The sequence below is a fragment of the Cryptomeria japonica genome, chromosome 4 (genome assembly GCF_030272615.1).
Source record: "Cryptomeria japonica chromosome 4, Sugi_1.0, whole genome shotgun sequence".
Taxonomy (NCBI): domain Eukaryota; kingdom Viridiplantae; phylum Streptophyta; class Pinopsida; order Cupressales; family Cupressaceae; genus Cryptomeria; species Cryptomeria japonica.
The window spans coordinates 123453341-123525429 of NC_081408.1; positions in this window are offsets into that span (position 1 = coordinate 123453341).

The window sequence follows — 72089 nt, forward strand, 5'->3', positions numbered from 1 at the left end:
GAGAACAATGATCTAAGAGAAGCTACCAAGGCTATGATGCTTTTGGTTCAGAATGTTGAGGAGTCTATAAAAGTTTTCATTTGATATGTAATGTTGTGTTTTGGATGCCAATTTACTGTTGGCTCCCTGTTGTCCTTTTGTCCTAGCTGTTGGTCTTTGTGCTGGTCTTTTGCAGCTGTTTTGTCTTGGTCTTATTTTCTTGTCTCTTTCTTGCTCATCTTTCGTATTGTAAGCAGGTTTCGAGTCCCTTAAAACCTGATTTTCCATAATAAAAAACATTCCCTACTTACCTCAACATACCTTTGACCTAGAATGTAGATCCTGAAGGCTTTGTAGGATTCACTGTATCTAACTAGCATCCCCTTCTTTCCAGAAGGCTCCAACTTAGTTCACTTTTCTTTAGGCACATGAACATATATAGGACTTCCAAAAATTCTCAAGTGGCTGATGTCAAGTTTGGATTCTATGAAGGCTTCTTCAGGAGTCATATTCTTTATAACACGATGGGGACATCTATTCTGAATATATACTATTGTTCTAGAAGCCTCAGCCCAAAGAAAAGTCTACAAGTCTTGATCATGGATCATAGCCTTTGCAACCTCAACAATAGTCCTATTCTTTCTTTCAGCAACTTCATTTTGCTGAGGATTGTAGGTAACACAAAACTCCCTCTTAATTCCTGACTCAACACAAAAGTCATAAAAATTGCCAGAGGTATACTCACCTCCATTGTCAGACCTTAAACATTTAATTCTTTTACCAGAAAATTTTTCAGCCAATACCTTAAATTCTTTAGATCTACTTAAGACTTCATAAAATTCTTTAGTCATTAAGAAATAAATCCAGGTTTTCTTAGAGAAATCATCTATGAAGATTACATAGTAGAGACATCCACTAGGAGAAGCTATAGACATAGGTCCACATAAATCAGAATGAACAAGTTCTAATTTTTCTTTAGCTCTACTTTCACTTCTATGAAAAGAAATTCTAACATTTTTACCCATAGCACAACCTTTACAAGTATCATCATTTTTACAAGTAGCTACCAAGATGAACTTGTGTCCATTAGATGAGGAAGGATTTATCTTTCCTACTAGATCTAGACCCCATTGACAAAAAGGCCAAGATGTTGCCAAAGCATGAAGTTCTTGTGCTGGTGCATGAATCAAATTTCCATGGATTTGACATTGTTTGCATGTTCTTGCTATTTGAAAAGAATCTTCTTCCATAGTCGGCCAATAATAGCCCAAATGTATGAGTTTTTTCGAAAGGGTAAGACCACTTGAATGAGCACCACAAATGTTGTTATGTACTTCATTTAAGGCCTTCTCAGATTCTTCTTGTTTGAGACATCTTAAGAGAGTATCGTCCAGACCTCATTTAAATAGGGTATTTGCGACAAGAGTAAAATGGGAGGATTGGCGAATAAAGTTTCTCTTTTGGTTCTTTGATAAATCAAGAGGTAAGGTGTTATCTTTTAGGTATGTATAAGTTTGGCCATAGCAGGAGGAATCATACCCAACAAGGTTACATATACTTTGGGAATCAGGACACTTATGAGAGGGGTAAAACAACTCTTCCACCAAGAATTCATAATGCTCTTGATTTTCCTGTGTCTAAAGTAGAGAAGCAAGTGTTGAAATGGCATCTGCTACTTTGTTGTCATTCCTTGGAATTTGCTCAAAAGTTATTTCAACAAAATACTTCTTGAAATCATCTACCATCTTTTTGTAAGGCATGAGTTTGTCATCTTTTGTTTGATAGACATCATTGATTTGGTTGATGATGAGCTCAGAGTCTCCAAAGACTTGAAGTTGTGTTATATTCCATTCTATAGGCATTTTGATACCTGTAACCAAAGCTTCATATTATGCTATGTTGTTGGTGCATGGAAAGCTTAATTTGTATGCTTTTGGAATTGTATGAAATTGTGGTGTGATGAATAGAATACCTACTCCTGATCCGTGCTGTGTATATGAACCATCAAAGTATAATTGCCATGTTTTTGTGGTGACTGGTAGGATATCAGCATCGAGAAACTCAATCTGTAAAGGGCGATCATCTTGAAGCAGTGCCTCAGCTAGTTGGCCTGCAATGACTTGTCCCTTTATAGCTTTTCTGTCTACATACTCAATATCAAACTCACTTAGAATCATAATCCATTTTTCTAGTCATCTTGTCAATGTTGCTTTGTTGAGCAAATACTTCAATGGATCGATTTTAGCTATCAACTTGATGGAGTGAGATAGTAGATAGTGTCTTAATATTTGAGAAGCAAAAACTACCACCAAGCATGCTTTTTCTATTGGGCAATAGTTGAGCTCGTATCCCACTAGTGTTCTGTTGATGTAGTAGATGGCCCGCTCTTTTCCTTCATTATCCTATTGTGCGAGTAGAACTCCTAATGATACTTCAGTGGTCGATATATAGAGTAATAATGACTTTCCTGGAATTGGTGACATTAGAATGGGTGGTTGCATGAGATATGCCTTGTCTTGTTGAATGCGTCCTCACATTGATGGTCCCATTTGAAATGAACATTTTTATGCAATAGATGAGTAAATGGTTGACATTTATCTGCTAGTTGAGCCACAAATCTTCTGATTGACTGGAGTCTTCCTTGGAGTGATCTAAGTTGACTTATATTCTTGGGAGATGCCATTTCCATGATTGCTTTGACCTTAGCTAGATCTACTTCGATACCTCTAGCTGAAACAATGGATCCTAATAGCTTGCTTGAAGTGACACCAAAGGCACATTTCTTAGGATTTAGCCATAGCTTGTATTGTTCTAACTGGTCAAAGATCTTTTCCAGTATCTCTATATGTTCTTCTCTGTTGTATGATTTGGCCAAGATGTCATCCGCATAGTATTTCATGAATGTGTGCATCATGTCATGGAATATCATTGTCATAGCTCTCTGATATGTGGTACCTGCGTTCTTTAATCCAAAAGGCATGACGTTCCAGCAAAAAATACCCCACGGACATGTGAAAGTTGTCTTTTCCTGATCTTCAGGTGCTATTTTAATCTGATTGTATTTAGAAAAACCATCCATTAGAGAAAACATTGAGTGTCCAGCTGTTAAATCTACAATGATGTCAATGTTAGGCAAAGGAAAGTCATCCTTTGGACATGCATTATTAAGACCTCTGAAATCTGTGCATACTTTGATACTTTTGTTTGGTTTTGAAACAGGAACGATGTTTGATACCCATTAAGGATATGCTATAGGTCTGATGAATCCTACATCCAGTAATTTCTTTAGTTCTGCTTTGACCAAGAGAGCGATATGTGGATGCATCTTTCTTAATTTTTGTTTGACTGGTTTGGCTCCTAGATTGACATTTGAGTGATGCATAATAAGCTCTGGATCCAAACTTGGCATGTCTGCATATGACCAGGAAAAATTGATTTGTTCTCATTTGAAGAATTCCATATATTGTTTCTTTTCTTCTTCTAACAGAGAAGTCGTTGGATGTAGGATCTTTGGTTGTTCTGTTGTCCCAATGTTAATTGCCTCTATTGGTTCAATCAAAATTGATGACCTTTCTTGATAGTACTTAGGTAAAGTGTCAAATCTCCCATCTTCCGGCGCCTCGAGGAGGTTTTCACCGTTAGATGCATCCTTTCTTTTTACTTTTTCTTGATCTAATGTTGGCAAGAAATGGTTTTCTTTATTAGACCTGATATTGTTTTCTTTATTTTCCTTTTTGCGACTAGGAGATTTGGCACCCACTTGACTGGAAGATGCATTGCTGAAATTCATGGTGAAAGTTGTTGTGAGGTTCGATTGCATTAAGATATATGGATATGACATGGTCATTCGGAAAGGTATCAATGGCAGTATGTCCTTCATTTTCCTAATCAATAAGTTTGGGGTGGATTAGAGATAGGGGGTCATTAGGTTGAGTTGTTTTGAGAGTATTTAGGGTCATGATTGATGTATCAAAGTTTTTGATATGTATGTCAATGTTTAGAACGGTACCCTCATCAGAATGACCTTGTACAAGAAGTTCTTGATCGTCCTCAATTAAGTTCAAGTCATCCAAATGTGATTTTAATTCAAATGAACTAGTCCCTAACATTTTCCCTGCATACATGTGAACTACATCGACTCCTACATCTTCTTCAAAGCAATTTTCTTCAGCTGATTCTTCAGAGTGATAGGAATCCCATTCCCATTCATTAGAATTTGTATCACTTGTAGCCTGTAATCTATAGATTTGTTCATATAGCATTTCTTTTGCTTTTTTGGCTATATCTTTTCTTCTTTCATATTCAACTTCTTCTGGACTAAGATTGAGTTATGTCAACTTTACTGTTAGCTCTCCTTGATTAGTATTAGGTTCACGCTTGTTTTGATTGAGAGTTAATGCTGCTTGGGAGGTGTTATTAGTTTGTTTCTCTTGTTGATTTGAGGATTGTTTCTTTTGCCATTTCATGTTTGTTTGTGCTTGTTGCTTAGCAGATGCTTCTTCCCTTTCAATTGCAAGTTGTTCTTGTCTATTTTCATATTCTTCTTTTTGTTGGTTAGAAAATGTGTCTTCTGGTAGACTAACTTGTCCATAACCTATGCCTGCTTTGTCTGTAGCTTGCTGAGTATGAGGTTGGATAGGTTCTGAGATACCTTCTTTTCTTTTTCCTATAGGACCTATTCCAGTGTATCCCATCTTTTGAAGAATGTTGAATCCTTTTCTATATTTTTCTGTAGGTATTCTGACATTGTTGACCTTTTGTTGAACTTCTTCATCTTTGTATAGCCATTGTAGCACATCTTTGTCTTCTGTCTCCTCTGATAAGGTTCTAGCACTAATGAATGCTCCATCAAATATCGGAAGATGTTTCACCATTGGTTATTGTTTATAATTTGATGGTTTTCCAAAGGATTTAGGAGAGAGTGGTAATTGTGATATTGATAAAATAGAGGAAAATGATTATTCTTTGGATTGTGCGTTTGAAGATGATGCCTCCCTGTTATGAGGAACAATGACTTCTTGAGCCATTTTTAGATTGCTGCAGTATTGAAAAGGATTCGAATCTGCGAAGATTGTTATTTCTTGTCCCTCATATGAAAATTTGACACATTGATGATATGTTGATGGTACAGCTTGCAGGTCATGTATCCATGGTCTGCCCAAGAGTACATTATATGATAAGTCCAAGTCTAGAACTTGGCATGTTGTGTTTTTCTGTAGAGGTCCCACTCTGATGGGTAGTATCACAATTCCCTTGGGGGAACGGTCTACTTCATCATAGGCTTTTATAGTGACTCTTTTCCGGACATCAACTGGATCTTCTGAATATCCTAAGGCATGAACAAGACTCAATGAACAAATATTTAGACCAGCTGCCCCATCTATTAGAACACGCTTGACTCACATTTTGTGGATGAGGACTTTGATGTTCAAGGGAGTGTTGTGGGGATGTTGTAAGGACATGTCATCTTTTTCAGTGAATGACAAGCAATGCGGGGTTGTGAGGTGTCCCACCATGGCCTGGAATTGGTCGATATCAAGGTCCTTGGGTACGGTTGTATCTACTAATGCTCATTCAAGAATTTCCTTATGTGCCGGTGAAAGTTTTAAGAGTTCCAAGATAGAGATTTGTGCAGGTGTTTTTTGTAGTTGCTCCACTAGATTGTATGGTTTTGCTATAGTGGATGTTGTGTTTATTGTAGGACCTAGCAAAACCACTTTAGCTTTGCTTCATGTGATGACATGTACGGGTTCTTGAGGTTGTTTCTCTTTAACCACGATCACATTTACCACATTGTCATATGTATGAGCATAGTTTACCTTTGCTTTACCCTTACCATTGTTTGTTGATGATTCACCCTTCTCATAGTTAGGAAGCAAAGTTTTGGAAGCTGTGTGAGATTCGTTTGTTGTATGTCCATCTACAGTTATTATTCCATTATCGATCAAATCTTGGATGACATGTTTTAATCATTGAAAAGCATCTGTTTGGCATCCTTTGATTCGATGGAAATCACAATAATGGTTGTCATTCCACCAAGCAGGTTTTACCTTGGGTTCAAAGTTTCTTTCTTCTAGTAAAGTAATCAATTTGTTTGCGATAAGTGTTTTTAATGTGGATCCAAGAGGTTCACCAATGTTTGTAAATTGTCTTCGAAAGAAATTTTTGATAGTTGCTTTTTGGTGATTTTTGTTTTGTTGAGATGCTACTGAATGGGTGGATAAATTAAAAACCAGTTGTTTTGGTTTCACATTGTTTTTATCCATTATCCCATCATTGATGATATTACGATTTCTATTCCAAAACTTTGGCTTATCATTGTGATTGTTGTTGTTAGTGTTGTTAGGAGGGTTAACTCCTTCTTTGAATATTTTCAATTCACCCTTCTTTATCATGGCTTCTTCTATTCTGATCCCATTATCAATCATTTTTGCAAAGCTTTGATTTCCTTGCATTTTTAAGTAATAGCTCATTTGATCATTTAAGTTGTCGATGAATATATCCATTTTTTTGTATTCTGACACTGTACGAGGATACCTCGAAGCTAACCGCCTCCATCATTGTAAGAATGTCATGAAGGGTTCTCCACTCTTTTGTTTTGCGTTACACAGGTCTAGCATGGTTACTTCATGTTGTATGTTGTAAGAGTATTGTGAAACAAACTTATCCACCAACTCTAAAAATGATCTGATTCTAGGTGGAAGTTTGGAGAACCATTCCATAGCTAGTCCAGTTAAGCTGTTCGGAAATAGTCTCATTAAGTATGCATCCTCATGTGCAAACTCCATACTCATTGTGCAAAATTCTCTTATATGATCTTGAGGGTCAATGCTTCCATCATTTTTTTTGTACCTAGGAGTTTCAAAACCTATAGGAAATGGTATCATGTTTAGGTTTCTGTCGAATGGATAAGGACAAATTTCTTGAAGCTGCGAGTATCGTCTAACATTTCCTCTTTACATATCTTGAATTTGTGTTTGCATTATTTGTAGTTGTTGTGTGAGAGTCATGATAGGATTATCAACATGATTTGTTCTAGCATAACCCTGATTTTGCATTCTAGGAGGATCTTGATCTCTTCTTGGTTCATCCCTAGTCCTTCTTGTATCCTCATTAGATTAAATGTTATTCAGAATTTCTACTTCATCTCTTTTGGGAATGTAAGTCTCTTCGTTGGTTCTGGTGTTATTAGGAATTGACGTGTTATTCATTTTGAGACCAAAGATGTTCTCATATTATTTGTTATTAGGAGGAAGATCACTTTTCTTTTGTGTCAATTTGTTTACATCAAAATCTTGGGGGAGTGTAGCACCAGATTTGGCTAACATTAGGAAATATTTTTCTTTTTCTTCCTCTAACAATCTCCACATAAATTTATCGAATTGAGGATCCTTTTTGATGTCTCTGATGTTTTGTTCTGTTATTTCTCCTTCAACTTGTATTTCATCTTCGTGTTCCATGTTTCAATAGTCTTTAGTTATTTCAAACGTTTCTATTTTTGTTTTTGCAATCTTTCATCTTTGAGCCCAGGTTAGAATGTGCATTCACGTGTTTTGAATGTTTTTCGAGGTTTAAATCTTGTTTAATGTGTCGCAAAAAGTGATCAATTGTTGAGGTAAAATTTGTGGATGGATAGACATGAAATGATCTTTTCAAGTATTTTCTTGTTTACAAGTTTTTTATCTTAGTTTTGGAGTTCAGATTTTGTGATTTTTGATATGACCAAGTTCAATAGGAACGATATATCCTATGATAGAGAATGAGGTTATTTTGATCAAGCATTGTAGTTTCATGATTAAAGGATGATAGATCCTAATGAGAAACTATGTTTGAATGATCAGTTTATCAATGAAAATGTGATGTTGCACTTTAAGGTGTTAGATCTTAAAACTTGTTTGAGGTGAATACTTGAGACCTTTAGCATGTCTAGCTTTTGAATCTGTTTTAACAGAAGATAACCTAATTGAATGACCCCAGAAGATGACCTACTCACTATGTTTGACTGTTTGAGAAATGGGTTGCTTTTGTTTTCTGATTTTGATATATTTTACTAGAAATGCTGATAAAATGACCAGGAACTCTACTATACTGACCAGAAACGTTGACAAATTTATAAGAAACGCTGCTAAACTAACCAGAAACACTGCTAAACTAACCAGAAATGCTGAGAAACAGACCAAAAATGCTGACAAACAGACCAGAAACGCTATGAGATAGACCAGAAACACTGGCAAACTTACCAGAAACACTGCTGAACTGACTAAAAATGCTTCTATGCAATATGGTGACTCTAAAGTTCAAATAATGATGTGTAGACTTAGCAACTTAAGTGTTTGAACTTAGGAGATTTCAATTTTGACCCAACTTTGTGATTTTCAGACTCAGAAAACGGATATGTAGACCTAGCAAGTACAAACTAGGAGATCTGATGCTGCAACATGAGCAATTTGACATGCAACTCACAAGAGTTGTTGATTATACCAAGGGAGCTGAACTTTAGACCAAGAGGGCTACTGTTTAGACTAGGAACTCTTCTATTTATACCAGAAACTCTGCTATTTATACCAGAAACTCTGCTATTTAGACCAGAAACTCTAATGTGCTCAATATTGAAATATGAGAAATTTGACATTCACACCAAGAGAGCTGACGCTTGGACTGGAAATGTGACTGTTTGGACCATAGGTGCGACTGTTTGAACTATAGATGTGAGTGTTTCGACTGAAAGAGCTAATGTTTGGACCAAAAGAGCTAATGTTTGGACTATGAATGCGATTGTTTGGACTGATAGAGCTAATGTTTGGACCAAAAGTGCTAGTGTTTGGATTGTGAATGCGACTGTTTGGACCGTAGGTGCGACTGTTTGGACTGTAGATGCGACTGTTTTGACTGAAAGAGCTAATCTGCTATGAAATTTGTGAATTTGATAGTTTGAAGTTTGAGTTTTCAATGTTTGTTGTATTTCAATGGATGAGATCTTGACTTGACTTATAAACACAGAAATCAGATTGTAATTTTGTCCCAAAAGACACATAAAGTGTATGTTCAAGAAGCTTTAAAGAAAGCCCAAGTTTTCATGAGTTTTGAATAATTGAAAACACATCAATTAGTCTATCCTAAGGAGATTGGCTTCATTATTAGTTCTTAGCCCACAACTTGGTACCCTGTCAGCTCACACAGCCTTGTCACCCCCTAAAGGGCGCCCGTGTTTTTGCCTTTGCGAGAGCTAGTGGAGTCTCGTTATGAGCCTAGCAATAAGGTCTCAAAAGGGGAGTTCGCACATATGCTCAAGAGGGACATATGGTGAGTATCTTAAGGAGAGATTCTTCCCCCTCCATGCACTAAGAATTTAATAATGTTCAGAGCTAAACTGGGTAGCTTCTAATTTACTTGGAACTACTAAGGGATCCGTTCGGCGCGTCAAGCTATAAACTCAATTAAGAGGTCTCCCAGTCTTGAAAACCAAGGTTTGATATATCCGAAGGTATGGAGGAGAGCTATTCCCGAGCACTGCCATTGACTTGATTTTCATCAAATCACGTTTATTTTACAGTCATAATGGCTTTAAGAGTTTTTAAGCTCCTCGGGAGGGTAGGCCTACTAAATAAATGCACTAATGAAAGCAAATGATGAGTCTGGCTTTCTGATAACCTAAGAAAGGTGAGAGCATACTCGCCTATCATCAAAACACATAAGACATGTTTGTTCATTTCCATTGTAATTAGTCTATGTGCCTAATTTAACAAATATAAGTACAAAATCCCGTGGTTGCAAACAAAGTTACTAGTTTATATTGTATTCTTTGATGACAAAATAGTTTATAACTTCGGTCTTTCACGGCAAAATAAGTACCTGCAAAACCAACAATCTGCAAATTAGGTTTGGGAAAATGACAGTCCAGAAGCATAAATGAGGAATGCAACATACAATATTTGCAAAAATCAACAAAAAACTATGTAAAGCGGAAAAAAATCGAACCCTAGTTGCTCTCCCCTCTTCCAACTCCAAGGAGAGAGAAGGGAGGTTACTAGGGTTGACGGTTTTCACTTAGGGGAGGCTTTACATTCAAAAGAGGGGTTGAAACCCACAAGATCCAATCCCACGCAATGCAAGATTGGATTCTAAATGAGTTTCAAGGGTTAAGACAGCAAGGCTACCCTCTTTTGTAAAGAATGTGGATAGAATGATTAAGCTAGGAATACATAGAAAGTGAGAAAGATTCGCTTATAAACTGAGATAGGGATATAGGATGAAGCTGTGGACCTGGAATTAGCAGTAAAATGTCGAGATGGCGCTGTCCTGCAAATTTGAGCAAAAGTTGATGGGACAATGGCGCCCGGCGTGCACACGGTCCTCCGAAAAATCCGCGAAACGAAGGGGGATCGGTTCGTCTCTGCACAAGGATTCCAGATCTTCAATTTCAGCCGCGTACCTGCAACCTACACACAAAAAAGCGAAGACGATTGGGGGGTTAGGGATTAGGGGTTTGCCCTTAGGTCAAACCCCAATTTTGGAATTAACCAAGAAATGAGAAATGCTGTAAATGTAAATGATTGTAATGTAAAACAAGTACTAGTACCTTGTTGTAAGAATGTTTGTATTCTTACATGCGAAGGTGTAGATGTTGTATGTTGTATGTTGTATGTTGTATGTTGTATGTTGTATGTTGTATGTTGTATGTGATCTCCTCTTCAATGGTTGAATCCTTGTCTTGAATGCAACACTTAGCCTTGAATGGAGACTTAGAATGATCAATTGCTTGAAGGAATGCTTGAATGCTTGAATATCGTTTCCACGCCTTTTCCACATATGTCCTTCCTCTTTTCATCTACCAAAATGGGAGAGAAAAAGTAGTTTATATAATTGCCAATTAGGGTTAATAGACTGATTTTTCCGACCTTGGGCCGACAAAGAAATGTTATTTTCCAATTTGCAAACAAAAAAGACCCGAAGTCCCATAGGAGACCAGACCCAAAATAGGGCCAGGGACCAGGGCGCTGGGCGCCCTGGTCCCACCTCCCGGGACAGCAGGGTGCAAGGAGGGATTAGGTAGGGTGCTGGAAAAATGCAGTTTTTGATGTCGTGAACAAGTTTTGGGGTCTCCATTCAGGTTCAGTGTTGCGTCGCCATCGTGAAGACCCAAATGCAGTCGAAATTGCAAGTGTTGCAATTTTAGGATGCTACAAACTGAAAACGCCATCAAATGGACCAAAAACGCCATCATATGTGCCAAGAACGTTGCTCTACACACTAGAAACGTTGTTTTGCACACCAGAAATGTTGTTATGCACACCAAAAATGTTGTCAAACAGACTAAAAACGCTGATAAATGTACCAAAAACGCAACAATACATACCAAAAATGCTAAGGTACAGACTAAAAATGCTAAAGTACAGAAAAATATAAAAATAGAGTTAAGGAATCTCCCATAGACACCATTTGAGGTGTCGGAACGCCACAATAGAGATCAAGAACGCTATTCAGGAACCCAAGAGAGCTAATATGCACTCTGGAAGAGCTAATCAACCTGTCAATGAAATTTCCTGCAAGCAAACTTGTTAAAGATCAAAGGGGCTAGGCCCCACGATGGGCACCAATTAATGTGATGCTAAAAATGTGGTATATAGAAGGCATACAAATATAATGAGACAATAAAATGTAATTGAAAAGATTAATTGAAAACTAAATCAGAAATGCAAACCATAAGCCTTCCTTGAAATATCCCATTTTCCTCTATTCTTGAGGACCTTGAAGGTGTTGGATTGATGGGCTCTCAGCGGAGCAATGACCTCCAAAGTGGCAACTCAAGAGTTGAGTAGCTATTTGATCATGATTGACTATCGAGATGATATGAAATGTATGATGCAAGAAACTAGATTAACATGCTATGATTAATCCAAAATCTAATTACTAGATAATTGAAATGCAAATCGCCTATAGTAATGATGCCTAAATTGATATGAGATGGGATCCTTATTGCTCCAAAATGGGGGATATTTATAGGAATTCCAAGGCCAAAGCTGAGGTGGCAGGAATCAACAATCCATATTTGATCTGAAGATATCAAGGGTTAAGATTGAGGAAGTTGGAGAAGAGGTTGGAGGGAGGGACACTTGTCATTTCTGTAGTGACAAGTGTCAAAGAGCCTTGCTCATGAAAGGGCAAGTGTCCAAGGGAGGAGACATGTGGCAAAAGTGCCATGTGTCTCAAGGGGAGAATATCCACACCATAGGAGGTTAGGATGTGCAAGATAGGATAGGGTTAGTTAGACCCAGGATTAGGTGGAATGGGTTAGGTTAGGGGATGGTTAGGTCAGGTGGTTAAAAGTTAGGAGTCATGTGCTCATTTGAATTTTGAAATTCAAATAATTGAAAAATGGTAATTAATCTCAACAAACTTGAGTTTGTTAATCTTAATTAGGGATTAGAGGAATTGATTAATATGGGGAGACATTAATTAATTTAGAATTAATTAATCCAAGGGGGATATGAGATGAACTATATAAATAAATCAATTAGATTTATTTACTAGTAGATGAATAGAGAAAATTAATTAAATTTCTTGTGAATTCAATTAATTGGGAAGGGGAATTAATCAAATAACTGTGTATTTAATTAAATATCTTCAGACCATTTTTGGGTGTATACATATTGAAATTGATTTCAATTTTCAAAAAATCCAATTAATTTTGAAAAATAGGGTTTTAGGACCTAACCACTGAATTTTAAAATTTTGAATTTTGGAAAAAGGAGGGAAATTGAAAATTTGAATTTTAAACAAGAAGACAAATCTGAAAATAGTCCTAAATATGAAAATTAAATGTGAATTCAATTTTTGCACAAGTTCAAGTTAATTTTTTAAAATTAGGGTTTTGACAACTAACCACTTAATTTTGTAAAAAGGGGGGATGGAGAAATCAAGAGGAAAGCTTTTCTCTCCTCAAGAGAAGGAATGAAAGTTTCACAAAAGATTCTCCTTAACCTTTTCAAGCACATTACATTTAAAAGAGGGGGGAGAATTCACTAGATCCAATCTCAATGGGAAGAGATTGAATACTAAGTGAATTGATAATGAATTTGGAAAGTGAAAGTAACCCCTCTTTTAGAATGTAATAGGTTGAATATTGTGATTTAAGACCAATGTAAATATGACAAAGAAATGGTTGTAATTTGAGATAGAAATGTAGGATGAAGTTGTGCACTTGGAATTTGTAGTAAAACGTCGAGACGAAGCTCCCCTGCAAATTTGAGCAAAAGTTGTCGAGACCATGTTAAAAGTGCACATAGTCCTCTGAAAAATCTGCTCAACGAAAAGAGTTTTTTTGGCTCTGAAAATGAAGTCCAAATCTACAAATATAGTTGCGCATCTACAACCTACACATAGAAAAGATAGAAAAATGGGTTGAGATTGGGGATTTGCCTTCAGGTCAAACCCCAGTTTTGGAATTAACCAAATGATGAAAAATAGTACTTGCAAGTAAATGTAAATGAAAGAGTGAAATAGAATTCACCTCAAGGGAGGATGTAATTGAAATTTAGATAGAATTTCTTGTGTGGAATTGAATGATGAAAGAGATCTCCTCTTCAATGATTGAATCCTTGTCTTGAATGCAACACCTAGCCTTGAAAGGAGACTTGAGATGCTCAATGCTTGAAACGAATGCTTGAACGCTTGAATGCTTGAATGCTTGGATGCTTGATCAATTGAATTATCACTTATGAAAATGAGAGGGTAAAAGCATCTTATATATTTGTTCATTAGGGTTATTGGACTTATTTTTCATCATAGGCCGACATAGGGAAACTTTTCCTGCTTCCAAAATGTAAAGCCCAATGAAAGATAAATGTAGAAGGGGCCCAAAATAGGGCAAAGACAGGGGCGCCATGCCCCTGTCCTTCCCTAATTCATAATAGGAAAAAACAAAGGAGAGTGCAGGATGCAAGGAGTTGCAAGCTTCGGACAATGTGAGCATGTCTTGGGTCTCCAATCAAGCTTGGGGATTCATTTCGCAAATGTGAAGACCCAAATGTGATTGAAAATTGCAAGGTCGCAATTTTATGACGCTACAATAATTAAATCTTTAACTATCATCACACAAACTTAATTAATTATTTTAATTCATAAGGAAATAAATCTTTATAACTTGAATTTTTAAGATGATCTATAAATCGCAACTTAGAACATTGTTTATACCATTTTTAATACACGAATAAATGGGTTTTAATATATAGAGTTGATAAAGAAGATAAAAGTTCACATAATTAAAAAATTTAAGCGACACATATGATTAGAACCTACAAAGACATTTTCTACTGGATAAGGTGGAAGAAATTTTCTCACACTCACTCCACAAACTTTGCTTTCATTTTGTGTTGCTTAGGCTTAGAATAGCAGAACATCACGTGAATGGGAGGCCCGACTAACGTTGGAATATGGTGCAAAACATTTTAACTTTATTTTCCTCTTTTTTCTCCACGTATAATGTGTTCAAGTATTATCGCAACTATGTCCTTGTATTTAAGGATATAGAAATCAAGCGAATAGTACACATATATCATTCACATCTCCATAGTTCAATTGGTGCTTTAAAAGGGATCTAGCATTACATGATCATTCTAGAAGTGGTTATATGATTGAAGATTATTGTTTTTTATTTTATTTTTAATTTTACAAAATAATTGAAATAAAATATTTTTTTAACTCAATATCAATTTTTAATTAGTAATATGTTTCTGGATTTGATTGTGTCAAAGATTTTTTGCATCAACGTTTCAGATCACACTCCATGATCCATCGTTTTCTCCTTTTGCTCTCTCACAGAGTGTGATTCAAAACGTTGATGCAAAAAATCTTTGACACAATTAAATTCAGAAACATATTACTAATTATTGACATGGATTGTGGAAATCTGATATCATTAATCAATATGAATCTCTTAAGATATAATTAAATAGCACTAGATCCCCTTCACTACTCCTAACCTCAAAGCTTAATCTAAATTTTCACCAATCTATCCATTAAGAAAACTAAATATACTTAATTCCGTATTGCAATTCTCCAACATTTTAATTATCAAACTTAACATTCAAATTAACTCGAACTCAATACATAATTAGCCTAAATTAATAATGCTTATTGAATAATGTATCTTTCTTTTTCATGTCACTCATAACATCTCGTGAATGGGAGGCCCGCATATCATTGGAATATGGTGCAAAAACTTTTTAACTTACTTTTCCTCTTTATAATCCACGTATAATGTGTTCAAGTATTATCGCAACATGTTATATGTGATTTGTTATCATCTTTGACATTTATGTGATAGAGAATTACTGAGCCACGAACACCACATAAAATTGGGAATATTTTCAATGGTCGGTGGTGAAAAAAAAGTTAGTACAATACAAATTTTCTATCACTCATACCCAGTCCACACGCGTAACTTTCATTTTGTCTTGCTTTCGGTCGGTACAAACAAACAAACATGTAATATCACATGTAGTGCTGAGACTTAGAATAGCAGAACATCCCGTGAATATTGAGATTTATTTTTTGCCAATAGTAGGTTCTTTTCAGATCATTTATAGTATTCATTTTAATTGTTGAATATGGCATTGTTGTTTCCTTTCTCTTTGCAATTCATCTCTCTCTATCTCTCTCATTGCCATGGTTTTTTATTCCATCCATTCTTTATGCTTAGGTCATTATCACATCATGAGACTAACACTTGAGTTAGATATATGAATGTGGAATTGATCCTTAAATTTTTAAATTTTTAAATTTTAAATTTGAACATTTTTCAATTCTAAAAACATTGGCTATGATACCAAAAAATATGTTGTGAAAATTTTCCACATTTTACTACTTTAAAAATTGTGTTATATATTAATTATGATGCGTACATCTATATTTAGATTAATTATACTAATAGGATCTTCAAGTTGCCAATCTCTAATTATTTTTCTCTAAAAATTCATGCTCAATTCCTTGTCCTTCATCCTTCAACTCTATAATAGTTATAAATTTTTAAATAGTTGTTATTTTTTAACTCCATTTAATCATTTCAGAGGTATTTGCACAAACAAAGATCATTGATTTTAATAATTTTAAATTTTATGGATTGATCTATGTAAAATTTCTATGTAACTCAATGATAATCCTTTAAATTATTTTAGAGAACCACCATATTGATCAATCATTTTATATTAAAGATTTGAAGATGTATTCTAAGATGTTTAAGTAAAATAAAGAGTAGAGATGAACAAGATAGATGTGAATAACTCTTTATTGTGAATAGGTTCTAGACATTTAGAATTTTTGCATAGAGTTAACATAGAATTTTGATTCTATATTATCAGGTCAATATAAATACTTAACCTATTTTGATCCATGATTAATCAAATTCAAATATAGAATCATCTAAACACAAAAAATTTGTGATATGTTGCTATATCCTTGTATTTAAGGATATGGAAATCAAACAAATAATACATATATATCATTCACATCTACATAGTTCTATTGGTAATTTAAAAGGAATCTAGCATTACATAATCACTCTAGAAGTGGTTACATGATCGAAGATTATTGTTTTTTATTTTTCTTTAAATTTTACAAAATAATCGAGATAAAATCTTCTGTTAACTCAATGTCAATCTCTTAAGATACATTTAAATAACATTAGATACCCCAAGTAATTTTAGATAAAATCCTAGAAAAGAAGATAAAAAAAATCAAATCAACAAACTAAAATGAATAGCTCATGATTGCATATTAATTCCACATACATTACATCATTCTTACAAAGATTAAACTAGCAATTGCACCTTGGTGTGCAATGGGTATGCCAAATAGGTGTAAAAGGTCAATTAAGAAAACATTTGGTCTATTTTTTGCATACATTTATGTAGTACATGAAGTCAATTAGGAAAAAATTTGGTCTATTTTTTTGCATACATAATTCATTTAGTACATGAGACCAATAAGTAGGTCACTTAGATTATGCTATTTTTTTGTGCAATAAATGTCTCAATGGAGATTTAGAAAATGTTTTTTTGTGCAAGAAATATCTCAATGGAGAAGTGATAGCTTCAAATGAATTGAGCATTTTCATATAGAGATTCGAACAATGAAAACAAAACCTCTGTATTGAAAAAAGTCAAACTTCATTACCAACACAGTCATGTTATGTTAGCAATAGAGAGAGAGAGAGAGAGAGAGAGAGGGAAAACGAATATATAGGGATAGAAAGAGAGTAAGATATAGGGAGAAAGGGAGAGAGAGAGAGAGAGAGAGAGAGAGAGAGAGAGAGAGAGAGAGAGAGAGAGAGAGAGAGAGAGAGAGAGAGAGAGAGAGAGAGAGAGGAGGAGGGGGGGTACAAGGAGATATTGATAGAGATGGAGAAAGAGGGGTATGGAGAGGAGAGTCAAAGATAAAGAGAGGGAGGGTTGAGGGATAGATTAATAATTCTATATAAAAACTTGTGCATGTTTTGGAAATTTAACATAACATATTATTGTTTTTTAATGTAGAGAATTAAATTAAAATAATATTCATGAAATGTCCAAAGAGTTTTACATAGTGGAATAGACTAAGAATTGCCTCTAATTATGAACAAACATTATCTTTCCTTTGATTAGGACCAAACATTATTAACCATTCAAATATGAAGAGTTACAAAAGGGTAAGTTTTTTTGTTTTTTGGGTTCACTTGACATTCCATAATCTATTCTATATAATAAAATAGGAAATTATTAATTTTAAAAATTAATTTATTAATGTTTTGACTCATAATTTTTTTTTTCTTATTTTTAATAGAATTCACTCTTTCACATTTATGTCACCTACAATTAGGATTTCTCCTTTATATCACCTATTGCACAAATCATAAGATATGTTAAGATAAACTCTTAATGCCTTTGAGAGATTTATAAGATGCTTGATAGCATGCTTGGATAAAAAAGAAAGGCATTCATAGTAGTGATCGTACTTTGAGATTTGAGAAAAATGATATTAGACCCATTATGATACAATTATGGAACATTGTGTACACCACACATCATATGGAAACCTATGCTCTAAATCTCAACTAATATGTAGGAAAGATTGGGGAAGTGTATCCATCTCATGAGGAAAAAGTGAAAGAAAGGTTTATGAATTCCCTATGAAAAATGTATACTAATGAGGAGTCAACTCTTTTAACACATCAGCTAGCCTCTTTCATTATTTACAATCCAACCTAAAGTAAACTAAGGTAATGATAGATAAAACTAAATTAGCTTAAATTGGCACTATTAAATGGTGAATATCACATGGTTAGGATGCACTGGAGTTGAGGGTTCTTTCCTTTAGCCTTCTTTCACAAGTTGCCAAAAAAAATTTGTAAAGAAGAATTGGTCCACATGCAAATTCATTGAAACAATCAAGAGGAACAAACTTGACCTCCTATTGATTAAAGAAGTTGGTGATCGCTCATAATGTCTTGCAACTACAAAATCAATAGAGAATTTTGAAAAAGTATTTTATTTTAGTAGAAATTTGTTTAAGTTCAAAATTCATAGAAATCTCATGACAATGGGAGAAAAGCATCCTAGATTTTTGTAACAAGTTCTTTTGCATTGGTTCAACTAAAGCATCACATGTATCAATACTATAATTATCTCAATATTTGACATAGTCATTCTTGAATTTTGAAATTAGAAGGCTAAATAAGTTAACCTAAAATCTAAATTCTATGGGATAGTTCAAAAGTAATTACCAAATGAATCATATAATTAAAAGAACCAAGTTAATCAATATACAGTAAATCTTTTATAATCTTTGGGAATAAATAGTATTCATAGCAAACCTCTTTAGAAATGATTAGATGCTCTATAAATTGAGAAGGCCAAAAGTTAAGAGAGTTTTTTATTTACATTTGCTCACATGTCCCCTTCAAATCACTCATTATGATATTCAATAGCTAGCATTTATCTTAGAGGTTGACAAAGTTGAAAACTTATATTCAATTGTTCAAATTTTTTGAGACCAATAAAATCATTCCATAAAATTAAGGGTAAAATATATAGCATGAATCATGATTTATCAATCTATATTTAATTTATGAATACACATATTTTGTCTAAATTATGATAACTTAGCTTTGAATTTTATATGTGATCACTAAAAATAACTTCTGTCATTTTTACTAAGAGTGAATTGTACAAATACAAACTAACAAATGCACATTTAAATGCGAATTATGTATATAATTATCTTTCTTTAAATTTAATTCAAAATTTTAAGAAAATAAAAAAATAGAAATAAATAGGAGAAAGGACCCAGTAGTTGAGCATGTTCCAATTCTTGCGATAGAAGTTGTTGATTTAATACCCCCATACTTGTTGATTTAATATCCAAATTTTGTACAATATTGCACCAATAGTTTTATGATAAGTACCAATAATTGAACAAAATATACCATTTGTTGTGAAAAGTAACCAATCGTGCGATGCCACATCAGCTGCACAAGTATTGGTGCCCTTTTGCTCACCTATTGGTCTCAGTTTTTTTGGGTTGTTTTAGACAATTTGGAAAAAAGCATGCTGATGTGGCATCATATTTGATGATCTGGCCCTGAAACCTTAGTTATAAGCAGGGGACTTGCCAAGTAAGCTGCTGTAAAAAATTCAGAGTGATTTGAAATTTTCATGTAGTATTTTGAGAAGAACGAAGTTAGGGTGCACAACTACTGGGTCCTCTCCTATAATAAAAACAATGAAAATAAATTAAATTAAAAAAAAAATACAAGGAATGGCTAGTTATGAATAGTTTATAATAAAATGAATGACCCAAACTATCTTTTGAATTCGTCTTAAAAGATCAGATGGTTTAGATTGAACTCGAAAATTTTAAAGAGCTTAATAAGTGGTAGATAACAATTTTCTTACATAGATAACCAAGAACAAAATAGTGATGTAATTAGAGATAAGAAATCTATAAGGACGACTACCAAAGCATTAAGAAGGTAAGATGATCTTATTTGTGATAGCCTAACAGTAATAAGTTTTAAAGCTTTCTATTTAACCCTAAATTTACACAGTTCACTTGGCTTGTCTAAGCTTTACACATTTTGCATACACGACTGAGAGGGCAATTTTAGGTACACCACGTGACAAAATTCCTCTATTGTTTATTGATGGATGTCCATACCCTGTTCCAAAGCTCCCATTTTTGCACAAGTTGGGGACCTATAGGCAAAGCTTTACACTTGCTAATTGCATTCGGTTGAAAGTATCTAAACATTTTTCTAAAAATGGATTTTCTGTATATCCTACAATCATAGCATTCTATGGGACCACATTTTTTTGGGGCATTTTGTCAAACTATTCAGCCCGTTCACATGCCTTGTCTATGCTTCCACATTTTTACATTCATGTCTACTAGAGTATTTCCGACTAAAATATGCCCTTCTGATATGCTTTGATGGATGTCTACCCTATTCCGTAGCTCCTATTTTGGCCCAAGCAGGGACAATGTTGCTAATAAAAACAGATATAAAGGCAACCCTGGATAGTTACCCCAAAATGGTATACTTTGAAAAAAGGGGTTCCAAGGCTGAGAAGGATTGTTGCTCCATATGTCTTATGAAATATGTGGATGATGATGTGGTGAGGATTATGCCTAATCATGCTCACATCTTTCATGTTGCTTATGTTGATGAGTGGCTCCATAGGCACCCCACTTGCCCTATTCACAGATATCTGGAATTAGCCACAACTTCTCCATTCCGGACTGGAAGATACGAAATGAGTGTGACGGAATAACAATAGAGCACATCGCACGAAAGAAATAGTACACATCGCACAGAAGAGAAGTGATTGATGTAAGGCGGAAGCGGTATAGAGAAAATTGACTCTTCTTGTTAAAGATGCCAATGATGACAGAAAAGAAACAATGAAAAAGGCAAGGAGAAATGATGAAACCTAACGGAAATCTGACAACAAGGACTACAAAAAGATCAACGGATCAAATGCTCTCAATGGTCTTGCATTGCTTATTGTGAATTTTGAGCCATTGATTTAAAAAGTAGCTTGTCCATCTCAAATAAAAATACAATCACAAACCTAATACTCACTATTCCTAAGAAAAACTTAATAAATATTTATATATATATTAATAATCAAACTAAATATACTTAATTCTATATTCAAATTCTCACACTTTAATTACTGAGCCATGAATACCACACAAAAATTAGGAATATTTTCAATGGTCGGTGGTGGAAAAAAGTGAGTGGAGTACAAATTTTTTTTCACTGGTCACGAGCACTGGATAGGCTCATGATGTGTGGGAAGAAATAGCTTCTGAGTTGTCCCCAACTATAAAACTGTAAATAAAAACAAACATCTTCTTAAAGGAATGTCATGTCATGCCTCCTACTGACAGCTGTTCCACTAAAGGTTCATTACCAATAAATATTGAAAGCTCTCCACTACTTTTTTTCCCAATCACCAATCAGTCAATTCAAGATTTTTGTCCTGTCTACAGAGTGCTCTCAGTCCCCGTGGCCTATGAGTTGTCCCCAACCCTAAACCTGTAAATACAACAAACTTGTCCTTAAAGCAATGTCAAATCGTTTAGAATATCCTCTAGAATATGCTACAAAACATTTAGAAGTCTACGTAGTCCGCATCTTTTTTCAAACGAATAACATGTTTGCTTTTATTAATTATTAATTATTAATTATTAAAGTGCTGGTCCCTACCTCTCTTTCCGCGTCCTCTTTTCAAAGGAAGGGGTAGAACTGATGGGCCGGGCTTAACCGACAGACTCTAACCTGACAGTATAGGTGCCCGGGCCCACATCTTTTAATAAGCTAAGAATCCCCGCATCCAGATTGTGTAAATTGGTGCACAGAGCTTATTGAGTGGCGTATGCCCAAGGGAATATCACAGCTCTCAAGTCTGAGGACACTGAGATCAGGTTGTCTACTGAAGAAAATGGATTTTTAAATATTAAAGATGTTGCCAACTTGATTGATCTCCTTGAAATAAGGTTCGCATTAAAAGATGCACGAACATTGAAAAGTGTAGAAGATGGTATCCTTGACAGTCTGGTCAAGATGAGATTTTTGGGAATAGAGAATGCCATTTCTACAACGGAGGGTGATAGAGAAGAATCCAGTCTTCCAGCGTTTCCAGAAAAAATGAAAGTTATGAAAGGCCTTCAAAAACTTAGAATTGTACGTTTCTCTGTGCCAAGTTGGATATGTGGAATGGAAAATCTGACAGAACTTTCATTAGAGGAGTGCACTGATTATCCATCACTCCAAAAGATGCCCAACTTACGACTATTGATTTTGGCGAATGATTCGAAATGCAGATATTTGCCCAAGAACTTTGGAGAGAGAAGGGGATTTCATAAGCTGGCTAACCTGCAGATTGAAGACTTCCCTCTTATGTGCAAATTGTTATCATAATTATTATGATAATTGTTATGATAGGATTTAGAATGAGATTGATAATTAGAAGACTTGTGATTATTATTATGATTATGATTATTATTATTGGATCTAAAATTATTATTATTATTATTATTATTATTTAGACATAAAAGCATGTTCACTATTTTTAAGAGTATCAAATTGAATTAATTTAGCTTCCTCTTGACGTAATAAATTATGAAAAATATCATAAGTTAATTGAGTAGTTAAAGTATGAATAGCAAGTTGAGCATGAATATTCATAATAAACTGTTGAAATTGACGAGGAAGACATTTTTTAAGAATAAGATGAATTAAATGTAAATCAACTAGTGTAACTCCTAAACCAGTTAATTGACTATTAATAGAATCAAACTTTAATAAGAATTCATCCATGGTTTTAAAATACGTATACATGAGATCTTCGAGTTGATCTTGAAGCTGAATTTTTCGGGATTCATTTGAGCTATCATAAGTTTGTTTTTAAAATTTCCCAAGCTTCATACACTTTTGTACAATTTCCAATTAGAACACACAAATTAGGAACCACTGAAATACCAATTAAACCAAGTGCTTCCTCATTTTGAACCTTCCATCAATCTTGGTCAGCTTAGGAGCAGTTGAAGTGGGCTTATATATGCTAGTTTAGAACTATTTTATTATTAAATGACATCATTACTATACATTAAAAAAATTATTGATTGTTTTATTCTTATTTTCATTTACTCATTTTTTATAAATTAGTTAAAAACTATTTTATCATTAAATGACATCACTATTATTATGTTTATTCTAAAATATTAATATTTTGATGTATAAATGGTTTTCAAAATTAAGGTAAAAGGTAAGAATTTTTTATTTACATAGTCCCATTTTGCTATACTAATAAAATGCATCTTCACATTAATAATATATTTTTCATGAATTGTAGAGTTAATAAGTACTTAAATAAACAATCATTTTCTAAAAAAAAAAAATGTTTACAAACTTTCTAATATTCTTATTTCTTTATAACAATTGTGCTATATATTAGTTGACCTTGGTAATTGATAGTTTTTGTTATTATGCATAATGCACATGTTCATTAACATTTATCTTATGTGGATACATGTAACATGCAAGACAAGATCTTGGCTAGTTCTTATTTAAATTAGGAGTTATTGATCTTGTTGAACTATGGCAAGCATTTGATTTTTCGATATGAATTATGGGTAAGTTGTAAAATGTTACTAACAACAAATGTGTAGTTATGTTTTCTAACAACTATCATTATGTCATGGTACTCTAATACTTTACTTAGATATATTTCTTCATGTGGCCTTTCTTTTTTTGCAGGTCCAAGTATTGTCCAAGAACAATGTAAAGATTAAGCATTAGCTGGAGTAGATTAAAGAGCAAGTTATAAAGTTTAGTTTGATAATAAACTCAACCAATACAAAATTGTTATTCAGTTTATGTAATCTTTGTCTACTTTGTATATGTTTGGATGCCCTTGTAGTGAGACTGTTGGCTATTTCCTTAGCTACTCTCATAGCTTCTATTTTGTAATTTTTAAATTGCTTTGTTCAATATAAAAAGAAGTAGAGAAATATATCTTGTAATTAAGGAGGTTGACATGAATATTATTAGTACAAAACATTTTTTTTCTCTATATGTTGGTAGGATGAAATTATTTGGTGTGGAAGACAACCAAAAGGACATGAATGTATTTATTGTTACTAAGTGTTGGCACTTGTTATTCTTTATCAAAGTTATGAATATGATTACATAATTAGTGATTTTATTCATCTTCTTTTGTTTAGCTAGATCATAAAGCTTTTATGTTAATACTCATCTTCTTTGGTTATTAAAAAAATGTTTTTTATTGAATAATAGAATATTATTGTTTACTAATCATAAAGAGAATGATAAGTGATAGAAAGAGAACACTAAAATCCCTTGAGGCCAATAATAATGAACAATATAAAAAGGAAAATAAAGTCTAGTTGGGCTAAGGCTTTACATTAAGAAATATTAAATATGCTAGTCAATGTGAGCTAGACCATTAAAATGGATAATAGTCATCTAATTTTTACCATACATAAATAGGGATGAAACCCTCAATAGTTATTTCCAAACTAGTAAGAGTAATTTAGTGAAAAAACTTATTCACTTTGAGATGGATTCCTCCAATGGCCTTGAATAAGAACAAAATACCTAATATTATAATAATAAGTAGTTCATATAACTCCTATGCATACCATACTTATGCCTCATATATAATCCAAATGAATTAAGTACATATACAAGACATTACTAATAGTTAGTTAACTTAATTAAGAGTTAAGACAACCACGAAACAACTATTCATAACCCTATGCACCTATAGGAGTAAGGTTGTAGCATGCCTCCCCTCTTCACACAATTGTATCCTTGATGTTGGTCAATTGTGAATGCCTTTGCATAAAATATTTATCTTCCTATGTGGAAAATTTCATTTGAAAATACTTCCATAGAATAAATTACTCTATAATTTTCCTAGTCCTAAGTTTTTTTATGTGTGTTTGGAAAACTAACTCAAGCTCCAAGATCCCTTCTAAATCTAGCCAAGGAAGCACTAAATGTGTTAAAATTTTGTGATCTTACTTTCCTCTTCATTATATTATATTTTTGTAATTTGATGTCCCTTATACTAAAGGTAAATACCTCTCTCTAGTGTTGAGTGTATTCTATTGAGTTACAACTTTTGGATTTGTTATTAAGAAAGATGTGATGGATGATGGGTAATATATTTTTAATATTAAAATGGAATTATCATGATCTACTATTACATGTACATCTCCAACAACTATTGAGTTCACCTTTTTATAAATTCTTGCAAATTTGCTAGCATACTAACCTTTGAATATTTTTCTGTTGGCATGATGATGATTGTAATGTATTCTTCATATGTTGTCATTGACGAAACACTCACACACACATGATTATATTGACTACTAGTGCAACTTTGAATGTTTACACTGTCAACTTGTATTCTTAGTGGTTATCTCTAGCCGGTACTTTGTGTGAACCGGTATGTGCATATGAGACAACCTGTAGATATGATAAGATGAAGAACAAGATGGAGATCAAGTGGAGATAGTGACAAAAGATTCATGGATAATGGTCTATTAGTTAACTCTAACCGGTATTGATTGTTCCAACCAGTATTCGGTAATTTTTGTGATGAGTTACCATAGATCATGATGAGTTATGCCATCGACAAATTTTTGGCAGTAATTTTTGTGATGAGTTATGATCACTTGTCCAGATACACTACACCTAGGAAATTGTGTTTTGATTTACTTAGGCCGACATGAAACTTAAGGTCTATATATTAAAATCCCAATGAATCATTTAGAATATATGTGGAAGAGTGTTATGTGCGAAGAAGAGTTAAGTTGCAAAGTATGCAGAAGAGCATTGTTAAATGTTTTTAGAAGGATCTGATCAAGCAAGTATTGTGCTACTCAGAACAGATCAAACAAACTTGTTGTTCTCTAACAATTACAACAGAATCAAATCCCCTAACCGGGTAAGCTCTAACAAGCTTCAATGTATAAATCCTTTAACAGGGTGATCCATTAGTTTGGATTCAAAAATCCTCCACTGAGGTTACTCCTAATGGGGTAATACATTTAATAGGGTATAAGCTTCTAATCAAGCTTTGGGATCTCTAACAAGATTCGCTCCTAGCAGAGCACTTTGTAGACCTTAACCGGTCAGTTATCTATTACTGCAGATAGTTAACTTGTGAGTTCCATCTCACTGTGGTTTTTACCTATTTGGGTTTTCCACGTACAAACACTTGTGTTATGGTGAATGCTTTACTTTTTGTGAGTGTTGTTATATCATTTTTTATTGCAAGGATTGTGTTTAAAATCTTTGTAAAATTCTTTTACCAGTTAGTGTTTAAAGTAGTTCTATTTTTGGTGTCACTGATTCACCCCCCCTAGTGCTTTTCAATTCCATCAATTGGTATCAGAGCCTAACTTCTGAGAAGCCTAATTGCTTAGAAGGAAGTCTTGAAATCACCATGGGGGATATGAGCTACCTTGAGATGGCTAGAGAGCTAGAAGCTAGTAGAAATGAAATAGAAACCCTAAGGGTCAAACTGAAAGCTTCTCAAAACAAAAGGAGAGAGCTTACTGAACAACTATTAGAAATATATGATAGTAGTTCTTCAGATGAATCCAATATTGATGCTTTGGCTGAGGAGGTTGAAAAACTCAATGGTGAGAAATTGAACCTGAGAAGAGAATTGGAAAGTCTTACTATCCGCATGAGTCAAGAACTGGAAGCTAGAAGAGTAGCTAAGGATCTTATCAAGGAAAGAGATCATGACATTACCAAGATAAAGCGTAAGAATGCTACCTTGCTTGAGCATTTGAATTTTGAAAGAGAAGAGAAGGAAAATCTGCAGTTAGATCTTGATTTAGCATCATCTTTGAGAGAGAATATGTCTAAGCACAATGAAGATCTTACCAAGCAGCTCACTAAAACAAATGAGAAGTTGTAAAAATTTGTCAAAAGTTCAATCTTGCTAGAAGAGCACATTCAGTTTCAAAGGATGAAAGGTGATATCTCTGGACTTGGTTTTCACACATCTGAAAAAGGTGAAACCTCCGGTACCAAGAGTTGCATTCCTAAGAACAAATCTTCTTCTAAGGTCAGGAACCCTACCGGTAAGAAGGCCTATAAACCTATTTGTTTTGTTTGTCATAAGCCTGTTCATACTGCTAATGTCTGCAAAGACAAACCTAACAGGAATACAAGCTTTAATACTAGATTTATATCTAAGAAATTTGAAGGTCATTGTTTCACTTGTGGAATGTATGGACATAGATCTATTGAGTGTAGATATGGAGCTAATAATCCTGTACCACATATGCATACAAGACCTAATGAAAACTGGATGAGGAATTTTGACAACCGGATAAACATGAACTGGCAAAGACCCCACTGCAAGTTGTTTAGTCCATTTGAGATGGAAAAGGTAACAAATACTGTTTGCACCATCTATAATAACTTTGGTCATGTTGCTATGAATTGTAGAAGAAGAATAGGAAGAGGAAATGCAGGACCTTGGAGAAGTAAGTGTTGAAGAAGTTAAAGAGGAAATGAACCGCACTTGGAAGAAAAATAATGATGACTCATCGACAGGGGAGATTTCTCCTTCACCTAGTGAAGAGAACCCTACACTGGTGAACTAAGCCTTGTCATATGGCTAAGGGGAACTAAAATGGTAAATCCACCTCCGAACCCCTTGTGATGAATGAGTGGTAAGAAAATTTTGAGTTTGTAATTTTGATAACTTTTTCTTGATATATTATCAACTGGTTTACTTCTTGAGTGGTAAAATTAGGGTTTGCAACCCTAACAGGCGAGCATTTAATGCAGTAGGTAAAAGGATAAAAGCATGTTTTTACTTTGTTATTTTTACCCTAACACATTCGAGAGAGAAAACTGGAGTGCTTATTGAGCTAAGAAAGATTGTTTTGTTGTCAAATTGCTGAAGTAATTTGAGATTTGTGTAATCAAGCTGAATTCAAGGTTGCACAAAGCCAAACTGGTGTTCATTTAGGATTTCAACCGGTAAACGAGGCAACGTGTACGAATCTAGGTATTTTCCTTGAATATTCTACTTTGAATTTTGTATATCTATAATCGCATCGACTTCAAAGAGTGTAGAAAGGTTAATGATTACCTCTGAGCCTATGGAAGTAGTTAAGACAAAACAAATTGTGTCGTATAATGCATTGTCGCAAGTCCCAAGCGGTGTTTTGATCAAAGGAGATTTATCTAGCTATATTGATTGTAAGATAGAGGATCTAGGATCTCTATACATCTACACACAGTTGAAATCACTTTGTGATGAAAATGGAAAGATGAAGACAAAATATGCTAGGGTTTTTGAAAAGGGTTTTCATAATGCTGCTTATTTTCTTGAAGATTTCAAAGAAGTACATATCCGAATCGTTTTGAGTCGATTTCATGGTGAAAACATGTATTTAGAAAGGACTCACACAATTACAAAGGAAACTATTTAGGATGTAACTGGTTATTTCTCAACCGGTGAAGTACCTGAGTTGAGAAGAATTTCTAAGGATACTGTCTTCAACCTAACCGGTTCTACATCTGATGGGTGTTCTTTTTCTGTCAACAACATTAAAGACCCTTGTAGTAAAACTAGTAGCAATGGTAATAGGCTACTGAGTATTTTGCTCTAGTAGACTTAACCATGTTCCTTCAGCAGCAGTTCATACAGCTCACAGAATGATTGTTGATAATGCAAATTATGATCTCTGTGAAGCTATCAGGAGTCAATTCTTTCTGAATTTGCAATTTGTCAAAAAGGATAGCAGTTTGAAATTCAAGTTTGGTCAACTATTGGTTGGATTATTCTTTTATTTTCTGAACTTTCTATCAAGAATTGGAGACATTGAGTGGTCGAAGAACTCACCGTTCTCAACACAAATTAAGAACAACATCAAGGTTGTAATGAATACTTTCCCTGCTACCATGAATACATATTTCAAAGAGTTCCAAAAGAAAATGAGCATGAGAATGAGACTACCAGAAGAAGTGGTAGAGCACTTTGAAAATGATATAATCTTCAATGTTACCATTGATTTTTGCCTGATGCAAGCAATTGAGCCAAGAGAGGAAGAAATGGAAGACATGAGTTATGAGGTAAACTATGATCTACTGGTTAGTTATGCTAATACCCTATTAGCATCACCTAAAGACAAAAAGAAGGCAAAATTGGACATTGTGGCAGTCCAAGATGCACCTGCACAAACTAGTACTGCACCTGTTAAAAGTGCAAAAGGAAAAAATAAAAAATCTGATGAAGCATCTCCAACAATGAAGAGTACTAGGGTTACCCGGAGCGTCCAAAGCAAAAAGGAACTAGAACCCAAAGTATATATTAAGAAGGAAACAAAGAAGAGAGGTAGAAAATTAATTTTGCAACTAGAGTCTGAGGGAATGGATTCTGATGAAGAACCAAAGAAGGCAAAAACAACCAGCAGAATATCCAAGAAGGTCAAGGAAATGCCTAAGGCAACTGCACCTATTGACTTATCTAAGTTCAAACTGAGAGTCATTTTGAGAGGACTATGAAGATATTGGGGAGAAACATATTTGAAAATGTTCAAGAGTATTTTGATTCTTTCATTGCAGAAGAGAAAGAAGAAGTTGTGCAATAGGTAATCACTTAATTATGTCATTATAGTAGATTACCTCATGATATAATTGAGAAAGTTATTTCAAATTCTTTGTACACAATTCTTTTGAATAAATGGGAAGAATTTGTAAAGATTGAAAAAGAAATTATTGATGAAGTATTTGTACAATATTTTCCTGAATTCTCAAAAGATGCAATTAGCACTTTAGTGGAAAGTTATAAAGCACAATTCATGTTCAAAGCAAGAATATTAAAGCTTCTTAGTGGAAAGAGGTTGATTGTTGAGACAGAGACCCACCATATAGCATTTAACATCAAAAGGATGGAAGAACTTGTGTTGTCTTCTAAGAATGCAGAAGATGCTATTGTTAACAAGCTAGAAATGGATGAAGAAGAAATAGTTCAAGCTGACATGGTCTATCCTGTCAAGAATGACACCACTATTCATGTAATTGATGATGATATATTTGGAAATATTACTGCACCGGATATGGAGCCTCCAAATGTTGAAGATCCACAGATCAAATTAGTTGAACAACCGACAACTCAACGGAAAGTGGACAATCCAGCGGTCACTGGGCAACTAGAGAAACCCCAAACTCCACCGGTCGTTCATGTCACTTAGACAGAGCCTACTAGAAATATTGTCACTCAGTCACCTGAAAAGAAAACATAGAAGAATATTGAGAAAGCAATCATTAAATTCGTATCCTCTGAACCGACAAAGCAAAAACAGATTGATGAGGATGATGATGAGTCTTTAAGTATCTCAGGAACCCTTGATGTAGACAATATGAGAGCATCGGAAATGATGAATATTGCTAATGTTATGCAATCTAGAACACATAAGAAGAGGTTGAAAGAGCAAAAGATTGAAGCTGAAACAATTCAGTTTGCAGTAGAAATTCTATCTAGTTTACTACCGGAAACATCTACCGCACATCTTCCTACACCTATCAGCAAACTTGGTCAGTTAGTTGTAGATGCATCTGATCAAATCAAGTCACTGTAAGAAGCCGCTCATATCTATGTTGAAAAGAATCACAAGAAGAAATATGGAGAAAAATTGAAAAAGGATATCGATAGTGGTAAATTGACTCTATCACACAATAAAAGTTTGTTGAGTAAAGCTATTGAAATGGGAGGAAAGTATCTTGCCTCTACCTCCAATGCTACTTTCTTCTATTCTGACATTTCTAATAGACAAACTGAAACATAGCAAGAATTGGAAAGGATATGCAAGGCATATGTCCCACTTCGGGACTCTATACTTGCCTTTAGCAAATCTGTAGATAATTTGCATAACAAACTAGACATTTATGATAATGAGAAGGCAAAGAGACTCCTATCTCTTAGAGAACTTAAGAGTCTACTTACATCACATGTAGACATACTTCAGAGAGCCTATTCCAATGCAGAAGCTATCCTAGCAACCCCTAAAACCTGCACACTGGACTCAATGGAAGAATTTCATTCAAAACTGATGTCTACATTTGAGTATACTGAGAACATACTGGAATCATGGGAGAATGCTTTGTCACAGATGAAGATGAGCTACAATGTTATATTCATGAAAATTGCTTATGCCTGAACATTGATTCAAATTTTTATTATTGTATATGTCAAAGGGGGAGTAGAAATATGTATGTGTTTTTGAAAATTTTGTATGGTGTATGCATTAAGGGGGAGCATAAGTATATGTGTATATTTTGTTGTGTATGCACACTTAGTGGTATTTTTGTAAAATTTTCTAAGTGTTTCCATCAATGCCAAAGGGGGAGAAATATGTATGTGTGTTTGAAAATTTTGTATGGTGTATGCATTAAGGGGGAGCATAAGTATATGTGTAAATTTTGTTGTGTATGCACACTTAGTGGTATTTTTGTAAAATTTTCTAAGTGTTACCATCAATGCCAAAGGGGGAGATTGTCGGCATGATGATGATTATAATGTATTCATCATATGTTGTCATTGATGAAACACTCACACACACATGATTATATTGACTACCGATGTAACTTTAAATGTTTACACTATCAACTGATATTCTTAGCGGTTATCTCTAACTGGTACTTTGTGTCAACCGGTATGTGCATATGAGACAACCTGTAGATATGATAAGATGAAGAACAAGATGGAGATCAAGCAGAAATCATGATAGAAGATTCATGGATAATGGTCTATTAGTTAACTAACCAGAATTTATTGTTCCAACCGGTATTCAGTAATTTTTGTGATGAGTTACCATAGATCATGATGAGTTATGCCACTGACAAATTTTTGGTGGTAATTTTTGTGATGAGTTATGATCACTTGTCTAGATACACTGCACCTAGGAAATTGAGTTTTGATTTACTTAGGCCGACATGAAACTTAAGCTCTACATATTGACATCGCAATGAATCATTTGAAATATATGTGGAAGAGTGTTCTGTGCGAAGAAGAGTTAAGTTGCAGAGTATGTAGAAGAGCAGTGTTTAATGTTCTTAGAAGGATCTAATCAAGTAAGTATTGTGCTACTCAGAACAGATCAAACAAACCTTTTGTTCTCTAACAATTACAGCAGAATCAAATCCCCTAACCGAGTAAGCTCTAACAAGCTTCAATGTATAAATCCTTTAACAGGGTGATCCATTAGTTTGGATTTAGAAATCCTCCACCGAGGTTACTCCTAACATGGTACTACCTTTAACAGGGTATAAGCTTCTAATCAAGCTTTGGGATCTCTAACAAGATTCGCTCCTAGCAGAGCACTTTGTAGACCTTAACCGGTCAATTAGCTATTCTTGCAGATAGTTAACTTGTGAGTTCCATCTCACCGTGGTTTTTACCTATTTGGGTTTTCTATGTACAAACACTTGTGTTATGGTGAATGCTTTACTTTTTGTGAATGTTGTTATATCATTTTTTATTGCAAGCATTGTGTTTAAACGCTTTGTAAAATTCATTTACTGGATAGTGTTTAAAGTAGTTCTATTTTTGGTGTCACTAATTCACCCCCCCCTACTCAGTGCTTTTCAAGTCCATCATTGTCTTGTTCTTACTATTCTTGTTGTCATCGTCATTGTTGTTATCTCTCATTCTTATTCATCTCCTCATCCCCCTCCTCCTCCTCCTTCTAAAGTATTGTTGTAAAAATTTACATTTTGAAAATCTATAAAACCCTGTCTAGAAATATTTATCCAATCGTTGCTTTGAGATCTTTAATCTCTACACCCATCCTTGTCAAGATTTTATATTACATCTTGTTGATCTCTAACCTCACATCAACAAAGGTCATTATATTCCTATCCTCTACTAATGTATCTTCTTTATAAGTACCCTTCTCAATATTGATAAGATTCCTTCCCTTGCCTCTTGCCGAAGCCCCCACCACAGTGCACCAAAATAATTTTATAATAAATTTAACCAAAAAAACTATTTTAAGAAAAAATTAATTGTAATGTACTAGCATCTAGATCTTACCTCCCAAAAGAAATATTGATGCATTTTATTTATTTGTGGACTTAGTAAAAAATTTCATGGAAACACTATTTTTTTAATAACTTACTATAACACTCCAAATTCCTCCAAATTATGATTCTAGGTGAAATAGTTAGCCCTTATTCAAGCCTCTAAAATTTAAGAAAAAAAATTATTGTCTTGTAGCCCTACTATTGAATCTTGTGGAAGCACTAATTTTGTAATAATTATAGCATAGTAAACTATACTTCTTTAATTTTGTTAGTGCCTTTCTATTGAAACCAGGGTATGTGAAGGATCATGAGGGGCCAAAAAGTGGTGATATGAAAAAAATAGCCTTTTTCACTCGCCCAAAAATGTGAGAAATCTATGTTGACATTTTGCTTGGATTAGATGTTCATATATGTAGCCGTGGAAAAATCCAAAGTGTATCAAATCTCTCTCTCTCTCTCTCTCTCTCTCTCTCTCTCTCTCTCTCTCTCTCTCTCTCTCTCTCTCTCTCTCTCCCCTTCTCTCCATATCTCTCTCTCTCTCTCTCTCTCTCTCTCTCTCTCTCTCTCTCTCTCTCTCTCTCCCCTTCTCTCCATATCTCTCTCTCTCTCTCTCTCTCTCTCTCTCTCTCTCTCTCTCTCTCTCTCTCTCCCCTTCTCTCGATCTCTCTCTCTATCTCTCTCCTAAACAAGGTATTAGATATCCCTCTCTCCCTCTCCCTCTCTCCTCTCTCTCTAGACCCCATTACCCTTCTCTCCCCATCTCTCCCTCTCCCTTTCCCATTCTCTCCCTATCTAGATCACTTTCCCCTTATCCCTTGCTAACCCCCCCCTCCTCTCTCTCTCTCTCTCTCTCTCTCTCTCTCTCTCTCTCTCTCTCTCTCTCTCTCTCTCTCTCTCTCTCTCTCTCTCTCTCTCTCTCTCTCTCTCTCTCTCTCTCTCTCTCTCTCTCTCTCTCTCCCCCTCTCTCTCCCCTTGTCCTAAATAAGGTATCAAATATTGAATATTATTCATTATCTAATATTTTTGAGAAAGGATGACAACTAAAATGTTCACACTCCTATGAAAATTTACATTAGTTCAACCATATCGGATATCCAATATTCTATATCTTTTGTCATTAATATATTAATAAAAATATTAATAATATATATTATTAATACTTTTTATTTTATATATATTAATATAATAATATATTATATTTTATTAATTATATTTATAATAAAAAATAATAATCAGATATCAGATTCATATCAAATCCGATTCTTCTTACATAAATCAGCAACCTCAATATTTGCCTCATGATTGCATTGGGAATTGGCTAGGACATGCCAAACCTAGAAAGTCAACAGAAAAAAATGTGTTTTTAAGTCTTCCTTGATTTTCCACACTTCATCGTGGTGGCTAATGACTTTTTTTTAGTTGAAATTGATGAAAGGAAAATGGTTTTTTAAGAAAATTCTCAACTTTCCAACAATATAATTTTTTCCTTATTTTGACTTTAATAAATAATAATTATTCATTTTCTAATTGAATTCTGACTAAAGTCCTAATTGATAGGTTGATTGAAAAACATCTATAACTTTGAAAAGGTATCACTTTTTTTGAATCTGAAACATGCTTCACATACTATAGGATTAACAAAAAAGTAATTGAATTTATTTAAGGTTTGACCAAGTTAAGGTGGTTAGGCATACAAGTTTAATATTTTTAAAAAGTTGTAGTAAAAAATTCATAATTAATTATTTACTTCAAAAAAAATTACAAAAAAATATGTTTCACATCTAGACATGAGTCTTCTACTTATATCTAAAATCTTATAAAAAAAATATATTATAATTTGGTTGTGGTTACCTAGTGGTCAGACATACAGGTACTTCTTATCTTTATCCTAAAATTTTAGTACTTTTGTATTGAAATTTCAAATTTTCATCAAATAGATTTTTTTTTTTAAGAAAACAACTAGTACTTTACAAACTACATTCAATTTACTATAGATTCTATTCTTACATATTTTTAAAATAATGTTGATAACTTATTCAAATTTTTACATCAAGTTGCCTAACTCAATTTTTTAAATTTTTATTGCCACTTAAGGACCTGTTTGGCCCACCATGATCCTACACCTACTCACCAATTTTAGTTGAAAGTGAAAAGATCTATCATATTTTTGGCATTTGTCCATTTGAAATAGATGTCAACATCACTCTTCTTGAAATTGCCTTATCTTTTTATTGAGATTGTTTCCCAATGAAACCCAAACCTTTTTTGTTAATATTTTCAACAATATATTTTTCAGGTGTCTTTCTTTTTTCTTTTGTGAAATCTAAACCCAACAATTTTAATAGCTCTTTTATCTCATTACAAATAAGCATATTTGATAATAGTGAGGATTGACTAAGTGTATCAATATTTTTGAAATAAGCCTCAAGTATATCCTTTGAAGTTCTATTCAATGACCTCCTAGTTGTTTGAATTGTTTTTTCAACATAAAATTTCAATTTCTCTATATCCATTTCAAGTAAATGATCTAAATTTTTGTAATAAATTTACCTCCTCACCTCTTTAATTATATTCATATGGATATCTATGGTGGAAGGAAGTGATCTTGGCCACTCTCCAATATCCATTGTTTGTGCTTGGACCATCTCCCTAAAATGTATTATATGTTCATTAGCCTCCTTTGCTCCAGTTTATGAATTAGGCTCAACTTATACTTTAGTTTACGTATGTTGAGCCTCTACATAGTTCATATATACAAGAGAAGAATTTAGATTTTTTTTTAATAAGAAAAACATCATGGATATCTATACATGTACATAAAATTATCAAATTAAATTAGATTAATTTTTTGCTAACTTATACATATAAAGATGTCCATCTGATTCAAGGAAAAAATAGTCCAATGGGTTGATCATAATTGGATAATTAGATTTCATAGGGAAATATAAAGTGGAACTCTAAGTTGTGACTCTTGGTCTTCCATAGTTGATTTCTAATATGGAGGTGGTTTCTAAATTACAGTGAATTTCTAAGTAGTGACTCTTGGTCTTCCATAGGTTATTTCTAATGTGTTTTATTACAAGTAGATTGCATTAGTCTAGTTTTGATTCTCATATTAACAAGATATTTGTAGTTGATATTCAATTCAAAAGAAGGAAAGATTAGAAAAAATATTAATTCAATAAAGAGGGATCTAATTAAAAATGTTTGAATTTTTTTTTACATAGAATTCATGCTAAGTATGCAATTATAACTTTAATAATTTAAATATCCTCCATATCATTAGTAAAAATAATAACTAAAACAACTAATAAATGACTGCAATATCCCTATGCAAACTATAACTTAAACATTGTATGAATATGAAGCTCTATGAAGAGAAAAAAGACCAACAAGAGAACTTGAAAATAAAAATAATTTAGTATCTCCTTCAACCAACAATAATATGCTAAAATTTATGCTAAGATCTCGTTCAAAAATCTTAAATAGAAAATACCACTAAACGTCCAATTGTTAGAATTATATATCAAGAAACTAAAAACTATGTAAGTCTCCCAAAATAAAGGAGAAAGAAAAAACAGTGTTCACGTGTGCAACAAAGTAATATTATAAAGAAAACACCATTTAAACTCCTCAAAATTATATTTCTTAAAATATTATATACACAATGATATGAAGAAAAGGGAAATCATACCAAATAAATCTCAAATAAGATCTAGACAAGAAACATATATAAAGGCCCATTTCATTAGGAGATAAAGAAGAAAAAAAAAGCATATCCAAAAATAAAGTGAAAAATACTAGATCAATATTCATTGTTGAAAAGACTAAGAACATGGAATAAGATTCATGGTGACTACATGAATAATTTCAACATTTGGTAAATGTTGAACTCACACCCATCTTTAAGTGGAGGCTCATCATTATTGTTATTAGAACCTTAGAAAAGAGTAATTTTCTCGAAACATGATCTCTATTTTTAGAGGTAACATCTAGCCATACTAAAATCTAATATACAATTGTATGTAAATAATAACATTTAATTATAAATGAACTACCAATTATAATACCACAATAATTATAATCTCACAAGAAAGTTGATCATATAATAATCATCCATCAAATTACTTCAAATCTCTACTAAATTTGTATATGCAATATTAGATCATACTCTAGGAACTCTTCATGACAATTTGAGCTAAATATTGTCAAAAGAAGATAATAGATTGATAATAAAAATGTTTTCCCTAAAGAAAAAAAGTATCATTCTTAGAAAATCATTAGAAATTATCAAATGTCTACTATAGAAAAATTAACACCCATAAATCATAACTAACACATCAAAAAAATAATCCATTAGTTGTCCATGACAACAAGATGTCAACATCACTAAATCACATTAAGCTAAGAGTATCTTGTCAATATAAATTAACGTGTCAAAAAATGCCTTAAATATAAGATGCATAAAAACAAAAAGTTCTCCAAAATACTAAATTTAACTACTATAGTATATCATCCATTATTAAACCCAGGATGAATCCAAACCACTACCAAATCTCCCACTAAGCACTATAATACTAAGGCACACATGAAACCATTATAACTATCTTGTAATTGAATACTTATGTAATGAAATTGAAACATAATCAAAACACTCGTACATTGAATCTAGGAGGGTCTATTTAGGTAATGTTGGTACTAAAATATCAATAGAAATTATCATTATGGATCTCACTATTACAACCCGAGACGTGAATGATAACAATAATTCAAAATAAAGTTGATTTTGATATACCAAACTATAGAATGCTATGTACAAACAAAGATCTAATTAGAAATTGTGTTCAAATTCCCTATAGTTGAGGAAGTATGCTTAATCTAGTCAAGAAAATGTTTGGAGAGATAAACTAGGGTTCATCTATAAGTGAATTTAACCTATAAACAATTTAAAAGTTCAACATCTAGAAAATTATATACATTTAGGAGTTAATTTTTCTTATAGAAGGTAATATTTTTGGAACAATATTAAATAGAAATAAAAAATGTATACTTTGTCTTTGTCTATAATATCTTTTCATTCTTTCTCCATATTTTTGTGAATTTTCTACTAAATATTTTTTTCCAAATGTGTTTGCCTTGTCAATTTGTTTCCCATCTCCTTCTTTGTAAAATATGACCAGATAATTCCTTCTTAAAAAATTCTCCTCCAAAGTCTCCTAATAGAATAAAAATATGAAATTATCATGATATTTTGATTTTTTTAAAATAACAAAATAACCTCATATTTATTTGCAATTAAAAACTAGAGAAAAGATGATTCTAAGTTTCCCGGATGGCCTTCAAATGAAATTTAATCATTAAAAAATTGTGTGTGTGTGTGTGTGTGTGTGTGTGTGTGGGACCTTCATTTGAAGGTACCTTTGCTTGAAGGTCTTATTGATGTTTCCAACTGATTGCCCAGCTATTCTTAAGAATTAGTTCAGTTCTATAAATAGATATCTAGATCAAAGGCCAATGAACAAGAACTAATCAAATAATGATTAAATTCTTCAACACTTTAGGCTCTACTAGGCCCAGGAGAGTGAAACTTTAAAACATTTAAAGATTAGAAGCTATTACTAATTAATATTGTAACTAAGCAAATGGTTCTCAAGCAATTTTAAACATGGCTACATTTAACCCTAAATTGGCTCTATTCATGTTATCATAGATGAGTCAACATAATTGAGATCAATTCCTACTCTAAGATAAACCTACAAATGTGAAATTAAAAGGATTTTATTGTAATGGAGAATTTTTGAAATAGATCTGGGTTTCTTGGATAAACTAATGCCTAAATCCTAGGGCATAGGCGTCAATTTGTAGAGAACTTTATATTTATGAAATTTATTTAATTCTAATAATTAATCCTAAACCTCCATGCATTACATGAACGTATGATTGAAATAAACTCCATATTCTACTAAATGATTACTACAACATTTCCTATTTCAAAGAAACATGTTCATAGAATTTAATTCTTTCCTGAAAAGAAAACTGCAAAACAAGGTACACATTCACAAATAGGTTGCAACGAAAACATCAAAATATCCTTTATAAATTGATTTATTAAAAATTGAGAACACAATCTAAGAGATAATCTCAAGCTATGTTTCATTAATTGATCAAATGGTTGACATTATTCATAAACACATATTTTTTTAAACTTTCTCTTCTTTTATTCTCAGGCTTTATGACACATATTCTACCCACCCAAAACATTATCACAAAACCCCATAAAAATGATCTTGAATCCCCTTTTTATACAAAAATTAGGGAGAAAACAAGCTTCAGATCATTTGTACATGCATTAAATTTTGATTGAACAACTTTGGAATATTTGTAATCATATTTACATTGCACAAAAGATAAAAAAATATTTGCTTGTTGTTGGAGGGAACTTTCTTATGAAAATGCAATTCTTGATGGCACTAATCTTCTCCAACTAATTTTCTGATGTAGATGACCTTGGAATTGAAAATGCTAAAAAGGAATAATATTGTTGTAGCCTTGACACATGGCACTTGACACTTGAATGATCACTTAGGCACTAAAATATAATAACCAATGGATTCTATATCTCTAATACATTTAGTTCCATTCAATTGTGTAAGGTACCCATGATCTATAGATCTGGAAAGGTCCTTATGTACATAACTATAATGTTATTGAAAATGTAGTCATTCCCTCCTACCATGGTGTACTTTTTATAATCTATAATGACACAATATTTTGTATGCCATTGTGCAATAGAAAAGTATAAAGAACCCATGTAATCCTGCAAATGTTGTACTTAAGTTAGGCTTTCCCTATATTTTCTATTAAGTGTGGCTTCGGTATTTACTATGAATTTATTTTATCCATTGCCAACTACAATGATCTTATCAAGAATTGTGAGATATGTGGCCATTTGTAACTTCATCCCATCAATCAATTTTTTAGAATAATTAAAGGCACACTATTTCAAATTCTTCCTTCCATTTTTCCAAACTCTTCATGTGTCCTTATTCATTGAGTAGGTCAGGGATTGACTAGTATTGAAGTGTGTGGAGGAGATCCATTTATCTCTTTATTTATTACTCCTTTTCTTCCATGAACTTGACCTCTTCAATTAACATTCTCACTATTATTATAATTGCCATGATCTTAGGTGGAGCATTCTGCATATGTTGGGTGGCTATGACTAAATTATTAACAGTATGAGCCTATGACCACCATCTATCATACATTGGGTTAAGGATAAGCAACAAGGTCCTACATTGTTGCATGCCTTGTTGCATGGATTGGTAACAACTATGCATCTCATCTAGTTTGTTTATAAGGAGGCGAGTGGTGAGTAATGGAAGGTGGGGAATATTGAAATAAAATCAAAGATAAGAATTCATAGATCAAAATCGAGTCCTATTAAATATAGAGTAAATTGTTTACATTGTTTTTGTTAACATACATTTCTTATATTTCATGTTATATGAAAATCTTGTAACTGATCATCCTATAATAATAAAATTATTAGCTTATTCTACTAAAAATATATATGTTAAGAGGACCACTATTTTTAGCCTCTAGAAAGCAACATTCAATGAAGTTAAGATTTGATTCCAAAATTTTAAATAAAATATATTTTTTATTAATTTGATTTGTTTTGATGTAAATATAACTGTATATGGGGAAATCCATCATTCTTAATTAGATTATAAGGTTAACCACTAAAACCTAATCTAACTAATCAAATTCAAAACTTAACATTAAGAAAAGATTATTTAATAGACTCAATAATATAAAAAACAAAAAAATATCTAAAACCCCTTGTTGAATCCAAATGAGATGCTTCTTCTTAGATTCTTCTTGCATGATGTTGGCTCTCAGAGTTGTGCTATAAAAACCTATAGGATAATGACACAAGAATTCAGAGATAGTGGTTGCTAAAAATTGGAGATTAATGCCAAATTCATAGATTCTAGAGGGATTAATTGAACGGTTGAGAACAAAATCGATCAAAAGTTGAGATTTCATGTGATAACTTGGTGGGAGAGAAGTGATCATCTTAACTGGATCTGGTTGAGAGATGAGCTAATTTGAAATCTTGGGAGTCAAGTATAATTAATTGATCAATTAAGAAATTTGATTGAATAGAAGACTAATTCGATTGATTAGTTAGTTGAACTGATTGATCAGTTAGGAAAAGGTGATTGATAGTTAGACCTAGAGTTAGTGACAATTAGGAAATTTGACATGTGATGTAGGAAATTAGGAGGAAATGTCATTTAATTTAAATTTATATTTTCAAAAATGTGAAATAAAATTAAAATTAGTGAGAAATTGAATGAAATTTGAATTTGGGAAAATTTGATTTATTTGAAATAAAAGGAAATTAGATTAAATAAATTTAAGAAATTTATTTAATTTAGAAGAAATAATTAGATAATTAAATAATTTAAAGAAATTATTTTTAATTATGGGAGGAATAGAAATTTAACTTAAATATATGATTACGATCATTTAATCAAGATAAATAATCACAAGTAATTAAATAATTAATTAAGAGAATAGTCAATTGATTAAATGGCTAAGATAGAAATTGAATAATTAAAAAATAATATTGATCCAAAAGAATAAAATTTGATTAATTAAAAAATTAATATTATTTAATTAATATAGAGGAATAATTAGTGATATTGATAACATGACAATTTTGAGTATCTACATTTTGCCTCTCTTTGAGATAATGCATTTTCAGACATTGTTTCAAAGAATAAGTGAAATATTCTGCCCCAGCATGCCCTGGCAATGGTAGGGTATAAATGTGCCCCCTCAAAAAATTGGTCAATTTTTTTTATTCGAGTACCAATTTAATGATAATATGGGCAGGATCCCAAGTTTCCAATTTGGTTAAGTTTCGAGCTCGTTTGGCTAACCTATAAGGGTAATTGTATGGATCTGTGTTGCACTTGGGGTTAACCCCATGCGATCCGACCAGAAGGGTTCTGGTTGGAAAGCTTCCAGTCGGACCAATCTGGCGGCCACATAGTGCTAGTGTGGTAGAATGCTTCTGGCCGAAAACATTCCAACCAAAAGGGTTCCGGTCGGAACACCCCTATGCCATATAAACCCCGAAATCGCCCTAAGCCCCTCATCTTGCATTGAGCGACTTGGAGATAACTAGGAGAGGAGAGAGAAGGGGCAAGGATCTGACCGGAATGGTTTCAGACGTAAGCATTTTTTTAAAATGTATTTATTGTACAATATTAATTTAAAAAAAAATTGTCTAGTTTATTGATTAAAAAAATTGTATAGTTTATTTTTTTTAGCTGTTAAATACATTTTAGCTTTAATTTTTTTTATGTCTAGTAATATAATAGTTTTGAATATTTAAAATGGTTTTTTTTTTTAATGGTTGATTAGTAAAATAAATACATAAATACACAAACATACATAAATACACACATACATATGTTCCTACACATACATACAAATACATACACAAACATACACATACATACATACATACATACATACATACATACAAATACATACATACCTACATACATACATACACATACATAAATACATACATACACATACATACATACATACATACATACATACATACATACATACATACATACATAAACCTTAGGACATCCTATAAGGGGTCGTGTGTGGTCTTAAGGGGTTACACATGTGTGACTCCTCAGGAGCACACACGACCCCCTATAGCATCTTAGTGCATCTAATACACCCCTTAGGACATAATTTGACCACGTAGGACCCAATAGTGTTCTAATAGGTTGTGTGTGCTCCTAAGGGGTCAAACATGTGTTAGAACACTTGTGTGACCCCTTAGGAACACAGATGGCCCCTTAGGACACAAATGCACACCTTATGACCCAACTGAACGTAATGATCACACTAGGATGCTATAAGGGGTCGTGTGTGGTCCTAAGGACCACACACGACCCCTTATAGCATCCTAGTGTGTGTAATGCACCCCTTAGGACCTAATTTGACTGCATACAACCAAATAGTGTCCTAAGGGGTCATATGTGGTCCTACACAATCATGCATGTTTTCTAACACATGCATGACTCCTAAGGACCATATACGACCCATTATGACACATATGGAACCCTTAGGACATAATTTGACCACGTAGGACCAAATAGTGTCCTAAGGGGTCTAATGTTGTCCTAAGGGGTCACACATGTGTGACCCCTTAGGAATAGATACGACCCCTCACGACACATATGCAACCCTTAGGACATAATTTGACCACGTAGGACCAAATAGTGTCCATAGGGGTCTTATGTGGTCCTAAAGGGTCATGCATGTGTTCTAGTAGATGTGTGACCCCTTAGGACAACATATGACCCCTTATGACACATATGCACCCATTAGGACCTAATTTGACCACGTAGGACCAAATAGTGTCCTAAGGGGTCATAGGTGGTCCTAAGGGTTCGCGCATACATTTTAATAGATATGTGACCCCTTAGGACCACATACGACCCCTTAGGACGTGCATATGAAACCCTTACGGCCTAATTTGACCACGTAGGACCAAATAGTGTCCTAAGGGATCTTTTGTGGTCCTAAGGGGTCACCCATGTGTTCTAAAATATGCATGATCCCTTATGACCACATACGACCCCTTACAACACATATGCATCCATTAGGACCTAATTTGACCAAGTAGGACCAAATAGTGTCCTAATGGGTCTTTTGTGGTCCTAAGGGACCCCTTGGGACCACAAATGACCCCTTATGACACATATGCAACCCTTAGGACCTAATTTGACCACATAAGACCAAATAGTATCCTAAGGGATCTTATGTGGTCCTAAGGGGTCACACATGTGTTCTAACATATTCATCACCCCTTAGGACCACATACGACCCCTTACGACGCATATGCACCCCTAAGGACCTAATTTGATGACGTAGGACACAATAGTGTCCTAAGGGGTCACGTATGTTTTTTAACACATGCATGACCCGTTAGGACCACATACAACCCCTTACAATGCATATGCACCCGTTAGGACCTAATTTGACCACGTAGGACCAAATAGTGTTTGAAGGGGTCGTATGTGGTCCTAACAGGTCACACATGTGTTTTGACACATAGGTGACCCCTTACGACCACATACGACCCCTTACAACACATATGAACCCCTTAGGACCTAATTTGACCATGTAGGACTGGAAATAGTGTCGTAAGGGGTCTTATGTGGTCGGAAGGGGTCACACACGTGTTCTAACACATGTGTGACCCTTTAGGACCACATACGACCCCTTACGACACATAAGCATCCCTAAGGACCTAATTTGACCACATAGGATCAAATAGTGTCCTAAGGGGTCTTTTGTGGTCCTAAGGGGTCACACATGTGTTCTAACACATGCGTGACCCCTTAGGACCACATACGACCCCTTAGGACCTAATTTGACCACGTAGGACCAAATAGTGTCCTAAGGGGTCGTATGTGGTCCTAAACAGTCATGTATGTGTTCTAACACATGCATGACCCCTTAGGACCACATACGACCCCTTACAACACATACGCACCCTTTAGGACCTAATTTGACCACGTAGGACCTAATAGTGTCCTAAAGGGTCGTATGTGGTCTTAAGCGGTCACACATGTGTTCTAACACATGCGTGACGCATTAGGACCATATACAACCCCTTATGACACATATGCAACTGTTAGGACCTAGTTTGACTAGGTAGGACCAAATAGTGTCCTAAGGGGTCTTATGTGGTCCTAAGGGGTTAGGCATGTGTTCTAAGACATGTGTGATCCCTTAGGACCACATACTACCCCTTACGATGCATATGCACCCGTTAGGACCTAATTTGACCATGTAGGACCAAATAGTGTGTGAAGGGGTCTTATGTGGTCATAAGAGGTCATGTGTGACCCCTTAGGACCACATACAACCCTTTATGACACATATGCACCCCTTAGGACCTAATTTGACCACATAGGACCCAATAGTGTCCTAAGGGGTCGTAAGGGGTTACATATGTGTTATAGCACATGTGTAACCCCTTAGGACCACATACGATGCCTTACGACACATATGCAACCCTTAGGATGTAATTTGATCATGTGGGACCAAATAGTGTTCTAAGGGGTCTTATGCGGTCCTAAGGGGTCACGCATGTGTTCTAACACATGTGTGACCCCTTTGGACCACATACGACCCCTTATGATGCATATGCACCCCTTAGGACCAAATTACGTATGTCCAAATAGTGTTGTAAGGGGTCTTTTGTGGTCCTAAGGGATCACACATGTGTGACCCCTTAGGACCACATATGACCTCTTACAACACATATGCACCCCTTAGGACCTAATTTGACCATGTAGGACCAAATAGTGTCCTAAGGGGTCGTATGTGGTCCTAAACAGTCACACATGTGTTCTAACACATGCCTAACCCCTTAGGACCACATGCGACCCCTTATGACACATATGCACCCCTTAGGACCTAATTTGACCATGTAGGAGCCAATAGTGTCCTAAAGGGTCGTATGTGGTCTTAAGGGGTCACACATGTGTTCTAACACATACGTGACCCCTTAGGACTATATACGACCCCTTATGACACATATGCAAGAAAGGCTCAAGGTGGCCCTCTGCTTGTGGCCTAAAACATCTAAGTCCTATTTCCTATCATATGCATCACCCTTGACCCATTATCATCTGTCGAAATCATCCAGATAAATAAATTCCAAACATCACACACAACCAAACCCTAATGGGGTTTTCTAAGGTTTAAGTGAGCGAATGTAAATTCATTTTAAAAATTATCTTTTTAGATTATTGATCCAAGGGGGAATACCCACCCCTTGGATTTTAACTTCCATATGACCCTTATTTCTGCCTGACGATTTATAGGGATGACGCCATAGATGTCATTTTATTGCAACTTTATTAGGCATTAAGTGTAGTAGTTCAACACGACGACATTACCCGTAAGCGTGACCCAGAGGTACCATAGATACCGAACACTGCTAAGGTTTTTGGTTTCAACTCCTCTTTTTTAGTTGCCTAGCTAGGAATTTAACTTTGATTCCATGAATCTTAAGTAAACAATATGCTAATACAACCATGAAAATGAAACTATTATATACAAGGAATTATTGTTTGAAATTTGAAAACTAAGATTTAATTTTTTGCGTAATTGAAAGGAACATAATCAAATCATCTACTTGGAATACAATTTTATTGAAAGAAAACTATGATAATAATTAAAACTTTGAATCTTGAATGATGTACTAATTGTTGAAAACTATGATACTTGTAAGAGAGATTATATAAATGATTTGAATTACTTATAAGATAATAAATTCTTGGAACAAAAATATTATACTTTAAGTATGTCTAATACTTGAAAGGTACATGTTTGAACTTGAGGGGGTTGTGTTTCAAATGAAAAAAGGTAAGGCTCCTGGCCTTGACGGGTTTCCTATTGAGTTTTTCCAAGAATTTTGGGAGATTATAAAGTATGATCTTCTAGATGTGGTTCAAGAATCTCATAGGAATAAACAAATGCTCAAATATATGAATTCTACCTTCTTGGCACTCATTCCTAAGAAGGAGGGGGCTAATAGCTTGGATAAGTACATGCCTATTTCTTTATGTAATGTTGTCTACAAGATAATCACTAAATTGGTTGTTGAACGACTCAAAGCTCTCCTCTACACTTTGGTTTACAAGGAGGAAGGTGGTTTAATTGATGGAAGATAGATCCTTGATGGAGTTATGATAGCAATGGAGGCTATTCATTCGATGGCTTCCTCTAAGGAGAAGGCTATGTTTATTAAACTTGACATGGCCAAAGCTTATGATAGGGTGAGTTGGGATTTCTTACAGAAGATCCTTTTGGCTTTTGGTTTTTGAGAAGAGTGGGTGAATTGGGTTCTTAGTTGTGTGACTTCTACCTCTTTCTTAGTTCTTATTAATGGGGAACCCTCAAAATTGTTTAGCGCTTCGCGAGGGCTTCGGCAAGGGGACCCTTTATCTCCCTATTTATTTATTCTTATGGCTGAAGGTCTTGGCACGTTTCTCACTTGCCAAGAAAGACATTGTCTTATTCAGGGCTAGAGTTGGAGTAATGCTCTACCTCCCTACTCCCATCTTCAATTTGTGGATGACACAGGTTTGATGGGCAGGGCCAGAATCAATGAGGCAGTGAATTTCAAGAGAGCTTTGGATATCTATTGCAAAGCTCCCGGTCAGAAAATTAATGAAGATAAATCATCTATATATTTCTTTAATACCCCTCGGCTTATTCAGAATAGGATTGTTAGGATCCTCATATTTTGGAACGAGTCCCTTCCTTTGTTGTACCTCGAGATTCCTTTAGATTAGGGGGTTCAACGCAGAGATTTATGGCAAGGAATTTTGGATAAATTTCATTGTAAGGTTAATCATTGGACTTACAGGTGGTTATCCTCTGCTAGAAGAGTGATTCTTCTGAAGACTATGGTGCAGGCACCTCCCATTTATAGGTGTTTTGTACAGGCTCCCCTCTCCAGCTTTGTGAGAGAGTTCGATGCTCTTTCCCATCAATTTCTTTGGTCTGGTAGTTTTCTTTCTTCTAATTGGAGTTTATTTAAATGGGACTCTATTTGTAGACCGAGACATGCTAGGGGTCTTGGCCTCAGATCTATTGCTTTGGTTAGCAAGGCCTTGGTGGCTAAGTTATATTGGAGGTGGTGTAATAGTCAGGATCAAGACTGGGCCAAGATTTTAACCCAGAAGTATATCCCTAGTGCTAATGATCATGAGGTGCCTCGTCTTACTTTAGTGGGCAGGGGCTCTTGTATCTGGGATACTCTTAAAAAAGGTGCCCCACTTATTAAAGATGTCCTTTTTTGGATTTGTAATAGAGGCTTTGAAGCTCTTTTTCGGAAGGACTCTTGGGATGGTCACACTCCTATTCTGTCTAGTTATCCATAGCTTCAACCTCTTTCCAACATGTTCACTGATGTTGGATGGGTTAAGGTGGAGAATTTTAAAATGGTTAGGTGCATTGGATAGGTTGAGGTGACTTGTTGGAAGGATCCTCTTGAATGGCCCTTGGGTGGTTCAGATGAAGATCATGTGGTGTTGGTTAATATCTTAGAGGGTAGGCTATGTAGTTTCCTCAAGGAGAGAGATATTTTGGCTTGGGGTCCTAATCCAAAAGGCAAGTTTTCTGTTGCTGAAGGTTATGCTCAGCTTGATAGGCAATTGCATGGCTTCACAGATGTTCCCTAGTGGAAGAAGGTTTGTAAAAGCTTCTCTTGGCTGAAATGTAATTTCTTCTTATGGCTGGTTGCTCAGAGGAAATGCCTCATGTGGGAGAATCTTCGTAAGAGAGGCTTCCAAGGACCATCTATCTGTTATCTTTGTATGCATAATGAGGAAGACTGCTCCCACTTGTTTTTTCTATGCCCTTTCTCTAGGGAGATTTGGCACAAGTGGTGGGAGGCTTGGCAACATGTTTATTTTCATGATACCTCCTTAATTAAATTTTGGGATAGCTTGGGCAGACCCCCAGCAAAGACCTCTTTTCTTCAAGTGGCCTGGGCTATTGGGCCAACTCTTATTACCTAGAATTTATGGCTAGAAAGGAATTAGAGGGTATTTTGTGATTCACATATAGGGAGTCCTCAGCTATGGTAGAAGATAGTTAATAGGCTTCGGGAGACAATCTCGGCTAAGTGTAATTTGTCTAAAAATGTTGATCCAGGTGATTATGCTATTCTAAGGAATCTGCAATTGGAAAACATTAAAATGGATTGTGCTAGTGGAAATAGATCTCGACATGCAAAGCAACGGATAAGTAGAGATAGAAGGTGGATTCCCCCTCCTGTGGGAATCTTAAAAATTAATACAAATGGCTCTTCCCGTGGGAATCCTGGACATGCAGGTATTGGAGGTATAGGTAGAGGTGATGATGGTTGTGCAATTTTTTTCTTCTCTATTTATATTGGGAAGCACTCTAACAATCTTATGGAGGCCCTAGCTATTAAGATTGTTGTTGAGTGAGGCTTTTCTTTAGGATGGAGGAAGATTATTTGTGAGTCGGATTCTCAAATTGTTGTGGGCATGTTGAACAAACAAAATTTGAATGATGTGAGTTGGCAATTAGCTTTTGTGGTCACATAGACTTTATAAGTGTGTAATAAATTGGGATTTGTCTCCTTTTGCCATATTCCTAGGGAGTGGAATAAAGTGGCTGATTGTTTGGCCAAGTGGGCTTCAAAGCATGTTGATGGTTGGGATTTTAGTGGAAGGGATGGTCTACCTCCTAATTATCTTGAAACTTTAGACAAGTTAATGCTAGAAGACAAGATGATGCAAGAGCACCCAGTGGTGTACGTTCAATTTCCCTTTTATGTTTGTTTCATTTTCATTGTCATTTTTGAGGCCCTTGGAGGCGAGGATGAGCCTGGTTTTTGGTGTATTTCCAAAGTAGCTGGCCTTTGGCCCTACTTTCTTCTCTATTTATATTGGGTAGTACTCTAATAATCTTATGGAGGCCCTAGCTATAAAGATTGTTGTTGAGCGAGACTGTTCTTTAGGATGGAGGAAGATTATTTGTGAGTTAGATTCTCAAATTCTTGTGGACATGTTGAACAAACAAAATTTGAATGATGTGAGTTGGCAATCAGATTTTATCGCCAAACAGATTTTACAAGTGTGTAATACATTGGAATTTGTCTCCTTTTTCCATATTCCTAGGGAGTGGAATAGAGTGGCTGATTGTTTGGCCAAGTGGGCTTTAGAGCATGTTGATGGTTGGGATTTTAGTGGAAGGGATGGTCTACCTCCTGATTATCTTGAAACTTTAGACAGGTTCATGCTAGAAGACAAGATGATGCAAGAGCACCCAGTGGTGTAGGATCAATTTCCCTTTTATGTTTGTTTCATTTTCATTATCATTTTTGAGGCCCTTGGAGGCTCCTGATGAGCCTATTTTTTGGTGTATATCCTAAGCAGCTAGCCTTTGGCCATCATCTTTCTTAGGGCTTTCCGAAAAGGTATTATCATTGGAAATCTGACGAACGGATCTATTGCTATGGTCACTGGACTTTGTAGTGGTGGTTCTTTTAGGTTCCTTTTAGTTTTTGTTGCTGTCTTGGTGGGTCTAAGGCCTGTTCTTTGTAATTATGTGATTTCTGAATAAATCTTTACCCCTTTTTTCAAATTAAAAAAATAAAAAATACTTGAAAGGTACTAAATTACTTGAAAGAAAATTAAATGATTAAATAGCAAGACTTTGAGATGAATTCAACTTACTTGTTTGAAGGGAACAAAACTATTTAATAATAAGCTCAATCAATTCTTCCATTTGAGGTAACATGAATTTTATCTTTAATTATTTTCTACAAATGATAACCTTACTTTATATATGAATCCTAAAGTAATTATATCATTGTCTTATTCTTAATATATGATCAAGTTCTAAAGTCGATATATAATGTAAGAATATATTTAAGGAGATCAAAGGATTATTGGGAATATTACCATGAAATCACTTGGGGTCTAACATCTTTCATTACCAAGAGGTTCTACACTAAACCATGTTCAGGTAACCGACCCCAAAACTCAACCTACTCTTAATGGGATTCTTAAACTCATAAAATTTCATCAACAATTATACCAATATATAGTGATTCATGATACCCTTCTTATGTAAACTACCAATAATATGGTTCTCTTCAAGAATATTCTATGGGATTAATAAGGTATCTATAAGATATTATAACTCACTTAAATCTATGTGTCCTTACCTATCTCACACATTTCTATATGAAATGATACTATATTGTTAGCATAGAAGGATTTGCTAATTAACTTTGTCTAATCTTAATAATCATATCCATAAGAACTAAATCCAAATTTTGATATTCAATCCTTAGTATGATATAAATGCTGATATTGTTACAATATCTTATAACATTTATATAGTTCAATATTTTGGGCATTTTGCTCCTTTAGTTGTGATACTAAATATGTAAATAGAATTATTAGCTTTGTGTAGGCAATTATATAAAAAAAAATTGGATTCTATATACTCTATCATCAACTCTTATGATAAAGAGGTGCACTTCGTACTTAATATGAGAAACGATATCTAGCCATGAATAATTAAGAAGCAACTCTAAACAAAGCATTGATATTAAAAATAATTCAACATTTTCTCTAAAATTTAATTAATACTAAAAATGCTAACTTTCTACCAAATAAACTAGTAATCCCTTATTTTCATTTAATATTTTCCTTTCTTAATATAATTTAATCTTTACATTAATTAAAATTGGAAAATACCTTAAAACTTTTAGCAAATTAGTTTTCTTTCATGTAAATTTTAGGTGGGTTACCTTATTTTACTCACCATATTTTTTTCCCTTTTCCCTTAAAATACCTATACGTGGCATTAACAAAGCATTTAATATTTCATTAATTATTTATTTGGAGCTACCCAATTTTAAAGGAGATAAAGAAGGAATTTGAAAAGCCAAAAAAAAATAGCAAGGAGGGATACGTGACATGATTCCTTATTCCTCCCCACGAGAGGATAAATTTTATCCTAAAGTAAAGGAGGTTTAAGTTTTTCTGATTTATTTAGTGAAATTTGAAATTTAAATTTAATTTTAGTTATTCAATAATAATATTGTTATTTGTTTAATTTTTTTTTTATCAATTAGAATATAAATTAAATTTAACTTTAAATAAATAAATCTATAAGTCAATTTTTTTGAATATAATTCTATTTAATAAAAATTATAGATCCTAATTGTTTAAATAACTCAAAACATACAAAAAATAAAATAAATTAATTTTATTAAATTAAAATTCATTTATAAAACAATTAGTAAATTAATGATAATTCATCTTCACAAAACAATAAATTTTAATTATCAAAACAAATTGAATAATTTTTTATATATAAAAAATTAAACACATTTATCTTTTATCTTGAAATATAAATGAATTTAAATAGATTTTAGCTACTAAAAATATATACACAAAGAGATAAATCTTTATTAAAAAAACAAACCTCTACACATTAAAACACTTTATTAAAAATTTATAAACTTTTTAAAGTTTCCATATATGTTAATACTTTTTAAATAAACTTCTTATAAAACTTTATAAATAAACAAGTTTAATTTAAGGCTTATAAACTTTTTACTTTATGTAAAATTGACTTTTTGCTTTATGAGTGTATTATATTAAAAAAAAAAAACTTTGAAAGAAGGATTAAAAGGATTCAATAAAAAGCTTCAAAAAATCTAAATGCATGCAAGGTTAAATTGTTATAAACAACGTGTGATCTCTATTCTGATTTTTAAATATCTTTGGCAAAGATATAGTTGTGTTGATTGATTCAAGGAGGAGAGTTTTCAAAAAAAAAAAAAAAAAACAGATTAAATAATATTCTATTTGTATTACATGTATTTGATTTAATCTATCAACAAAAACTGAAGAGAAAAATTCCTTTAAAAAAACTCATGGCTTTTAGCTTGATAGAGATCTTCTTCAAAACTTTCTAAAATCCTGCAATATCCCTACGAAAATTTTTCTACCACTAATTTATGATATTGAAACTAATAAAGAAATTTCAAGACTACTCCATAACATAACCCAATGAATTGTTTTTGTAAAATTTAGCATACATTATATAGAAAAAGTGCACCATTTCCCACTATCCAAAGAATTAATTGAATTAGAGATTCTTTTCCAAAATTAATTCCATGCAAAATTGATTGTCACCATAGTGGGGGTTACATGCAAGAAATGGAATTTGAAATCCACTTCTAGAAACTTCTCATTTCCTCCTACAACATGTGCTAAATTAACATATTGAGAAAATAAGTAATTTCAAAATCAATTTCATGTAAAAAAAAATGATTGTTGCGGGTTACACATACCATGCATTCTAAATTGAAAATTTGAATTTTTCTCCATTTTATCAAAATGCATTTTGTAACTCCTTTGTCATAAAAATGCCATGAATATAATTATTCTTGTCATAGAATAATTTTGTAACTCCCATGTCATATATTTGCTAAATATAATATTTATTCTTTAATATTTTGAATTTAAAATTTCTTTTCTAGAATCTTCTTATTTCTCCTACACCATTTTCTCAATTAGGATATTGAGAAAATAAGTAATTTTCAAATTATGACCTCATGTGTGTGTCACCACTTAATTAATTTTTATTTAAAAACTTCAACCTCATTTCAATTTATCTTTTCTATCTTACTTTACTCATAATATTATAGTAGTAGTAGTAGTAGTAGTAGTAGCAAGTCATATCAAGGTCCAAAAAGAGGGTTATGACACTAGAAATCCTTGTATTTTATTTGTTTTCTTTGCTAGTGGAATCCTTCAGATCTTTAATTCCTTATAATGTAAGAAGATTCTATGGTTTTGAAGACTGCAATCTGCAATCTATCCATCTAGATACCAACTTTTCTTTCTCCCTAGTGAGCGATGAAGCAAAACCATCAAGTGAATGCATGGTGAATCTAGTACCAATTGCATCTCTAGTGGTATAAAAGGTACACACAAAACCTAAATACTTGAGACCAAGATTGGAAAGGATGGAGAGTCAACTAAGAGTCATCCTTTTGAATACCACATTATTGTAACTACAATCTAAGAAACTTGAGTTTGATGAAGAAATCTTGGATCCTATCAAAAACTATAGGATTCAAGCCAATAAGTTCATGCTCCAACTAAAATTGTTTCAAAGTATCTTTCTTCCCAAACAAGGACTCATATTGAGTTTAGACCTAATTAGGTGTGGTGCAAGATTCGATATGATTGAAAAGATATAGAGACATAGACATGCATAATGTATCAAAAGACTTATCATGCCTATTTAACCACTTTATCTTCTCTGCAACACCTATAGACTCAATTTGAATACCCGCAGTTACTTTATCCAACCCTTGTTTCTTTAAATGAATGTCCATTTATTTTTTTCAACCATAGTAGTTGAATAGAGTGAGGGAATTATTGTGCTTCAGATCCAAGATGAATTAATAGAAAAGGGTATAGAAATGAAGTGATACAATAGTATAAACCCTCACAATGGAAGTGATTCTACTTTATCTAAAAGAAAGAACCCAATTTATACATTTTCTAAGAAGGAACCTGAAAGATAAAACCTAAGATTTGATGAAAATAACAAGAACCTAGTAAATTTTCAATAAAATAGGCTCGAGAGCCACATACAAAGGACTAAATCAACGTTTTGATACTATAATAAAAATTAAAAAATAGAGTCAAGATGGGCAAGATATGGCCTTGAAATTGAAAATGGAGATTATACACCCAAATCATAGCCAATTTTGTAAAAATTGCCTAATTTTTTTGAAATGTAAATAAGGGGCTAAAAACTAGCGCCTAGTCCTATAATGGATTAGACACTAGTCCCTAGGAAGTTGGGGCTAGTCCATAATAGCCCATATGAATATGACCTAACATAGACACACAATAAGAGTGACATGACACAAACAAAGAGTCATGGCACGAGTGGCAATGAATCATGAACTTGGTGGTGTAGGATCAATGCTTAGGAAAGGAGCTAGATAAAAGAACATTATGACAAAATATTCTCATAAAATATTTCAAAAAAATCCACCGTCATGGGATTCATATAATCAACCAAAAAATGATGTAGGGAAGTTGATTTATTATGTCATCTCATAAAAAAAAATTCACCATTTTTTCCTAGGTCTTCACAGTGATGGGTTATAGGTATTGCACATGGCTCCATATGGCCATATGAATCTTTATGACCATATGGATTTATGTACCTTAAAAATTATGCCCCCAAAATGTTTTCCCAAAAAATTGAAATCTCAGATTTTAGCAAAATAAAAAGGCAATCCTTAAATTTTTTGCCACTATAGATAGAACGGAAAGGTGCATTTTTTTGCAAGATGCACCAATATTTCATGAACCCAATAACTTTCCTCAAATCTAGTGCCCTCTAAAAAATCACTTAAATATTCAACAACTCAATTTTTTATGAAATGATAGTCAACATATATGCTTTGGCTTCTCTAAGCACAATGGCAATATTTATTTGATCCCAAAGTATACCAAAAAAAAAATCAAGGCAAGATCTCTTAATATTTGAATAGTAAATTGTATATTGGGAGCTTTGATACCATGTTGGAGCTATTGATTCAACCCCACAAGTTCAAGCAATCACCTGGAAGAAAAATATTTGTCACAAATGAAGATCAAGAAAGACATATTTGCTTAATAACCTAAGAATAGTATATATGCACAAAATATATTGAATGATTACAATGAAAGACAATCCTTATAGAAAGACTAAAGAAACCCTAGATCTAAACCCTAAAGGAAGATAAATTATGATCTAAACACTTGGTCTACTAGAGCCTAAATTTGAAGAAATTTACCATCCTTATCAATTGGTTTTTTCATGTCACTATCTAACCATAAGGCTTGAATTTCACCTTTTCTAACACACCCCTAGTTTTAGATTTTTTCATAATCCTTTATGATAAGTAAGATTACATTTTTAAGGGTGAAAATGCACTATTATGAAGTACATTAAAAACTTGCCTATTTAAAAAAAAACTTGAAAAATAAATTTATTTTAGTTGGTTAAAAACCTCTTAAAATTAGTCTATATAATTGAAAATAAAATGAGATGTGGGGAGGGACATAGATGGTTCATGAGTACTACTCTAGTGTAAGATGGGTATTGCCACTAGTGCTAATGATAACTAAGGATTTAAAACTTTCTACATGATACAACACTTTTACTATGCCTTTAAAATACCTAGAAAACTTTCTACTCAAATATGACCATGATCTTTAATTGGGGTGAAATAAAAGGCAAAATTGACCATCTCAAGCCTCACAAAAGTAAAATGATATCCAAAACTTCTACCCAAATCAATTTTAGGCATCTACAATTTTTAAATAATTAGCTACCCCAAATCTCACAAGCTAGAAACCAAATGATCTTCCTAGCACAACTTGTAAATTGAGTGAGTAGACACAATAAAATTGTTTTTGATTAATTATAAAATAGGTTTTAAAGGGACCCAAAACCCTATAAAAACATATTTTGTCATTATCCAAAATCTATTTATAGAATTATACTAAAATATAGAACACAAACAAATGGCAACCAACCAAAAACTAGTCAAAAGAAAGAAGTGTGTTTTGAAGGGCACTTAAAACCCTTTACAAATAATTTAAGGGAAAAATAAAGAGATAGAAACTATACCACCCTTGAAGCCTTATGACCACCAATAGCACCCTTGACTATGGATTAAGAGGCATGGCTATGTATTAGTAAAACCTCTCTTCCTTATTTACACAACCATCCAAGAAAATTAATCCTTCAAAGGTCTAGAGAAAGGAGATATAGGAGGAAAAACTTCCAAAAGAGGTTAGAAAGTAGAGAGATTAGAACAACAATCATATCCAAATATTCATGCTTGTTGGCCACACTAGGATTTGCAAAATAATTTGAATGCATCTGCTTCTTAATAGGATTATCAAGAATCACAAAAGCAATAGCATCATTCAAAACCAATTCTACAACCCCATAGTTACCCTTAAAATTAAAAAATCCTCCCATAGTAAGATGCTCAAAAATATAATTTTTACATGATGCCACATCACTGTAGTGAGATTTCTAACAATTTGAAGATAGGTGACCACTAGAAAAACGTCTTCTTCAATGAAAAGGAAGACCCTTATAATCAAGAATATGACACCATGATCTATGCCCAACCATCAAGATGTCCTCTTTAAGGCAGATCCATTGAGAAATAAATATCCACAAGAGTGATGGAAAATATATGCTGATAATAGATTAGAGAAGAAGAATTAGCCATAATAAAACTTCTAATAGCATTTCCAACTTATTCAAAGCAACACTTATCCAAAAACTAGAGAGGTAGATTAGGAAGTTTGACCCAAGTAGGAAAATTACTAATAGATTTAGAAAGAGGATTGAATGAAGGAAACTAAGGCCTTAGAGAAAGTTAGTGCTTATCTCACCACCAAACACTAGGTCTTTCAACATTTAAGCCCTATCATCTACAGATTCAAAAGAAACCACCAAAAAGCATATGGTCGAAGGTTAAATTGACAATCCTACCCTCAATAATTGGCTTCCACTGAAACCCATTTGCTCAATCAGGAAGGAAAGGGAAAAAAACCTTGAACGTGCAACTAAGAATAACACAAGAGAAGTATTTTTCTTTCTCCAACACTTCTTGTCCACAAATAATAGTAGGGGTAGAATAAGTACAACACATGGGTTTACCCATATGAGAGATATGAGTAGGAGCAAAAGAAGGGTTTTTACCACCTAAAGAACCAACCACCTTAGCATAGGAAAGAGAGGCTATGGAAGAAGCAAGAGTATCCACACATAGAAAACTAGAACCTAAAAATCAATCTAAACAAGGATACCACAATTTTTAGGCAACAAATCAACAAATTTTGATGGCAAACCAGTAGCAAATGATACAATTTTAGCCAACAAGCCAATACTAAACAAGGACCTAGCAATAGAAAAATGCAAAAAGGGATTCACTAAAGAATGGGGAAGCCATTTAAAATTTGATAGGAAAAACCACATTGCAAAAAATTGTTAATGCATATCATCACAAAATTAAAATATCATAATAGAGTACTTATTAATAATATCAGAGATATGTAAAAATAAATTAAAAGATAACGCCTACATAATAAGAAAAATAGAATAATGAATCTCTCACAATATAAATAATAAATATCAAGATAGAGAAATAGATACATGTATAGGAAAGAGCAACAAAATGCCTGTCGAAGAGTGCAAAAATAATTTTATTTTTGTTTATTTTATATAATTCAGGTTATTACCAAATGGTATAGTTGTCAATGACCTAGTAAACATATATGAAAAATATGGATCATACCTAGATATCCATAAAAAAAAATGTTAGGAAACATTTTCTTAGCCTTTATTTTTCCATGGAAATGAAATGGAGGACAAGATTTGAGTGATTTACAGACATGATAATAAACAATTTTTTTTAAGCATTGTGAGATCTTGCAAGTAATGCCCTATAGACCTTTTGAAAGCCTATAGGTAAAAAACATTGTACATTACCTTCTGATCTCAAAGTTAGCGTACAAGAACACAACCTGAATTGTGGCATTAATGACCCACAATCTATGTGAATTAGGATATTTGGTAGACTCTAATTTATATATATTGTGCCTAATAAATAATGTATGTTAGTTTTACTTTTAGATTAACAGTAAACTCAGAAAACGGATTTAGTAACTAGAATTAGATTATTTTCTGTTAGAGTTTTCAACTTAGTGAATGATAGAAAGCAAACAAAATAGATAAAAATGAGACAAGACAACATTACCCTGGGAAAACCTCCTAGGAGGAAAAACCCAACAAGAAAGGATCCTCAGATCTGATTATGAATTATACACAATATTCTGATTACAACACTTACCTCTTTAAGAGGTCTGATATGACCACACTTAGGGCTAATGTAGATGCCTAATCAGTATCAGGTCTGCACCTCAGATCTACACTTTTGTTTTCATCAAACAACAACCCGGTCTGCACTTTTCACACCTTATTCTTTACAGCAGTTCACACTTTTCAATGGAGATATCCACACCTAGTGTTTACACCTTGGTACGAGATGTGGTCTGCATTCATGCACAACAGATAACTGACTAAATTCTCTCTTTTTCTTTTACTGGATATTTGCACTCAACTTCAGAGCTAATTCGCATTTGTGAAGGAAGATGTGAGATGATTAATGAGGTCAAGTTGTTCTTTATTTGTATGTGGCAAGGGACCTATTTGAGGTTAGCTTGGACTAAATTGGCGCCAATTCCTTTTATTTATTTTTATCCCTTTTGTGAGATATATCCTTTGGGTTATATGGTTGGCCCTATTAGAGGGAACACATTTCCCTTAGAGTGGCGTTTGAGAGGGGAGAGAAGGGCCCAGCCCTTGGCGGATTCCAATGTTGCCTTAAGGCAATTGGAATCCACATCCTACCTAGTTACAATCAACACTCCCTCTTAACTAAGGAGGAAATAATTACATAATCAAAATATCATAATCTTCCATCTTGGGCACAAGCAAAGAATGGATTACATAATCAGAATGTTGTAGTCTTCCATCTTGATCACAAGCATAGATTGGAATTACATAACATAATCTTCCATCTTGCACAGAAGAATAGAATGGATACACCTTACATTGCCCACAGAGTGTGGAGAGGATCTTTTCTACCATCTTACATTTCCCGCAGAGGATGGTTACGTTTTCTCTTCTCCCTAAGAAGAATACAATACCACCTTGCATTGCCCGCAGAGGGTGGTTGATAGAACACAATGTATCACTGAGGTTGAGACTCCTTCTCAACCAATGTTTCATTTTCCACAACACCAAGTTTGTCTCTGAAGTACACAAACTTCACTCTTGATAGGTGTTTGGTAAGATTATCTGCAATCAGATCATCAATACTAACATACTTCAGCTGAATGGCACCTCTTTGCACCATATCTCGAATGAATTGATATTGAGTCTCCACATGTTTTGACTTGTCATGAAACACTAGATTGACAGACATCTTTATACAACTCTAATTATCACAATGAATAACTGTAGGCTCCCAAGGTTGCCCAAACAACCCAGCAAGAAGCTTACGAAGCCACACCGCTTCTCTAGAAGCAACACTTGCTGCAATGTACTCAGCTTCAGCTGTACTTAGTGCTACTAAGGACTATTTTCAGCAAGCCCAAGAGATTACTGCGGATCCTAAGCTAAAACAAATGCCAGATGTACTTTTCCTATCTTTGACACTTCCTGCCCAATTTGCATCTGAGTAACCTTCCAAGGTTATTGGAGTGTTAAGTGGATACTTCAGCCCATAACCAATTGTGCCTCGCAAGTATCTTAGGATGTGCTTATCTGCAAAAAGATGAACATGTTTAGGCATGCTCATGAACTGGATGAGAGCATTCATTGCATAGCATATATCTGGTCTAGTGTTAACTAGATACATCACGGATCCAATCAATTGTTTGTACTAAGATGGATCTGCGAAATCGGAGTTAGCTGCAGAAACACTCAACTTCTTTAAGTTAGATTCCATAGGAGTAGACATGGGTTTACAATCCATCATTCTAAATCTTGTCAAAATATCAATAGAATACTTTCCTTGACTTAAGAAAATTTTGTTAGATCTTTGCCATACTTCTAGTCCTAGAAAATAATGCATTAGACCTAAATCTTTTATTTCAAATTCTGAAGCTAATTCTTTCTTATATCTAATGATAAGCTCATCTTTACCAGTGAGAAATAAGTCATCCACATATAAAACCTGAATTAGCATTTCATCATTGGATACTTTAAAGTAAATGTTAGAATGAGCATCATTCTTACAAAATCCTAAACTTAACAAGTATTTATCAATTCTTTCATACCAAGCATGAGGGGCCTGTTTGAGGCCATATAGAGCTTTCTTCAATTTGCACACATGAGTATCTCTTTCATGAATCTCATAACCCTTAGGTTGTTCAATATAAACTTCTTCCTCAATGACACCATTAAGGAAAGCAATCTTAACATCCATTTGATGTAGCTTCCAACCCCTAGCTACAACAATAGCTATTATAGTTCTAAGAGAGGTATATCTAGCAACAGGAGTAGATGTTTCTTCGTAATCTATACCTTCCTTTTGGGAAAAACTATGATCTAAAAATCTAGCTTTATAATTCTTAATTATACTACCATCAACATTATGTTTAATTTTGAATAACCATTTCGAAGAAACAACAGATTTACTATTTAGAATACTATTTAGAATACTGCTTGAAATTGCACTTTGGAATCCTTCAACTTCCAGAAGTGGGTTATTGACAACATAACTAGCATTCAGAGAAAACAGAGGGACCTAGAAAATAAGATACATAATTTGATTAAGGAAACAAATTCTAGAAAAAAGAGTGAGGAGATGGAAACTAGTGAAGCTGAGGAGGAAATTGAGATGCAGGACTAGTCAGAAAAAGACTTGATAAAAGGGGATTTAAAACATCTGGAGGAGGTTATCAGAATTGTAAAAGAAAAAGCTAATGTGGATCAAGATAACATCATCACTCAGGTGGCTCAAACTGAGAAGGCTTTGAAAACCTTCATGAACCACAGTCTTGAGGTCTTAAGAGTTTCGTCACATAATATGAATGCTTTGGTGGATCACTTAGAGAGGAAAAATCAAGAAAAGAACTTGGTAATCATTGAAGATGTACCAACCTCTAGCTCCACCCATCAAATCTCCAGGTGAAGGACAAGGCAGACCACCACTGAGATGGAAACCAAAATGAAAGACAGCCAGCTGAAATAGGAGAACAATGATCTAAGAGAAGCTACTAAGGCTATGATGCTTTTGGTTCAGAACGCTGAGGAGTCTATAAAAGTTTTCATTTGATATGTAATGTTGGGTTTTGGATGCCAATTTACTGTTGGCTCCCTGTTGTCCTTTTGTCCTAGCTGCTAGTCTTTGTGCTGGTCTTTTGTAGCTGTTTTGTCTTGGTCTTATTTTCTCTTGTCTCTTTCTTGCTCATCTTTCGTATTGTAAGCAGGTTTCAAGTCCCTTAAAACCTAATTTTCCTTAATAAAAAACATTCCCTACTTACCTCTACATACCTTTGACCTGGAATGTAGATCCTAAAGGCTTTGGAGGATTCACTGTATCTAACTAGCATCCCCTTCTTTCCGGAAGGCTCCAACTTAGTTCGCTTTTCTTTAGGCACATGAACATATACAAGACTTCCAAAAATTCTCAAGTGGCTAATGTCAAGTTTGGATCCTGTGAAGGCTTCTTCAGGAGTCATATTCTTTATAACATGATGGGGACATCTATTTTGAATATATACTATTGTTCTAGAAGCCTCAGTCCAAAGAAAAGTCTACAAGTCTTGATCATGGATCATAGCCTTTGCAGCCTCAACAATAGTCCTATTCTTTCTTTCAGCAACTTCATTTTGCTGAGGATTGTAGGGAACACAGAACTCCCTCTTAATTCCTGACTCAACACAAAAGTCATAAAAATTGCCAGAGGTATACTCACCTCCATTGTCAAACCTTAAACATTTAATTCTTTTACCAGAAATTTTTTCAGCCAATGCCTTAAATTCTTTAGATCTACTTAAGACTTCATAAAAAATTTTAGTCATTAAGAAATAAATCCAAGTTTTCCTAGAGAAATCTTCTATGAAGATTACATAGTAGAGACATCCACTAGGAGAAGCTATAGACATAGGTCCACATAAATCAGAATGAACAAGTTCTAATTTTTCTTTAGCTCTACTTTCACTTCTATGAAAAGAACTTCTAACATTTTTACCCATAGCACAACCTTTACAAGTATCACCATGAAATTGACTGAGTTTAAGTTTAAGTGTCCAAGCCTTCGATGCCATAGGTCACAGGATTTAGGGGCCTCATTAATGAGGGCTTGAACAAGGTTAGTGGAGAGCTTATACAAACTATCATATCTATTTCCAATAACTCGAGCAGATTTAAAACTAGATTTCTTAGGCCAAGCAAGTACTTTACCCTCAGAAAATGCTACTTGATATCCTTTATCTTCTAGAGTAGAAATAGAAATTAAGTTTCTTTTAATTCCAGGAACAAATAATATATCACTAAGGTGAAGTGAAATACCAAAATTTAAATTTAGAGAGGTAGTGCCAGAACCTTTTACTGAATATTGAGCATCATCACCAATTACCACATGTAGACTGGTATCCTTTTCTACTAAGTTTGAAAGATTCTCACGATAGCCTGTGATGTGTCTGGAAACACCACTGTCAATCAACCATGTGTTACTATATGTGGGTATGTTTCTTAACAAGGCAGGAATGAATACAAAGTCTTCATTTTATTTTGAGACCTCATTTAGGTTGGCTTCCCTTTGTGAGGGTTCATTCTGACATTCTTTAGAAAGAGCTAGAAAGTTTAAGTGTCCAAGCCTTCGATGCCATAGGTCACAGGATTCAGGGGCCTCATTAATGAGGGCTTGAACAGGGTTAGTGGAGAGCTTATACAAACATATGTTGATTCAGGGGCCTCATATGTTGATATACAGCATAGTGACCAAATTTGTCACATCTAAAACATCGAACAGGAGAGAGATCTCTTGGCTTCTTCCAAGAATTCTAAGAATTGAATGGTCTGAATTCTCTATTCCTCTTAAGATTATTCTTCTTCCAATTACCACCTTTCTTGCTTGGGTTGCAAGCATATGTTGATCATCCACTTGAGGACTCTTGAGGTTTCTTCTTATGGCAAGGTGAGATTCCTCATGAAGGCAATCATTCCAAAGATGATCAAAGGTTGGGAATTTAGATCTCCCACTTATGGATTGAATGAAGGAATCCCATGAGTCTGGGAGACCATTCAATGAGATCATGACAATGTCCTTGTCTTCTATGTCATGACCAATTATGCCTAGTTGATCCTTTAGTTCAGAGATCTTCATGCAGTAAGACATAATTGAATCTTCCTTTGCCATTTTAATGCGAAGTAATTGTTGCCTTAATGCAATTTCTCTACTGAGGTTATTGATCTCATAAATACCTTCTAGATGTTTGAATATCTCTCTAGCTATAGTGAACTTGGAGATAGAGGTGACAAGGTGATCTCTGACTGAGTCAATGATGAGCTTTCTAGCTTTGAGGGCATTCCTTTTAAACTGCTTTAGTTCTTCTTGATTTGAGGGCATAGCCAGCTCTTTGTCTTGCACAAATTGAAGGAGATCATCTTCCTCAAGAGAAAGTAAAATGTGAACCTTCTAGGTAGCAAAGTTAAGTGCCCCTTCAAGCCTATCCTCAACTTTCAGTCATGTCATTGTCCTGACAGAAAATGAAACAGCAACTAGAATAAAAGACTACTGAAATCTGAAAGTTAATATACATAACCTAGGGCTCTGATACCATGTTAGTTTTACTTTCAGATTAACAGTAAATTCAGAAAACACATTTAGTAACTAGAATTAGATTATTTTCAGTTAGAGTTTTCAACTTAGTAAATGACAAAAATCAAACAAAATAGATAAAATGAGACAAGACAATATTACCCTGGGAAAACCTCCTAGGAGGAAAAACCTAGCAAGAAAAGATCCTCAAATCTGATTATGAATTATACACAATATTTTGATTACAACACTTATCTCTTTAAGAGGTCTGATATGACCACACTTAGGGTTGATGTAGATGGCTAATCAGTATTAGGTCAGCACCTCAGATCTACACTTTTGTTTTCATCAAACAACAACCTGGTCTGCACTTTTGATACCTTATTCTTGACAGCAGTTCACACTTTTCAATGGAGCTATCCACACCTAATGTTTACACCTTGGCAACAGATGTGGTTCGCATTCATGCACAACAGATAACTGACTAAATTTGCCCTTTTTCTTTTACTAGAAATTCGCATTCAATTTCAGAGCTAATTCGCATTTGTGAAGGAAGATGTGAGATGATTAATGAGGTCAAGTTGTTCTTTATTTGTATGTGGCAAGGGACCTATTTGAGGTTGTCTTGGACTAAATTGGCGCCAATTCCTTTTATTTGTTTTTATCTCTTTTGTGAGATATATCCTTTGGGTTATAGGGTTGGCCCTATTAAAGGGAACACGTTTCCCTTAGAGTGGCATGTGAGAGGGGAGAGAAGGGCCCAGTCCTTGGTGGATTCCAATGTTGCCTAAGGCAATTGGAATCGACATCCTACCTAGTTACAATCAACAATGTATACATGATGATCATTTGATAATGATGGGATTATCACTAAAACTAACTCTCCCAAAAGGCTCTTATATGTGGCATATGATCGAAGGAAAACACAAGCATAAACAATTTTTGCAATAATGTTCCTAGAAGAACAACTAACACAAATCTTCTGGTAGGTAAAACAATATTTTGTGCAAAATAGGAAATATGTTAAGGGTTGAGTTTTTTAGGTAAATAAAGTACTAAAGAGCATGAGAAAAGTACATAACAAGATTTTCAAAATGTACATTGAAAAATTCAAGATAGGCATAAAAGGGTCATTAGTTACAATCAAGGAATAATCTTCAACTAGGGTTATTCCTTCACTATTTCTACATCTCCATCACCATTACCCTTCATTCTCGAATGTATTAAATATAAAAATTATTACACCCACATACCATCATTTTGTTCACAAACTGTACACTTTAGTCAAAGCTTTTAAGTTGGTTTCTTATGTACTGTCATGTAGGACTACAAAATTGGACAATGTTGCAGTGTATTTGGAATCCAAACAATTAATACACATGATCCCAAAGATTGGTTGGTGATAGATATAAAGAAAGAAAGTATTCTCTTGATTCAAATTCTAAATTGTTGTACTACTATTATTTTTCTCTTAATTTTTAGCTGCCCACAAACTATTTGTAAGACAACAAAAATTAGACTTGGATTCATGGAGTAAAATTATTTTATGACATGCTTAGAATGACTATGGTGAGAAGGCCTTAGATCCTATTCATCACTTGCATAGAACAAGAATGAATCCAGATGAGTTTATCAGTGCAAGTATTCTAGAAGTATGTTACAACGGAAGAAAAGTAGAAAAATCTAGTGAGATGCATGTGTGCATTATGAAATATAAATTTTAGAATGTGATGTCTATAAGTAGTTTCGTCATTACCACCTCTGCAAATTGTGGGACAATGGAAGATGCCCAATAAGTGTTTTTAAAATGCATGAAAGAAACCTGATCTGTTGGATGACTACAACTGTAAGATATAGCCATCATGACCTTTTTTTATTATTGCCTCACATTATTTTCCCGAATGCAATTACTAGGGTTGAAATAAAACCTTTTTAGCTTGACCTATGTGCTTGATCATTTCTATGAGGAAAATGCATTGATCAAACAATAAGTTTGAGTTGTTAAACCAAATAGGAAAATAAGAAATGGTGAATGTGAGTAAAAGAGTGTAATTATAAGGAGATTGGAAGAAAAGACATGAAAATGCAAATGTTTTAGGAAAAAAGAAACATTAGAGGTGCCAAGAGCAGAAACATTTAATTTGGTAAAACCTTCTAATGTAGATAAAAATATAGAAATTAAATTAGAAAAATAATATGCAAATCAATATTGAAATTTTGGGTTCAATGTTTAATTTATACAAAACTATCCACTTTCTAGCATATCAACTCCACATTATAGATGACACTTGAGGAATCCATCTCATGAATTTGTTTTGAACACCATTTCCTAACCATGAACATTCTAGAAACACAACATTTTGGTTAATTTATCTGCTTTTGCTTGAGAAAGACAATCCATAAACATTTGCACCAATATAAATGACTTCACTCTAACATCACAAAATGTCAAGAATCTCAAGATATATAAATTTGTGTTCCTCACATAGCTTCTACTTCTTTGTTGGCGAAGAAAAATTTAAAAAAAAATGACAAAAATTTGGGTTTGAATCCAAACTGAAGTATATATGAATTTTTGAAATCTTTTGTATTACGAGATCAAACGATATCATTAAAAATTAAGAAATAATAGTCAGGACAAATATATTTATTGAATTTTGTACAAAATTGAAGAAAATTTATGAAAGCACTATTTATAGCTTTTGTGTAAAATACGTGGAGAGATATCTATTTTGAAGAGCGTTTTTTCTTTCTCTAATTGAAGCCTAACCTTAGTTCAACAACTAATAAATAGTAAAGCCTTTGCAATAGACTTATTTTATGTATATCTTATGTCAAGCCTTAAATATCAAACTATCTTATGTCAATTTTGTAGTAAGACTGGAGATTAACAATTTATAAAGATCTTGTTGCATACAAATCCCCTTTACATTATTACCTAATAGATAATTAGAAAATTATTTATGTTTAGCATATTTAAATAAAATATATTAAATTAATTAAATGCCAAATATTTTCAAACATAATCTTGGAGTCAATCTTGTTGTATCCAATCCTTTTTACATTATACTCAATAGATTTATGCATATTATGTTTTTAGTTATATTGTTCAAATTAGCTAAATAGAAAAAGTTGCATAGAGTATTTCATCATGTCTTACATTTTAATATTCAAAATATATAGAGAGCTTTATCATATTATCATATTTAGATTATGGTGATATTAAATAGATTTTATTTTAAAAAAATCAAGAAATTATTAATCAAAATTCATAATAAAAGGTTGACCCTATTGTTTGAAAAATCTATGAAATAATAACTATTAGCTATAATTTGTTTGGATGCATAGTACTACAGTATGTAATTTTCTTTTTCTATTCTTATATGGTAGATAGAAGTTTAAATAAAATTACCAAAACTAGACAATCCTAATTAAACTATAATCTACCCCCTAATAAAATCCTAATAATTTATAAACCTTAACCCTAATTATAAATGAATCTAAACCCTAATTGAACCCTATACCTTATTAGATTCTAACACTTTCCCTAATTGAAATACACCACTCACTATTAACCTAAGTCAATTCTAACCTTAACCCTAATTGAACCTAACCCTACTCTTATTTCAATCCCAAATTTATCCTTAAGCTAATTGAACCACAACATTAATCCTTACCTTAATTAAACTTTAATCGTAATCTTAAATCTAATCCAGTTTAAACACTAATTAGTCTCCAATCTTGAGTCTAATTCAATAAAAAATTGAACCCTAACCCAAATTAAACCATAACCCTTAACCTAAGCAAACACTTACCCTAGTTAAACTCTAACTCTAAACCTTATAGAACCCTAATCCTAATATTATTTGAACCCTAACCCTAATCCTAGTTTCTCCAAACCCTATGTGAATTATAACCTTTACCCTTCTATATGAGCCCTAACCCTTACCTTTCCAATAATTGAATTCTAACCCAAACCCTAACCCTAACATATTGAAGTATCCTAGCCCTATCTCTAACCCTAAACCTACATATAAATATTTACCCTTATTGAACTTTATCCCTAACTATTATTATTAAAACCCTAACTCTAACTCTTATTGAACCAAAATTGTAATCTTAATTAAACTATTTCTAGATTTTAATCCTAATAATTTGTAAACCTTAACCCTAATCTTGAATAAAACTTGACTATAATTGAATCACAACTCTAATTGTCCCTAATTGAAACATAACTATCACCATTAACCTAATTAAAATGTAACAATAACCTAGCAATTGAACCTAACCCTAATCTTATTTCAACCCCAAACGTATCCCTAAGCCTAATTTAAAATCAATCATATTTTAATAAAAGTAACTATTTAATAATAAATTAGCTTAACTTAATTAACTTTAAAATTGATTTCAAGTTTTGTTAAATTAAACATAACTTATATTAATATAATAACTTTTATTTGAATTAGAAAATCATTTATGTTTAGCATACTTAAATCCTAATCATTTATAAACCTTAACCCTAATCCTAAATGAAACCTAACCCTACCCTACTTGAACCTTATACCTTATTAAATTCATGGAACCCTATAACTTATTAAATTCCAACTCTTTCACTAATTGAAACATACCCCTCACTATTAACCTGATTGAATTGTAACCTTAATTCTAATTAGATCTAACTCTAATCTTATTTCAATCCCAAACTTATCCCTACCCCTAAGTAAAATTCAATGATTTATTTTAATTAATCATTTTATGAAAAATACATGATAATACATTATGCAATTTCTTTTGTCTAAAATTTGGTATGTTATTATGTGGGAGATAGGAGAACATAGAAGTTTAAATAAGATTACATGCAATATTCTAATCCCAAGCAACTGTTTAGTGGTTGTTTCGCCCTACTATTTGTAGGGATTAAATATAGAAAAATTAAATAAAAGTTTTCACTTGTTTTATTTTAAAAAACAAGAATAAAGTAAAATTCACATTAAAGTTGTAACATGCTACTGCTATTTAGAGATTTCTGAGAGAAATCACTTGATAATATAAGAGATAAAATAAATGAAAGCCACCTCAATAATATTTGTAGTCGAAGTTAATCTGAAATTAAAAAAATCTTTGATAATGTAGATTACTTTGAATTATATACAGTTGGTCCAGCGGATCAAGAATACTCTACAAATATAAATCTTTATGCACAGAAATGGGTGTCTTTATCACTTGTCCAACTCCAATAGCAAGCTCGAACAATCCACATGGCTTCATCTACACCGAAAATACTTATTTCAATATAGATCACATTATATTTTCAATATATATCCCAATCCAGGTCCTACACCACCAATTTCATGAAGAATACACATGCTTTATACGAACATGTATGTTGGTGCCTCTCACAACCACATATCATATATTAACAAGAATATATTCTGAGTGTTGTACAAGTCAACAAGTCAACTTGCAGACTAGAGGCCTCAGAGTCCAAGATGAACGATGTGTCCAAGTTCACGTTGAATGTCATGAGATGCTCGGCTACTACATTGTGCCTTTTGCAGGATAGCATGGCTAAAGGGAAAGGCAAGGAGGACGATGACTTCAAAGGCTTGTTCAAGTTCCTCACTAAGGAATGGGCTGGAAAGCTGCTCCCTAAGAAGAGCTGAGGGAAAAAGAATTAATATTCTGCATGTGGAGGAGTTTTTTGTCTATGTTGTGTAGTTATTGGTCGGATAAGCCCAATTTAGGCTTATGTTTATATTTTGCTACTTATAGCCCTGCGTAGCATATGAATTATACTCTGATTGGTATTTTTTCGCTGATAAACTCTTGTAGTATGGTTTTTGTTTTTGATAGAGGTAAAAGGCTGCTTCTTTGCTGATTCTATGTGGACAATGGTCCTACCATTGTTCTCTTAAAATGTACCTATGGGTCATCCCCCTCGTTTTTGGCTGCTTTTATTATAAAAAACAAGTCAAATTTATTTTAAATGTGTATTGTTTTTATGGACAATATTGATCTCGTTGTAGATCACCTCTTAGCAAAAATATTATAAAATTATTTTGCAAATACTTAGCACCGTAGAGTTGCAGAGAGCATTAACTCCAAACTTCGAAATTCGCGTGTTTTTTTGCATTGTGAGAATACAAGGTTCTACTGCATTCTGTAAAGCCAATAATAAATTACCAAATTAACGTTCAGTTAATTTCTAAGCTTCTTGAATCTCTAATCTTTAGAGTCTATACTAATAAAATGAAAGTTGATTTATGATTGGAAAATTAAAACCATTTTAATCACCTGTTAAACTCTACTCCTTCCCTATTGTTCCATGCACGCTAAGAACTAATGAAGTCTCAAGATAGCAAAATATATACAAAATGGTCTTAGTTGAAAAGGTTTTAGGAAATTTTATGTAGCACGAAATTCTAAATGATTGAAAAGATGACAATTATATAAACATACAATGTGAGTGCTTCTTATCTTGATATACAACCATTTTCAAAGTAATGTATGAATGGTGAATATTTGATTAGCTTCTATGATTTTATCTAATTAATTCATATTCCATCCTATTCCAAATCAAACTTTCATTAGTTTAAAATGTGATAGTCTACAAATGAATTACTAAAAATTATATTTTCAATAAGGTAATTATTTATCCAACATCTACAAAAAATTTACGTTCACTCAAATAATCAAATAATAATTCTATAAGTCAATCTTCAGCAACAATCAAATCTAAGATAATAATTATTGAATTCAAAACTTATCACTTTGTCAATGGGACCTTGATCTTGTTGGTGAAGTTGAATGGTTCTTAATGAGCCCACCAAGGATCAAGTCTTGTTGAGTGCATGACTTCGACATCTTGAAAAGCGATGAGGCCAGGAGCATCCCCCATCCTCCCATATCCAATAGCAAAAAGTAATTTGTGGATAACTTCAATTAAAAAAAAGACTAAAGTTTTAATTATAAAGTCCAATAAAATGAGTAATTCCCTATATGTCATTCACCATTTCAATGCTAACATAATAATAAATAAATATAATTGTAATGGTTGTGAAAAATATGGATGGAGAAATCAAGAGGAAAGCTTTTCTCTCCTCAAGAGAAGGAATGAAAGTTTCACAAAAGATTCTCCTTAACCTTTTCACACATATTATATTTAAAAGCAGGGGGAGAATTCACTATATCCAATCTCAATAGGAAGAGATTGAATGCTAAATGAATTGATAATGAATTTGGAAAGTGAAAGTAACCCCTCTTTTAGAATATAATAGGTTGAATTATGCGATTTAAGGCCAAGTGTAAATATGACAAAGAAATGGTTGTAACTTGAGATAAAAATGCGGGATGAAGTCGTGCACTTGGAATTGACACTAAAATGTCAAGACGAAGCTCCCTACAAATTTGAGTGAAAGTTATCGGGACCATGTTGAAAGTGCACACTGTCCTCCGAAAAATATGTGCGTCGAAAAGGTTTTTTCTGCCTCTGAAAATGAAGTCCAAATCTTCAAATACGGCTACGCACCTGAAACCTACACATAGAAAAGAGAGGAAAAGTGGTTGGCATTGGAGGTTTGCCTTTAGGTCAAACCTCAGTTTTGGAATTAACCAAATGATGCAAAATAGTACTTGCAAGTAAATGTAAATGAAAGACTGAAATAGAGTTCACCTCAAGGGAGGATGCAATTCAAATGTAGATAGAATTACTTGTGTGGAATTGAATGACGAAAGAGATCTCCTCTTCAATGGTTGAATCCTTGTCTTAAATGCAACACCTAGCCTTGAAAGGAGACTTGACATGCTTAATGCTTGAAAGGAATGCTTGAATGCTTGGATGCTCGATCAATTGAATTCTCACTTATGCAAATGGGAGGGTAAAAGCATCTTATATATTCATCAATTAGGGTTATTGGATTGCTTTTTCGT